Source organism: Corythoichthys intestinalis, chromosome 1 (assembly GCF_030265065.1).
Source record: "Corythoichthys intestinalis isolate RoL2023-P3 chromosome 1, ASM3026506v1, whole genome shotgun sequence".
Lineage (NCBI taxonomy): Eukaryota > Metazoa > Chordata > Actinopteri > Syngnathiformes > Syngnathidae > Corythoichthys > Corythoichthys intestinalis.
In genome coordinates, this window is record NC_080395.1 from 62,361,541 (window position 1) to 62,433,629 (window position 72,089).

A 72,089-nucleotide genomic window follows, 5' to 3' on the forward strand; every position below is an offset into this window, starting at 1 on the left:
CGCAGAGTTTCGTTAGAGATTTGCTGGGGCCACCTGATGTTCTTGATGGTTCTGAGAGCACTGCTGTCAAACCACTGCTGGTGTCTTGTTTATGGGCCATGTTTCAGAGCCATTGAGGAGAATAAAGAGTACGGCGGTGTTGTAAATTCGGAGCTTCATCTTCCGTGAGATGGCTTGGTGCCGCCAGAGTGGTTTCCAGAGAGAGTGCAGGGCAGAAGCTGCCAGCGCTCTCCGATGGAAAACCTCTGATTTAAGATCCCTGTTATCGGTCACTGTGGACCCTACATAAACAAAGCTCTTCACAGGCTCTACAGTGTCATCACCAAGCAGGATTGGGGGTGTATCAGGTCCCACACTGACACGCGTGAATTTGGTCCTTGTCCAGCTCATGTGGAGACCAAGCTTTTCTGCCTCTTCGCTGTACCTACTTAGAGCGACCCTCAGCTGGTTGTAGGAGGTGCTGAGCAAGATGGTGTCGTCAGTTGCCGGTAGTTGCCAAGGGACACTCCGGGTACTTGCTCACAGACCCTGCACATCAGGTGGTCGATTACACAATTAAACATGGGAAACCCCTCAGAGTCATGGCCGTTGACGCGGCCACAACTCTGTGCGTTGCTGTAAAGCAGCCTGAAGAAGGTGGTGATTTTTGGGGGTGCGACAAGGGCTTGTAGGATACTCCACCGTGATGAGTGGTGGACTGCATCAAATGCGGCCTTGAGGTCTAGGAATCTAATGTAAAGATGCTGCTCTTTCTGGAATTCATAGACTTTCTCAATGAGCAGACAGACGGCGGAGATGTGATCTGATGTGGAGCGATTGGCATGAAACCAGCCAGCAGGGGGCAGTGGCCATTTCTAATCTACTCAAGTACAAGTAAAAAGTATGGCTGAGTAGAACTACTCTTAGAAGTACAGTTTTCTCAAAAAGTTACTCAAGTAAATATAACGGAGTAAATGTAATGTCTGCAAGTATCTCTACACCTCTACTGTATTTGATTCCTACGACAAAATCATGTTTTAAATCGTTAAAATATGTTGCAGCTATGCTTAGTAAAGTATCTCCTTTACAGTAGTACTTAATCTTAATAGCGTACTCCTTCCTGGGACACCTATGGAGCTCTGCACATTTTTTTCTCAAGCAGTAACAAAAATGATTTGGAAAAGGGACGGACGGGTGCAGCCCTTTTTAACCTCAAGGGCATCTGAACAAAGTCAGCATTCATATTCCAACCCCTGCGATGCGTCTGTGACAGGAAGAATGGTTATGCTTTTCATTAGTCTGCACACAGCAGCAAGTCTAAGAAACAAGAGTGTCTGCCTACTTCTGTGCCTGTAATTATTGCTTCTGAAGACGGTGCCAAATTAGCCTGAGGGGGTCAAGGAAATCTCAGCACAAAGATAAGATAATCGAGCACAGGGACCACTAAAATCTGAAAAGTCTCCAGACAAAAAGCGAATATAATTCAAGAGTGATTCTCAACATCAACTTTTAATTATACCTCTAGGGAGACATTTCACACTGTGTGAGATTTTCGATCAGTGGGTATTTTCAAGAATCACAAGATAGATATATTTTTTATTTCATGAACCAGAGAAATGTACAAAGCAACACATTTTTATAGACAAAAGAAAACTAAGGAAATTATTGCATACCAGACATCCAAAATGAAGTAAAATCTCAACTACTGGTAATACAGATGAATTAATAAAGTGAACAATTTGAAAAAGCACAAACACTTACTAAAGAGGGTACAAAGAATACTTTGGGGTCCTAGAAAGAACCCTTGGAGGACTTGTAACTGTGGCGTTCAGTGTCACTACAAAGTGAGATCACAGTCTCAGATTGGTAGATACTACTTTTCTGAAACAAACTGAACATTTGACATGTTTGAAAGTCACCACCTATCTGTTAGTGTCAACACACTACGGTAGTTTTATGTCCCAACAATGTTAAATATTAGCACCACTGGGCAGGCATAATGGTCAAAGCTGGATTTATGAAAAGAAGTATACTCGTAAGGAGAAATCTTGTCCATGTTCAGGACTTTACTTTGGAAGGAAGTGCACCTTCTGCTAGAACCAAAGCTAAGACTGAAAATTCTTACATTGCCTTTTGACGGAAGTCATCAACATTATATTTTGTACATGGTAAACGGATCAAAAAGAAAAAACTACACAGTAAAAATAAAGATTTAGCACAGCTGTTATTTACATGCTTTGATCTTGACATTTCCCTTTATCAAAAGCTGCAGGGAGAAAAGGTTATGTCTTAGAAAAATAGAAGTTAAAAGAAATGTGACATATTTGTCTTTTCCCCTGAATGCTGTATACAAATGGATTAGGCTATATTTTTATTGTTTATTTTACAGTCCTGAGAGTTTAAACATGATAATTAAGTAGGGAAAACAAACTGTCTTGCGAGGTTAATCCAAATGTTAAGCGCATGAGATGTCTTCAGTATCCTCATTGTGGATGCCTGTTAGATGTCCGCCTTGAGACATGACTGAGAAAGATAATGACAACATGGAATTTCCTGATGTGAGCTTGCAGGGCGAGTAAGAAAGTTTTTGTGAACGGGAACAATTTAAAGGAAAATCTTTGCCTAAATAATTGCTTTTATCCAAATACAGGTAGTCCAAAGGTTACGAACGAATTCCGTTCCTATATTGGCGACGTATCCCAAAGTTCCGCGTAAATCGGAGATATGAGCGTGGGGTGCGCATCCGTGAACTGACTCAACAATACAGCCGTAGAATATCTATGATCTCCACGGTCCTCCTCCGACCACCATTCGCAGGTCTTTATAAGTTAAGGTGACAATTTTTATTGCGGTAACATCGCCAAAGAAATCGCCAGCGTCGTCAGGTTTTTATCATTTATTTTAGAACTTGTCCAACACAAAACACCTACTGTCTGCTGCAGTTGACGGTGTTCTCAACAAAACATTAAAAATGATAGTAAACTCTCAACCGCACCGCTCCCTCTCTCTGTCACGTCAGCTACGCGGTGCATTCAGGTAAAGCAAAAAACGTCCGCCACATTAGAACCCGATTCGTTACATTATTACAGGAATTATATTATTATTACGACTTTTTTTTATAATTTATTTGATTGGCTATGAGTAATTGTCATTTGAAATAGTACCAGCAGTATTTATTAAGGATTTAGTGTAGGTTTTTGGGCTGTGGAAAGAATTAATGGAATTCTAATGTATTCTTATGGGAAAATCCTGCTAAACATAGGACCATTTTGACTTACAAACAAGGTCCTGGAACGAATTAACTTTGTATGTAGAGGTACCACTGTATCCCAAAAGTATTGTATTTTGTTTAATGATGGAGGATACACTGCCCTCTGATGGCAGTTAGGTCGAACTGGACTGTCGCATTGTATGACTGTGTGACAAGTGTGATGTGACAAGAATGATCAACAAGCAGGATTCGCCTCGTATGACTGAGAAGCAGACTCAGACAACTGACATGGATAAAGGATAGCGTTCTGGTTTGGCCCTCATAAGGCTGTAAGTTGTTTCAGCTAATATGTTTGTGTATGCATTTGTAGTTAAGTTTACAGTTACAGTTTGTGGAGTTACGTTTGAGTGATTGGCTAGTTAGGCTAATTTAATCTACTAAATTTACATATGAATCAGACTAGATCAGGGGTGGGCAAACTATTCCACAAAGGGCCGCAGTGGGTGCGGGTTCTTGTTGCAACCCATTAAGAGGACACCTTTTCACCAATCTGCTGTTTTACAAGTGCAATCAGTCGATTGCAGTCAGGTGCTTCTCATTTCTGCTGAAACCGCATTGGTTAAACTATCTGTGCTGGGTCAGTTGGACAAAGACCAGGACCCACTGCGGCCCTCGAGGACCGGTTTGCCCACCCCTGGACTAGATGGACATTTGAACACCAATTGTTTTGTGTCAAGTGTTTTATTGTCAAAATGCATGATGTTTTGAACTTAAGTGTACATATGTGTTTTACAGCTTTAATAATTGTCAAAAGTGAAGGAAGTACAAAGCTTCAAAAGCACAATTGCCTTGCTTGCAGTCTGTAAAGCTGAACAAATTCAGTTCAGTTTACTTTAGTTTAGTGAGGACAGAACATGTCATATTAATAAAGTAAAGTAAAAAATAAGATAATGCGAGGTACAATATGATACTGTTTATGCGCGTAAGTCGAATACGTTGTAATACCGGGACTACCTGTAGTCGCATCCTTGGAGTGCTTGTCCATAACGCACACTTTTTATAATCAGTCACTGTTTCACGGTTGAATTTTTGATTGATGATTGAGCCACTGTGATCTAGAGTGGGCTATTGTTGGCCATGTGTGGTATTAAGTCAATCTTTCTGGTATTTTAATGATAGCATGTCAAACATGTTTTTAAGACACTGGTAAACTTTAAATTGAGGATGAACAACAGTAAAATACTTGGATGACATTGGTTTGATAAGAACATTAAAAAAAAAAAAAAAAAAATCCCAAAACAAATATGTCAATCTGTTAACTGAAAAAAAAAACCTCGGTTGAGCCATTCACTTAGTGAAGATGTGACAAGAACGATCAACAAGCAGAATTCCTACTGACATGGTCCTGCTTTAATGCACTTTTCCCCCTTATGCCACAAAAACACGCAGGCCTTATTTAGTGTAGTGTATAAAAAGTGCTACTGGGGAAGGAGAGCAGTATAAAGGTGGACTGAAGGATCATCTTTGCGTACTGGCTGGTTGTTTTCAGTCACTAGCATGCCCTAGGAGACGCTGGAGCATCGGATGCTGGGGGAGCCCATTTGCGTGAGCACCTTGTCCAACCACTGCAAGGGGCCGTTCAGGTGCAGCTCAATCCAGCAGGGGGTGCTGGTCACCGTTTGTCGCCTGCAAACACATTTGCATGAGTCAGCAAACTTTTACTACTCTGGCAAGGATGTACTGGGATGACAAACAAACAAACAAAAAAAACATTAACAAGTTGCAAACATGCTTATTATGATATCATTTCTCTATGAATGTAGAGAGTAGAGTAGAGCCAAAAGAATTAAATCCTTCTGCTTGATATAAGATCGAGACGTTGGAGGTCTTGGCTGGCCCAGTAATCTAAATCCCTTTTTTAAAATGTCTCCACATGGACACGAGTGCAGATGGCCCGCCGCCACTCCCGCACAATGGCTTCTCCCCCGTGGGCGCTAATCATTCTTATTATCAGTGAGTCAGACTGCGTGGAAAACTGGGAGGGAGCAGAAGAGGGAAAGTCTGACATCTCTTTTTCGACAGAGTCCATGTGTGATTGTTTAAAAATAGATGTGGCGTGCCAGCTGAGGAAAGCCAGCAGACAAATGAGAGCGGGGGAGGATGGCCTCTGGGATGGGCCCTCACTCTGTCCAGTCGTGACATTTGTCGAGCGCTAAACACCAATTTGGCTGGATTGACACTGCAGATCTAAGCCCGATTCCCGTTTAGTTCCTCTATTCATTTTTTGTGACTTTCAATTTTACTGACTTTGCTTTGTTTGCACCAACAAAATCCCCAAATTGTACCTAAAACAACTCTAAAAGTGTCAAAAATGGGTAGGTCAAAGCACTGAAATAAAGAGTAACGACAATACAAATATTGCCAGAAGATTCGCAACAATCCACCTGCAGCCCCACTTCCATCCATCCATCCATTATCTTCCGCTTGTTCCGGGGTCGGGTCGCGGGGGCAGCAGCTTTAACAGGGAAGCCCAGACTTCCCTCTCCCCAGCCACTTCAACCAGCTCCTCCGGCGGGATCCCAAGGCGTTCCCAGGCCAGCCGAGAGACATAGTCTCTCCAGCGTGTCCTGGGTCGTCCCCGGGGCCTCCCGCCGGTGGGACATGCCCGGAAAACCTCTCCAGGGAGGCGTCCGGGAGGCATCCGAACCAGATGCCCGAGCCACCTCAGCTGGCTCCTCTCTACACGGAGGAGTAGCGGCTCGACGCCGAGTCCCTCCCGGATGACCGAGCTTCTCATCCTATCTCTAAGGGAGAGCCCGGACACCCTGCGGAGGAAACTCATTTCGGCCGCTTGTATCCAGGATCTTGTTCTTTCGGTCACGACCCAAAGCTCGTGCCCATAGGTGAGGGTAGGAACGTAGATCGACTGGTAAATCGAGAGCTTTGCCTTTCGGCTCAGCTGCTTCTTCACCACTACGGACCGGTGCAGAGTCCGCATTACTGCAGACGCCGCACCGATTCGCCTGTCAATCTCCCGCTCCCTCCTACCGTCACTCGTGAAAAGACCCCAAGATACTTGAACTCCTCCACTTGGGGCAGGATCTCATCCCCGACCCGGAGAGGGCACTCCACCCTTTTCCGACTGAGGACCATGGTCTCGGATTTGGAGGTGCTGATCTTCATCCCAACCGCTTCACACTCAGCTGCGAACCGCTCCAGTGAGAGTTGGAGGTCACGGCTTGATGAAGCCAACAGCACTAAATCATCTGCAAAAAGCAGAGATTCAATGCTGAGGTCACCAAACCGGACCCCCTCAACGCTTCGGCTGCGCCTAGAAATTCTGTCCATAAAAATTATGAACAAAATCGGTGACAAAGGGCAGCCTTGGCGGAGTCCAACCCTCACTGGGAACGAATTCGACTTACTGCCGGCAATGCGGACCAGACTCTGACACCGGTCGTACAGGGACCGAACAGCCCTTACCAAGGGGCTCGGTACCCCGTACTCCCGGAGCACCCTCCACAGGATTCCCCTAGGCACACGGTCGAACGCCTTCTCCAAATCCACAAAACACATGTAGACTGGTTGGGCGAACTCCCATGCACCCTCGAGGACCCTGCCGAGGGTGTAGAGCTGGTCCACTGTTCCACGGCCGGGACGAAAACCACACTGCTCCTCCTGAATCCGAGATTCGACTTCCCGACGGACCCTCCTCTCCAGCACCCCTGAATAGACTTTACCGGGGAGGCTGAGGAGTGTGATTCCTCTATAATTGGAACACACCCTCCGGTCCCCCTTTTTAAAAAGGGGGACCACCACCCCGGTCTGCCAATCCAGAGGCACTGTCCCCGATGTCCACGCGATGTTGTAGAGGCGTGTCAGCCATGACAGCCCTACAACATCCAAAGCCTTTAGGAACTCCGGGCGGATCTCATCCACCCCCGGGGCCTTGCCACCGAGGAGCTTGCCAACCGCCTCAGTGACTTCAACCCCAGAGATCGAAGAGCCCACCTCAGAGTCCCCAGACTATGCTTCCTCAAAGGAAGGCGTGTCGGTGGAATTGAGGAGGGCTTCGAAGTATTCTCCCCACCGACTCACGACGTCCCGAGTCGAGGTCAGCAGTACACCATCTTCACTATACACAGTGTTAATAGTGCACTGCTTTCCTCTCCTCAGACGCCGGATGGTGGACCAGAATTTCCTCGAAGCCGTCCGGAAGTCGTTTTCCATGGCCTCACCGAACTCCTCCCATGTCCGAGTTTTTGCCTCGGCGACTGCCGAGGCCGCAGTCCACTTGGCCAGCCGGTACCTGTCAGCTGCCTCCGGAGTCCCACAGGCCAAAAAGGCCCGATAGGCCTCCTTCTTCAGCTTGATGGCATCCCTTACCGCTGGTGTCCACCAGCGGGTTCGGGGATTGCCGCCACGACAGGCACCAACCACCTTACGGCCACAGCTCTGATCGGCCGCCTCAACAATGGAGGTGCGGAACATGGCCCACTCGGACTCAATATCCCCCACCTCCCCCGGGACAACGGAGAAGTTCTGCCGGAGGTGGGTGTTGAAACTCTTTCTGACAGGGGATTCTGCCAGACGTTCCCAGCAGACCCTCACAATACGTTTGGGCCTGCCAGGTCTGGCCAGCATCTTCCCCCGCCATCGGAGCCAACACACCACCAGGTGGTGATCAGTTGACAGCTCCGCCCCTCTCTTCACCCGAGTGTCCAAAACATGCGGCCGCAAGTCCAATGACACGATTACGAAGTCGATCATCGAACTGCGGCCTAGGGTGTCCTGGTGCCAAGTGCACATATGGACACCCCTATGTTTGAACATGGTGTTCGTTATAGACAAACCGTGACGAGCACAGAAGTCCAATAACAGAACACCACTCGGGTTCTGATCGGGGGGGCCGTTCCTCCCAATCACGCCCCTCCAGGTCTCACTGTCATTGCCCACGTGAGCGTTGAAGTCCCCCAGTAGAACGAGGGAGTCCCCAGAGGGGGCACACCCTCCAAGGACTCCAAAAAGGGTGGGTATTCTGAACTGCTGTTCGGTGCATAAGCGCAAACAACAGTTAGAACCCGTCCCCCCACCCGAAGGCGGAGGGAGGCTACCCTCTTGTCTACCGGGGTAAACCCCAACGTACAGGCGCCAAGCCGGGGGGCAATAAGTATGCCCACACCTGCCCGGCGCCTCTCACCATGGGCAACTCCAGAGTGGAAGAGAGTCCAACCCCTCTCGAGAGGATTGGTACCAGAACCCAAGCTGTGTGTGGAGGAGAGTCCGACTATATCTAGTCGGAACTTCTCTGCCTCACACACCAGCTCAGGCTTCTTCCCTGCCAGAGAGGTGACATTCCATGTCCCAAGAGTTAGCTTCAGCAGCTGGGGGTCGGACCGCCAAGGCCCCCGCCTTTGGCTGCCGCCTAACTCTCTACGCACCCGACCCCTTTGGCCCCTCCCACAGGTGGTGAGCCCATGGGAAGGCAGCCCCACTTCATCCTTGGGATTTTCCTCAGGACCCTTGGCACCGCATTCATATTGACTTTGTGGGGCCTTTTGAAAATCGAATGTTTCTGGTTGCTATTGATGCCCATAGTAAGTGGCCAGAGGAAGCTATCATGAAATCAACCACATCGGAAAAGGCAATTGAGAAGTTAGGGGAGATGTTTAGTCGTTTCGGAGCCCCTGCACAACTCGTCTCAGACAATGGGCCCCAATTTGTGTCAAAAGAAATGGTTGCATTCCTGCAAGCCAATGGGGTTCAACACATTAAGTCGGCTCTCTATCACCCGGCAACCAACGGCTTGGCATAGAGGTTTGTGCAGACCCTCAAACATGCTCTCAAAGCATCACAAGGGCAAAGTACACTCCATCAGAGACTACACGAATTTCTCCTCAAATACCGAACATCTGTGCATGCAACTACCAAAGTATCGCCAGCGAGCCTCATGTTTTCTAGAGAAATACGAACTGGCATGGATCTTCTGAAACCACCAACCCTGAGTGAGATTGTTCAAATGGATCAACGGAAGCAAGTCAAGTACAGAGGCCTGCATTCCAAGAACCGGGTTTTTGCACCTGGTGACTCTGTTATGGCCCGGAGTTACCAGAGTAAGGAAAAGTGGGCCCCTGCCACCATCATTGCTCAAACCGGGCCTGTTTCCTACACCGTTCAGACAGCTGATGGTGTTTGGCGTCGCCATGTGGATCAATTGTTGGGAACACCAGACACTACTCCAGAACTGTCTATTGATTGTGATGATGCTAGCAGTGTAATTATACCAGAAATGTCTAGCTTACCAGATGTGCCAAAAATACCAGAAATGTCTAGCTTACCGGATGTGTCAAACCCAAACAATCCTGCTGTAATTGTATGCACAAACGGAACCTGAAACGGTATCGGAACCTGTTTCCACAAGTGGGAAATCGGAAGTGACTGTTGAACGTCGGTATCCTGCACGCGACAGGCGACCGCCTGATAGATTGGATTTATAAGTAATAAGTAATGAGGGGAAAACAGGAGGTATTTTTGTGTTTATTTCTGGGACATGTTATGTAAGGGGGGAGGAGATGTGACATATTTATGTCACACTGCTGTTGCCATAGTGTGCACTTCCTGTGGGTGTGGTATTACAGTATAAAAAGGAATCTCTGTTATGTCTCTGTGACATATATGATGAGAAGCACACTGAATAAAGAAGTGTTGTTCCATTCAAGTCTCGGCCTTACATCTTCCTTCCTTATATCTTCCTTTTTCCTATCAGAAACCACCGTGGAGAACTACCGATCGCATGATTCCATTCTGACAACACACTGGGAATGACAATTGAAACACGTGTGGCCAGGGGTGTGTGTTTTGAAGAGAAGGAGAAGGATCGAGTATCACCGATAGCGAGTGGGAGTAATGCGTGAACAGGTTTAGTGAGTTTATTTGGAGGAGATAATCCGTAAACTGCATTTTACTTCATTTCAACAACTTGATGAATGATATAACTTTTGACCACAGTATGTATAAAAGCCAAAAATGCCTACGATCATACCTGTTGTTTCTTTTCTGTTGAGTGTTCATATTTTTAAGTTGAATAAACATTATATAGCTTCAAAACATTTTTTTTTGTTTGGTTATCAATAGGACATCGGTATTACAATTTTTGTCAAATTTAGAATTTTTTTTTTTTACTTCATGGGCCCATGAATATGCTCCTACCAAGAATCGAGATATCGTTTTTAAAAAGGTGTCAATGTCTAAAAAAAAAAAAAAAAAAAAAAAAAAAAAAAAAAAAAAAAAAAAAAAAAAAAAAGGAACCAACAAGTTGCTACCAAAATTTTCCACCATAATAGTCTCTCAGTTAACTCTAAGGCTGCATTGACGGTGCACGACGCTGAATCCATTTAGACTGTTAACGTTTGTTCATTCCAAACCAGAGCATTCACATTCATTCTGTCCTATTTTCAGGGCATTTACAGGTCATTTCCTGTTGAGTTTGAGTCACTGCCTATTCATTTGGGTGATTCCCAGGTCCCTTCCTGTTCTGTAACTCAAAATAAACAGGAAGTGACCCGTAAAATACCCCAAAATCAACAGGATGTAACTGAAAATCAACAGGTAAATGATCTTAAATAGCCCAAAATTACCTCATTGCCTGGCATTGGCTGCCATTGACGGACATAGACTTGTTTATTCGGTGCCACCCTCCCGGTTCAAATGGATTGGACGTCTACTAGTGATAAACTCATTCCAATTCACAGCAGAAGCTTGTTTTTCTGTTTATTAGTTGTTTGTAGAATATTCTAGAATGATTTCCTGACCAATGTATCGATAATCGTCTATCACCATATCGTCAGATCATCGTTATCGTGAGCTTTGTATCGCAAATTGTATCGTATCGTAAAGCAACCAAGAGGTTCCCACTCCTAATACCATATGCCTGAAAAATAGGTGAGAACTCCGTTATTGGGTATTTTGGGGGATTTTTTGGGCTCACTTCAACTGCGCAGTGTATAAATCTAACCTTCTGTACCAAATGAGCTGCAACTTACCTGTACTCAGCCCCCCAGCCCTTGACAAAGCTCATGCGAATGGTGCACATTCTGGTGAGCTGGTAGACAGCCTCAAAACCCTGGTTGACAGATTGGGCCAGCAATGCAGCAAACTCCTGGTTGTTGAAGATCTTCAGATTACAGCCTGGCAGAAGAGCGGGAGAAAGAGACAACATTAGATGACGTAACCACTTGTTACATCATGGTCCAACATAGACAGACGCACGACCGGAAAACTTCTAAATGTATTTGAAGCAGTCAAGGATAATTAAATACTTCTGATGCAGGCTAAATTGCCAACAATGTGTCTGCTTCATCAAAGTCACTCATGAGTAGTGCTGCAACGATCAATCGATTAACTCGAGTAATTTGATTAGAAAAAAGCTTTGAATCAGATTTTTCTGCTTCAAGGATTCATTTAATTGGAGTTGCGTTGTAAGGGTTTGTTTTGAAAGTGTTTGCATTTAGTTTTATTCGTTTGCGTGTATACACTGCCCTCTAGTGGCATCAGTGAACATGGCTTCACTCATTTCACATGGCTGGATCTAACAGCTCCCTGTTAAGACCATCATAAGGTTGTAAATTTTTTTGAGCTAATACGATTGTTTATGCATTCGTAATGTAGTTTGGAAGTAAACTTAGCAGCTTTTTGTGGGAATATGTGTTTGAACGATTTGTTAAGAGCACTGTAAAAAAAAAATGTTCATATTTTATAGCATTTAAGCTAGCGGACTTTTGCTGTTCAAGTTAGCCAATTGTTCTTTAGTTCTACTTTAATCCTCATTTATTATTTTTTTATACTTTTTGAGGCTAAACTCAGGTAGTTTAATTTATTTCTAAATGCATTTATTGCTCTAGTGAAATGAAAGTGCAATTTTACATAGTTTGGAGAAAAAAAACACTCAGAAAGTTTATTTTGTATTAGCATTTTATGGTCTTTGGCGATTGCAATCTTAGCAAGCCTTTGCTTTACATGTCCTAAAATTTATTCGGCAACGCACTAAATGTTCCTTATCACATTACTTGTTTATTCGAACCAATTAATTGATTACTTAAATAATTGATAGCTGCAGCCCTACTCATGATTATTAAATTACAACATAGGTGATATATATATATTTTTTTCAATAGAAAAAAATTACGACTGTTAATCTATTATTTTCTTTAATAAACAGTTTAACCCTTGAGAGTCGAAGGACGCGCCGGCGCATCCTCAGCGCACGTCGTCTTTGAAGCGCCCTCGCGTTTTAATTACGTCACCCACATGCCGTTGGTTGGTCTTGTTTTAAAGTGCGGAAGTTGCGGTTTACTCTCGTTGTTATTTGAAGTCAATCGACCAACTAAAACGTGAGATATTGTCATTTAAGTTTTATAGTTTTATTGTCCTCTCAAAAAAACATTAAAACGCTGCATGGATCATTTGTTTATGTCTACATTTCCATCATTTCTTGTCCTTTTTCAAAACGGAAGCTCCATGAAAAAACACAAATCAAACGAACCCTTTCGAAGTCACAGTGGAAGCACAAAATGCGTTTTTATGGCCTATGGCTATACCTGTTGTTTATGTTGAATTGTCAAATATAAGACTATTTATTCTAAATTTTTTTGGTTGAATGTTCATCCTAACATGTTGAATAAATATTACAAAGTTTCAAAACGGTTCGTTACGCATGTTTGGTTGTCAATTGGACATCAATATTAAAAATTTTGACAAAACGATTTTGGAATTTTTGGTCTTTTTGGGCCCAAAATGATGATTTATAATTGGTCAGTGAAGGAAACAACAGTTTGGACATGAAGTTCAAGGTGTCACAAAAAAAGGGACCAAACCAGGCCATCGTAAACAATTCTTTCTTTGAAATATAAAGGCAATTTCAAAGGCATGCAAAATCAGACAAAATAGGCCCAGACCTTAAAGGGTTAATAACGCTTTTGGATTTTAATGAATTACGATTGACCACAATTCATTACTTACATAATTTAACCCTTTCAGGGACAGTGGTAATTACGGTGGACATCTTTTCAAATGTTTTCATAAGCTTAACTCATTCACCGCCAGCACAGTCAGAGAGTATATGTTGTCGTAGTCAATACAAGAGCAAAATTGCTCATTCAATCGCTTCCAGTCCCTCTCGGTTAAATGAATTAGAAGTCTATTGCCATCAATGCCAGCCAAAGAGTTAAAGTGCGTATGACACCAAAACGCATGTTTATTTCATATTTCACACGGTGTTTTATGCTCATGAATGAAATGGACCGCTTGGATGTGTGTGGAATCGATTGTTTAATATTTTCAATTTTTGAATCCCGCGCCATGAAAATCAGTTACTACCAGCTCCAGTTTTCTGGTTTAGGACGAATGCGATTGTGACGTCACCCGGGTCAGCAACTCACAATACAGCATTGCTTTATAGCATGCAGATGGACTGTGGGTTCAGCTGATTTTGCGGATTAATTCGTTTATTTTTTGCATCACGCCAGCCAAATGGCTGCAGAAAAATGTTGCTGCACCAGGGAGAGGCGTGTGAGCCTGGGCTTTCAAAAGGTTCCCATTCACCGGCGGATATTGGCGAAAACAAGCCCCACAACTGTGGGACCATTGGACTTATGAGAAAGTGAGTAAATCGTCTTTTGTATTATGTCAAATACTGGGATCATTTTAATACGGAGGTGGCTTGCATTTTGTGGCTAACATACTCCTTGTCCACTCGGCCGACGACCGGCGGCTTGCCGCATCCCCCCCCCCACCCCCGCCGGGAGAGCACTATACTTGGCTTATTGCCCTCTTCCTGTGTCCGGTGTTCTGTCAAAATTTCCACCCGATCAGAAATTGCAACTCTGTGTTAAAAATGGCCGCAAATACAGTGATTACAAAGTAAACAGTAATGGTAGGCGTGGTTAACTTGCAGATTAAAAGACTAATTTCTCGTCATCTGCGCTTTGCCAAATTGTTGTATATAGTCGAATCGTCTCAAAATATGATTATTATTCACATGCTATTTAAGACTTTTTTTCTCCTGTCGTACGCACTTTAAGCAATGTGAGGTCACAAAAGGATTTAAAAAACAAAATAAATAAATACAATTCCCAGAGCAAAATACACACGGGCCACACTTATTTGAAATTGAATTTAATCTTTCTTACTTTCTCTTTTCATCACTTAGTTCTAATTTATTTTTTGAAGTTTTCTTTTTCTTTTTTTAAAATTAATTTAATTTAGAATGAGTCATATTTTTATTACTCATTGCTTTTTTCCATTTTACTACGATTTAAATAAAATGTGTTCTCCAAAGAGAGATCCTTAATTCATTCCTTTTATTTAAAATTATTAATATATTTTTTTATTGCCCCTCAGGCGACACTAATACTAAATTGAATGTCAAACGAGAGCCGCAAGTGGCCCATGAGCCGCAAGTTTGAGACCAGTGTCCTACATGAATGAATGTAATAAAAACATTTAAGAAAAAAAAAATCATAATTCGTAAATGAAACGGTCATAGATTTAATTGAATTCATGCAACATCTTTAAGACTTGACTTCCAGCAATATATTAAGAACTAAACTTACAGTTCTGCATTGATATTTTAAAATACCAGTTTCTGATGTCCACTAATGGATAATATAATAAATGCAACGAACAGAGTGTATAATGTTAATACATAATTAAAGGAATATTTTTTGGGTTTGATTATTGTGCTACATTTAAACCCCATATGCAATTGCCAGGGTTTTCAGGCAGTATATAGAGGTAGGTCCACCACAATTTCGACAATGGGTAAAATATAGATTATAATAGTTTTAAATTATATATTAAAACACTTAAAAGCCAATATGCAACCAGTATTAAAGCCCACTTCATTTATCTTTTTTTTTTTTTTTTTTTTTTTTTTGAAAGGTTTTACGCTTATCTCCATTTTGAGGAATCACCTGGAGGGATCTTGCATACAGTGGCGGGGTGCCAGCCGTAGCGCTGGTTACAGTTAGGACTCTGAACGAAGATGGCGCTGTCACTGAGACACTCGGCGAACACTTCTCCTCCAATGTAATAAAGTCTGACTCCACGACCTTGAAAAAAGCAAAGACAGCTCAGTCGTCAGACAAATACCAGCAACAAGATATGAGCAGCCAATGTAGTGAGAGAGTGTCAAATGTGAAAGGTCTATTAACACTGTTGTGGCAAAAAGAATCTGATTCATTGGGGGATGCTTACCAATGTGTCTGCGCGTTAGCTCCACCGCAGCGTTGCGGTTGACGTTGGACAAAAGGCCTAGGCAGAACCGCTCCGAATTGGAAGGGTCTGTAAAACCGTCTACCGTCAGTGATGGCTGTGAAGCGTGGAAGGTCTCTCCTACTCGTTGGTTCAGCTCGTAGTAGGAAATGGAGCACCAGAAGGCTGGCTCGCAGTATGTCACAGGCTGGAGATCTGTTGGAAGGAGAGTTTAGATGAGGGCTACTTAAATTAAAATCCAAAAGGACCACAAAACTGTGTTCAATGAGTCACGGGTTCAGGTTACATGCGATAAGACTAGAATACCCAAAACAAAATGTACAGTAAATTTCTTCCATGACAACAGAAACAAATGCCAGTTGGTGTGCAATGTACTGTGTGCAGTAAAATGTAGTTTGCAGCCATGTGAAAACATCCAATCTCATCTGATCTTAGAAAGGGCTGTAATTGTGTGGGGACCACAAGTGGACAGTCGACACTACACCTGTTTAACATGAATACAATGTATACTGAAAAAAACTTTAATAGGTAGATTGCTTGAATGAACACACTGTGCGACGAAACATACAGAACTTTATACATACAGTATTTTCTATTCTGGACATTAAGAAAAATAAAAAAGAAAGAAAACACATATTCCCCTACTCCTCATTTGTATTTTGGTGTGTATACAGTAAGTATGTACTGTATGTTAGTGTTGAGTGGGTATTTATCATTTCCCCCCACCAATGAATTACAAGCATGTAAATATAAAAAAAAAAAAAAAAAAAAAAAAAAAAAAAAAAAAAAAAAAGAAAGAAAATCATCATTAACTCACTGGCTGCCATCGATAGCTTTAAATTTCTTGTGACAGGATTAAAAAAAATAAAAATAAAAAATTATGCGGATTAAATAAAATCATATTTTGAGACAATTTGGCAAAGCGCAGATAACGAGAAATGAGTCTTTTAATCTGCCATTTAGCCCCGCCTGTCATTATAGCGCTCTAGCGCCTCCATCTGGGTGATGACATTGGCAGAGTAACGATTTCAGCTTATTTAGAATTCAGCCCAGTGGGGGGGAAGATTCAGAACAACGAAAAAGCCTGCAGCACATTGGGCTGGCGTGACGCAAAAAATAACCGAGTAAATCCGCAAAATCAGCTGAATCCGCAGTCCTTCTGCATACTATAGTAATGGCTGTATTGTGAAAACGATTAGTCCGCTGACGCCACATTCGCCTTCTTCCTCAATCCGAGACCATGGCCGGAAGTCTCTCATTTTCGTAGCGGGGGAATAAAAAAAATTAAACAATAATCGATCGCTTTCACACACATCCAAGCGGTCCATTTCATTCAGAAGCATAAAATATTTCATGTAATATGAAATAAACAGATTTTTCTGTGCGCCTTGTCAAGAGTCAAGAATCTGTATTGGGCAAGGTGTCAAGAGTCAAGAATCTGCATTGCCAAGGTGATGATGCTGGAACTTTGGTTTGGTGTTGTTCCAGTGAGATTTACAAAGAAATGAAGAAAACATCAAAATTCCCATCATGCCACAGAGCTAAAACTGTTAAAGCATTCCTTGGTGAAAGACTCATCCAGTCAATGTCATGGCCTGCAAATAACCCAGACCTCAACCCTATTGAAAACCTGTGGTGGAAATTGAAAAAAAAAAAAAAAAGATCCACAGCAAGGCTCCGACCAGCAAGGATGATCTGGCAACTGCAATAGAAGAGAGTTGCCACCAAATTGATGAAAAATACTCATCAAATCCATGCCTCAGAGACTGCAAGTTTTCATAAGAGCCAGAGTTGGTGCTACTAAATACTAGAGATGCGTTTTGATTGTTATTTCTGGTGCGTTTCTCATGATTCCATATTTTTTCCTCAGAATGGAGTGATTCCATATATATTTCCCTGCATTTGCTCTATAAAAGTAACATTTACTGACCACCACATTGTTTTTTTATTCATTTCTTTTAGTGTTTCTGAATGCTAAAGGGTTGCATTTTAGAACTAATTCATTATTTTTTCAAGCTTATTGTTCTACATGATAAAATGTCTGAGTGAGTGCTCGTCCGAGACTGATGATTCCATACTTTTTGCTAGGAGTTGTATTTAATGCCTCTTAAGTGAACCATTCAAAACACTACATCACAACATTATTTCAACATCACTATGATGTAAAATTTGGTGGTGCGTCTTATAGTCAGGTGTATATGTATTTTGTATGTATATATGTATTTATAGTCCAAAATTTACAGTAGCTGAAATGTTTTCAATGAATCCCTTTGAGCTTGTCAAGTCATGACATCATCATCATTCAAAGGCATGTGATCTTACTATATGGATTTGACTTAGAAGAAAGTAATAGGAAATTGCCCCCAAAAATATGCCATTAATCTCATAGTCCTGCACTTATTTCTCAAGTTTAGAAGACGTGTAAGGTTACACGTCTCTTTGCCCCTTTATGTTGACTGTTCCCTTTTGAGATGATGAGTGTTCAAATGGCTGTGAAGCTTTCCAAGACCGCCAAAATGCTACATTGTAAAGCAGGCTCAAGGTCACAAAATAAGCCAGTTTCAGAGTGTGACTGAGTAGACAAAGCACAATGCTGATGAAGACCACATGAACATGGAGAGACCAACTAAGTGTGGAAAACATTATACTGTAGTGAGCTTGCGTCACGCAATTTCAAAATCATTTGCTGTCCCAAAAGCTTGCACCAGCCAAATAGTGGAAATTCAGGCCTCACTGGTTGGACACTGGAGTCAGAAATGGCCAAATTACATGGCACGCTACAAAAAATTCCTCTGGTTCTGGTCACCTGCAACATTTTGTCCTCAGCGTTCATGTATGGAAACAAGCTTCGTTGGGTCTGATGCTTTTTCTTTGCCAAGACCCCTGGTATTTTCCGTCCTGATCGGATAAACATCGGATATTGTCACTGATGTCTGTAAGCCTACATGATATCTTGGCTGTTTCACAGCTAACACGTTGCAAGGAAAACAAAAGGCTCTTTCATCACCTGGTTTCCTCTCACAAAAAGGAGTCAAACCAAACACAGCCTTCCCACTGGGGAGACGTTCTATCACAACGTTTGTCTGCGAGTGAGGGTGGACAGACAGAAAAGAAAACAAATGTCAAGAAACAAAAACCATCCTTACCCAAGTTATTGTGCGTGGGGGAAACAGGATTGGGCGATAGGTTCGGCGAGCCTGTGTCCATGCTGTGTGTCATCTGGTGATCGCTGGTCTCTCCATCCTCACTGAGGTAGCCTGGCGGTGGCGTTTCTGAACATGCAAATAAAGCAAATCTCATCAGTCTCAGTAAAAAATACAAATCATAGACTGACTGCACTTTTTTTTAAATGAGTGACCAATCAAGTAACCCACTAGACTGAACAAAAACAATCTGGGCAAAAAAAAAAAAAGCACAGTGATATCTATCAACTGTGTTGTGATTATGCCATTAGTGTGAGAAAGCTCATTGGGTATGCAACAAAAACATTCACTAACTTTACTTAACTGGTCCAAAGATGATCAACTACCAAATGTTTTCTAAAATGTGAAGGGTCAGGTGAAAGTCTTGACTCGAGAGCAATTTGATCTGAGCAGTGATCACGGCATGACATCATTTGCGCATCAAGGTTATTTCAGAGCTCAAAAGAGTTTTAGCTCACCATCCACGAACGAGCAAGACATTTGGGTTTGGCTAAGTGACTATTCCTCAAAAAATGTCATCTTTCTACCGCCACACTCGTGAGGATAAATGGCATGGTAGATAAATTTAATCTTTTTAAAATTTTCTTTATAACCTAAATGTTTTATTCCAAAATAGAGAAACTGCTCCATGCTGAAAAATTTGTCATTCATTCTTAGTACATGGATCACTCAGATTGGGTTGTTGATTCAATAACATTACAAAGTGTCGAGACTAGTTAGAATGTCTTTTGTGTTGTTAGGTCCAGTGTGCCTCCGTCACAGGTGAGTAAATGAAGCCAATTGTATTGTGTGTATTCTTTATTGATGAGACATTACTACTTAGCACGGAGCCCTAAGATAGTTAGCGATTATGCTAATCAGTGTTTTAAGTGTCCGTTTGTATCGTGTTTGGAGAAGCATATTAGCATTTCAGTTATTATATAGATTATATATATAAGTTGTCTAGTTTCTTTTTGTAAAGAAACCACACACATAAACCAATTCATGTAACAGCTGAGAGCAGAGGTGACCATTACATCAATCACGATCGACCAATTGATCGCAATGCTTCTGTGAGTAGTATATATATATATATATATATATATATATATATATATATATATATATATATATATTTTTTTTTTTTTTTTTTTTTTTTTTAAAGTACATGGTTAATTATGTTGTGTGAGCAGTATAACTCATACTCAAGGACGTTGTCTCCTTTAAAAGTAGATCTTGGGAGCAAAAAACAATGAGCACCCCTGGCTTAGACTTTGACTTAGAACCTTTATTACGGTTTTTCTCATTTGCTTTGGTACGTTTCTCAGATCAGAATTGAAATTCTCAAAACTATGTGTTCAATCCTTGGAACATTGTATCACTAGTGTACATCAAAAAAAGCAGTTTCTCATTTCTTTAAACAAGTTGTGGATGTTTTCCTACATCCATGCAAATGATTTGTACAGTTCTCTGCTGTTTCCTAAATTATCAGCTGCATCTGTCATGATGGTAGAAATTGATTATCATGGGTCTCTGTTGAATAGTCTCACCACTTACAACATTTAGTTGCTAGTTCATTGCATAGGTCTTTACATGCAAAATGGATGAACATGTCAAAATATGTCAACATGTGTGTGCTTATTTCTAAGGATTTTCATTACTTATTTTACGTAACTTATTTTAACCTGCCAAAATTTGTAATAGTTTGGGACAATGCGATTTTCCACAACTCCAACATAATCAAGGAATGGCTTGCAACCCACAACAGAATGGTAATGGAGTTCCTCCCACCATACTCCCCATTCCTCAATCCCATTGAATAATTTTTCTCCACATCGAGATAGCAAGTGTATGATCGCGAATGCCATGAATGCAGGATGCAGTGATATCAAAGCAAATGCCTGCAGAGGTTGGATAAGGCATTCAAAAAAATTATTTCCACACCGTATAGCATTGTTTTGCTCCTTGTGCAACGTGTTTTGAGAAATGCACAAACTGTTTTGAGAATTCCAATTCTGATCTGGGAAACATACTAAATTGAGAAAAACTGTAAAAACATTGACATGTTTTATGTACTTAAAACAGAACAGTTGTGAACTTCAGTTAAGTCAAGAAGCTGCAGTACAATATTATTTCTAAAGGAAATAGTCATCAATTTTGTCTTCATTGTTACTTACAACATGCCTAAACCAAGTTAAATTGTGAAGGCAATTGAAAAAAAGTGACATTTATAAGATTAATAGTTTAATTAATCGTCTGATTAATCGATCATAAAAATAATCATTTGTTGCAGCCCTAATATACAGTAGCGTGCCATCAAGGCCAAGCATCTACTGTTGTACATGTACGTAGGAGATGGACAGAAAATCACCTGGTATATAGTTGCTTTGTGGCTCAATACCAGCAGGGAAGTTGGTGTTTTCGGGAATTGAATGGCTGTAGTCATCCAGAGGTGGAAATTCACTGGGAATCTCTGTGTGTCTGGGCACCAGCACAGGTGGGAGGACTGTATGACACGCATACACATTAGAAAGTACCAAAACAAAAAACAAAATTGTCTGACACAGGGATGACCGTCTTACCTGGGGTCTCTACTCTCTGGTAGTGGTAGGGATTTACGCATACCTCATCCTTTTTTGTGTGAAATGCGTATTCGCACAGCTCCACTGCTCGCAGTTCATGGTGGGACTGCAGGTCGGGCCAACGCCACAAACGACAGTAGATGACATGGGGCAGGCCTTTTCTGTGAGAGACCTGCAGACGGCCATCCAGAGACCTGCAATACGGAGGGATGAGAGAACAGTCGTTATTATGAGTGCTGAGTGATGCAGCAGAAATTATAAACCACTACGTCAAAAAGGACTTTTGTTATGTTGTATAATATGATGGAGGTCATAACGAGCGGTACTTTAGTCCTAGAGATTGACACAATGGGGTTAGAACTGATAACCTGCGAGCAAAGCGACCCGCACAACGATAACCACATATATCTTATGCAAGAATTGATTCGTGCCCCCATTTGTTGCTTATTGGCAGTCACAGAAATACTTAGCTAGAGGCTTCATATGACCATTGAATTCAACAGCTAGAAAGCTCAGCGAATCGTCATTTTGGTAAGCCATTGTGCACTAAGTAAAGCTCAAGCCTTTGAATTTTCTATAGCTTAAATGTTTTCATCATAGAAGGAAGAGTGTGGCTCCAAAACTATGTATAATTAATACAAAGAAATATAATGTCACTCAGGCACAGTCTTCCAAGGGTGTAGGAGTGAGTTAGATTTTGGGGAAAAGTTGGCAATGACTCAAAGTTGAAAACAAGAAGTCCTGTAATTGAAAATTCAACCAAAATGTAGCGAGCAACTTTTTAAAACCATGGTATACCATCTATCTGGTAATGGGAAGATGGAGCATACACTCGAGTTTTTTATGATGGAAATGAGTGACCTAAGTGAAGAAACCACGTCTCCAGAGCACATGTGTGATATCAAATGTCATAAATGATGAAACCGCATGTGACAGGATTTCCTGTCATTGCATCTTACAGTCTTGAACACTGAAATTAAGATCAAATGTTTGGGGCCTCTCCAGAGACCACAATAGGACAACAAAAAGTGTTGTTTCCACGTACTAAGGTGTTTTTACATTTTCTTTGAGCTAGACTCACATGCACTAACATGCCCACGTATGACCTGCTATCCAAACAAATAACCGAGCTGCTCGAGTTAAAAAAACACCTCTCTGGGAATATTACTAGAGCTCTATTATTTACCTGGACAAGGCTATGGTCAGCTAAATTTTATATGCAGGATATCTTAATATCCTTAATATCCAGACGGAAGTTTATAATTACAGGAGAATTTTACATATTACCCATACATTCAAGTGCAAAAGTTCATTCTAGTTCTCTGAGGTATAGTGTGTATGGAAACTGGGTGGGGCATTTGTTTTCACCACAGTCTTTAAGAGGGATGGTAATCAGCTGAGTTTCACTTCATAGCAGCACAGGGGCACTGGCATATAAACCTTGATTAAATTACTTAGGTTAAATTACTATAAATTACGTGGCAAAATACCATTTAGGACTGGGGACACAAAATATCAAAGTGACAAAAGCTGAATAATGAAAAATCAATCATATTTTGAAGGCAACGTCACTTTTAAATATGCTTTTTAAAAGTGTATTTTTATAAAAATGTGAGGGGATAGATAATAGATAATCAGACAGAAAGACAGACAGACAGACAGACAGATACACGGCTGGCCAAAAGTATTGGCACTCCTGTAATTCTGTCAGATAATGCTCAATTTCCCCCAGAAAATGATTGCAATTACAAATGCTTTGGTAGTAATACAGTGGGGCAAATAAGTATTTAGTCAACCACCAATTGTGCAAGTTCTCCTACTTGAAAAGATTAGAGAGGCCTGTCATTGTTAACAAGGGTAAACCTCAACCATGAGAGACAGAATGTGGAAAAAAACCCAGAAAATTACATTGTTTGATTTTTAAAGAATTTATTTCTAAATTAGAGTATATATATATATATATATACATATATATATATTAGGCCTGAACGATATATCGTTTAAACATCGCCATCGCGATGTGCGCATGCGCAATAGTCCCATTGCAAGGACGTGCGATAGTTTTTTCATTTCATTTTTTTTAATCCACAAACGTTTGTTTTGAGGAAGGAGAGGGAAGGAGAGCGCACAGCTTCTCTTTCCCTCCAGCAAGTCAGCGGCTCCTCTCCCTCCCCCCGCGGCAGCGGAGTGGAGGGAGGAGGGGCCGAACAGCAGAGCGGAGGGAGGAGGGGCCGTTCTCAAAGTGAAAGCAAGAAAGCAACACGTTGAAGCAAGGAAACGAGGCAAGACCGTCTCCAAAAGGAGTTTTGGAAGTATTTTGGCAAGAAAAAGACTATAAGGGACAAAAAACAGCCCTGTCGACAGTGCCTTGCCATGGTTGCATCAACAAGAAGTAATCTGTCGAACATGTGGGACCATTTAAAACGCAGGTATCTATGCATTCCTGCTAAGACCTTCCCATCAGAGCCTTTTTAGTACAGGTGGGAACATTGTTACGTGCCAACGTTCTTGTCTCAAGCCTGCAATAGTGGATAAACTAGTAGTCTTGGCCAAAAACCTATGAGACCCAGTTGAGAATTGCTGAGCAAGGAAGGTGGACGATATGCAGACAAATACATAACACAGCTGGAGGAATGTCTTTTCTTCTTTTTATTCATGTGACCGCTATCAGGAAGGCAGGAAATTTGGTTCTGTTATTCATCAGTTATTTGCAGTTATTCAGGTCAATTATTTACAAGTTCAATTGAGTTTCTGTTTCTTTTATATTTAAATTTATTGTAAATCGTATTTTTCAAATAATTATATAGTACTGCTGCACATAAAGTTTTGACACTTAATATTTTTGTTTAAATATTTTTACAACTTTTTTGCCGTTTTGCAGTTTTATATTGTAATATTTTGTGTAAACAGCTCAGGGGACTAATGCACTTGCACTTTTATTAGTCAGATTTAATATTTAAGTTCAAATATGTTGACAACTTTGTTGTTTTACTGAGGTTTTTATTTATTGTTATAGTTTGTGAACAACTCTTTTATTTGTCATATTTAATATTTTTGTTCAAATATGTTTACAACTTTGTTGTTATTTTACAGAAGTTTTTATTTATTGTTATATTTTGTCAAAAACTTAGGGGACTAATGCACCTGCTGTTTATTTATCATTTAATGTATTTGCTGCTGTTGAAGTGTAAAATATTGTGTTCAATAAATGATCTATTTTGTGCAGACATGGCTTCCTGGATCCCTTCATAAAGCAATCTTCATCATTCACAAATGAAACGGTATTATATGAATACACTGTGGTCACGGTGTGTCAAGTAAAGTATTTCCAAACAGCTATTCAAGTCATCTAGTGAAAATTTCTTTAAAAAAGATTAAAAAATATATATATAATATCGCAATATAATATCGCAATATATTGCAAACCTCAAAAAAATTGCAACAATAGTTTTTTCCAATATCGTTCAGGCCTAATATATATATTTATATATATATATATATATATATATATATATATATATATATACATACACACACACATACATACTGTATATATATATATTTTATATATATATATTTTTTTTCATTCTCTTTTGTGTTTTTTCATTGCAAGCAAAATAAATGAAGATATTACTACCAAAGCATCTGTAATTGCAATCATTTTCTGTGAGAAATCGAGCATTATCTGACAGAATTACAGGGGCGCCAATACTTTTGGCCAGCACTGTAGATATTTTAATTTGAATTCTTAATGATTAGAATTACAACAATATTTATTTGATAATATTTATTTGGTGTTGACATTTCAACAATGCACAACATGAAATAAGATTAAACACAAAATCTTTAACTTAACTTACTAAACAGTAAAGAGTTTTTTCAAAATGCTAATAATATTCTTTTATTGGTTCAAAGACACTCCCTTTGTACTTCATTTTCACTATTTGTATTATTTTTGGTGTTCTGTCGCTTTCACTTGTGGCCGGATGGTAATTGAAGGTATCATTTTGTTCCTCTTGAATGCACCCTAATGCAGTCGTGTCACCATTAGCAAAGAGAGGCAGGTTGTGGTTGCCCACATACAGGAACAAGAGAAAAAGAAAAGGTTCCAATGATGGAAAGACAGCCTGGTAGAGCTGTTTCAGCTGCAAGATCTAAAGGTGGGGAGTAAATGTTACCGGTGCTTTTTCACAACGCCAACACATCCGAATTCACCGCTGGTGTGTACTTGAGAAGTACCCACTATTGAGATTTTTGCTTGCGCCAGAGCAATTTTCGGTTTCAATATTATTATTTCAGTGAAAAAAACGTGTTTCAAGACGAAACATTTGCTGTCACATTTTCACTATAAATTTTCAACCAGCAAATTTACGGCGCATCTTTAACTAAAACCTTTGAGAAGAAAGATTGTTCTCTGTGAAACTAATGCAAAGTAGCTAAAAAGTTGACAAATTGAATAAACCTCCTGCTGACAAGAGGGAAAGATGGAAAATACATTAGCAAAAAGGAAAAGTACAAGGAAGAAAAACATTCTCATAAAACCATTAATCTGAGTAATAACAACAATTCAAATTGTGGTTATGAAAAGACCTCTCTTAAATAACCTCTGCAAACTGGAAATCAGGGACGGATATTGTTCACGTTCTGATGTACGGTGTTTCCTTAGTCTTTTTGAACAAGAAAAATTGAGTGAAGATGTGTGAAATGATTTGATCTCTTTGGTATGCGTCTTATGTCCCTGTTGCTGCGTGGGTGTCTGCTTGGACCAGACTCTGCGTGGGCTCACACAGACATGCACAAAAGGCAGTGGCATTAGTGGCTGCCGTGTTGTCCCGGTTTGCTTTATTCGCTTTGTGTCCCTTTTATGTCATACACTTCCAAGCCAAGGTCAATAGATGCATCATATACTGTATTTAGTCAAATTCATTTAACCAATGCTCACACAGCAACACGATCAGTGTAATGCCTCAAAAATGATTTTCAAACAAAGCAGTCAATTTGAAATCTCTAACCCTAACAAAACTAAGATTGTACTGTGCATTGTTACACAACTATATTATTTTCTATATTGTGTTTTTGTATCAAAGCAAGAATCCTTATCAAGATAATGGTGTGATACAAGTAATATTAATAGTAACACTCATCAAAACATTGCTGCAGGATCGGAGATTCAGCCTACGTGAAAACTCATGAAAGTTTCTCCTCGCTACCAAACTGAGCCAAACACCGTCAACATGAAATCCAGAAGAACAGACAGGTCCAGACACACACTATGTGCCCTTCATTCCACATACTCATGTTGTGAGGACATTGAAGATGCTGACGAGGAACGCCAGTAAAGCATTAGTATCACGCTTCAACTTGCTGCTGAGAGGAAGAAGTGGAAGCACATATATAATATATGTTGTATAAAAAACAACAACCTGCTGGCATGTTTGGAGGCAGGGGGCGGGTAGGGGAACAAATGCAGAAATGTGCTTGTGATGGTGTTGAATTAAAGTTGTGGGCTCTCAAGAATCCAAAAAGTACAAAAAAGTAGCGCAAAAAACCCCCCGATCCCATTCCAATGGACAGAAAACACATTTATTTTGAAAGTACTGTACAGTTGTGGTCAAAAGTTTACATACATTTGTGAAGAACATAATGTCATGGCTCTCTTGAGTTTCCAGTTATTTCTACAACTCTGATTTTTCTCTGATAGAGTGATTGGAGCAGATACTTCTTTGTCACAAAAAACATTCATGAAGTTTGGTTCTTTTATGACTTTATTATGGGTGAACAGAAAAAAGTGATCAAATCTGTTGGGTCAAAACTATACATACAGCAGCGCTAATATTTGGTAACATGTCCCTTGGCCATTTTCACTTCAATTAGGCGCTTTTGGTAGCCATCCACAGCTTCTGGCAAGCTTCTGGTTGAATCTTTGACCACTCCTCTTGAGAGAATTAGTGCACATGTACTTGTTTCTTCAGCATTGTCCACAAGTTCTCAATGGGGTTTAAGTCAGGACTTTGGGAAGGCCGTTCGAAAACCTTAATTCTAGCCTGATTTAGCCATTCCATTACCACTTTTGATGTGTGTTTGGGTCATTGTCCTGTTAGAACACCCAACTGCGCCCAAGACCCAATCTTCGGGCTGATGACGTTAGGTTATCTTGAAGAATTTGAAGATAATCCTCCTTCTTCATTATCCCATTTACTCTCTGTAAAGCACCAGTTCCATTGGCAGCAAAACAGCCCCACAGCATAATACTACCACCACCGTGCTTGACGGTAGGCATGGTGTACTTGGGGTTTCTCCTCCAAACATATTGCTGGACATTGTGGCCAAACAGCTCGATTTTTGTTTCGTCTGACCACAGAACTTTCCTCCAGAAGGTCTTATCTTTGTCCATGTGATCAGCAGCAAACTTAAGTCGAGCCTTAAGGTGCCGCTTTTGGAGCAAGGGCTTCCTACTTGCACGGCAGCCTCTCAGTCCATGGAGATGCAAAACACGCTTGACTGTGGACACTGACACCTGTGTTCCAGCAGCTTCTAATTCTTGGCAGATCTGCTTTTTGGTGATTCTCGGTTGAATCTTCACCCTCCTGACCAATTTTCTCTCAGCAGCAGGTGATAGTGTGCGTTTTCTTCCTGATCGTGGCAGTGACAAAACAGTGCCATGCACTTTATACTTACAAACAATTGTTTGCACTGTTGCTCTTGGGACCTGCAGCTGCTTTGAAATGGCTCCAAGTGACTTTCCTGACTTGTTCAAGTCAATGATCCGCTTTTTCAGATCCATGTATGTATATTTTTGACCCAGCAGATTTGATCACTTTTTCTGTTAACCCATAATAAAGTCATAAAAGAACCAAACTTCATGAATGTTTTTTGTGACAAAGTATCTGTATCTGTTCCAATCACTCTATCGGAGAAAAATCAGAGTTGTAGAAATAACTGGAAAATCAAGGGAGCCATGACATTATGTTCTTCACAAGTGTATGTAAACTTTTGACCACAACTGTATAACAGCAAGACGTGAATGCAGTCATTGATTAAGTAGGTTAAAAAATTTTATGCAAACATTTACTTTCTGCAGTGGTTACAGATGTACGGTAAATACAGTATTGTCTTTCAACTAGTTTTCAATACAGTACTATGAAACCTTACAGGTCGAAATGATTACCGTATTTTTCTGACTACAAGTGGCACCTGAGTATAAGTTGCACCAGCCATAAAATGCCCAACGAAGAGGGAAAAAAACATATATAAGTCGCACCGGAGTATAAGTCGCATTTTGGGGGAAATTAACTTGATAAAATCCAACACATAGAACAGATATGTCATCTTGAAAGGCAATTTAATATAAAAATACAATATAGAATAACATGCTGAATACGTGTAGAGTGCATGAACAACGAAATGCGAATATACTGTCCTCACCAGGACGCTACGGCTCGGTCCTGGCTATAAAGCGAGCTAAACTCCCAAATGACGATGCTGGACATCCGTATAATTTGCTGAATCAATTTCGCCCTCGATACCAAACAGGTTCGCATCAACGTAAATAAATGATAATTAGGTGCTATTACAGCAATGACACAAACGGTTAGCATGCGTTTGCTAGCATTAGCACATCGTTCAAACAACCACACAACTGGCTCTAAGTGTCCGATCGCGGTTGGAAAACACACAACAACAACAACAACAGAAAAAATGATACACACAGGCGTTGCCTCTGTAGAGATATTTTACTAGCATAAGCAATGAACGTAGGTTCGCAGCCATGTTTCTCTCTCGCTAACTCGACCACTCACTCAGAGTGCGTAGCTGTCAGTCTTTTACTTGCGTGTGAGCGCTCTTCTTCACGTAAACGAATGCGAGTGTGCCCCCACGTGGGCGTGAAGGCGCCACAAACTAAAAGCATGCATTTTAATATAAAAAAGTCAATAATACAATTGAACACACATTACCAAAGGTAGAACGCGAACGTGGCCAGAGCTATCAAGAGTTATTCAGATAACTATAGCATAAAGAACATGCTAACAAGTTTACCAAACCACCAGTGTCACTCCAAAACACCAAAATAACATGTGAAATGATATCATAATGTGTTAATAACTTCACACATAAGTTGCTCCTGAGTATAAGTCGCAACCCCAGCCAAACTATGAAAAAAAGTGCGACTTATAGTCCGACAAATACGGTAAATCAAATATTTCATCAAACGATCCAGCTCATTATTGCATGTAAATTATAATAGTAAAAATGTGTCTCAGAAACTAGAATGCCAGATAAAATCAATAAAAAATTAATGTTTTACGCAAAAAGTAAGACTTGTTCATTTCTATGCAGTCAGTACTGATTGCAACCTGTAATGGAAGCTGAGCAAAATTACACTAAATTAACATTATTAGGGAATTTACAGTTTATCTATGAAAATTGGGTGTCATTTGTAAAATATGACAAGGTTAGCTGTGTTTGTAAGTGAATGTTTATACATGCAACCCAGTGTGACGTCTCAAAGCCTAAGCTCAGATGCAGCAGATTGAACCTAAAATACTTTAGTAGAAGAGCCAAAGAAATCCAAAAGACACAAACATGTGTAGAGATTTAGGTGTATCCAAACTAGTGCTGGGGGGAAAAAATCGATATTGCAATAAATTGTTGCACTCTCTATCACAATAAATAATCGATAGACTGACGGCAAGTATCGATATTTTATTACAACACACATAATGGATTTACCCCATTGTGTTGTCATTGTCAGTACTTAAATCTCTTCTGTCCTTTTTTTGGGGCACTATTCTCATAAACAGGTGTAAAGTGGCCGGCTGGTGTGGAGTTGATGGTAAAAGAAGACAATAGACAATAGACGAACAGATGCAAGAATGGCGGAAAATGCAAACACAGAAAAACAAATCAAGTAAGTTGCTACTGATGTTTCAGTAGCAACAGTGATTACATTCACATGACTATAGAGGCAGTCCGGTACAATGCAAAATTAAGTTGATATTGACTTTTCAGTACCAGAAAGCAGTGCACTGTCCAGGTTTACATAAAACACGTTATTAATGTTCATGCTCAATAATTGTCTAGCTATGCAGTGTTTACTATTATAACACTAGTGCAGTGAGGCACTATGCCTATTCACGTTTCTTTGGACATTGTACAAATTGTGGCATTAAATAAATGCATAATTACAGCCGTTTTCCTTTTAAAGGGTAATTTTTTCCTTTTCAATCACATGTATCGGGATATATCGTTGAAGAATTTTCTTACAATATATCAAACATCCTAGATATTGTGCATTGTGATGTTGTTTCAGAAATATCTTACAACATATCGTACATCATACATATTGTGTATCGTGATATTATCATTATCGTGGGACACATATCATCACAGTATCAAATCGTGAGTTACTTGTATCTTTTGACAAGGACTATGTTAGAACGTAAAGGATTTTGTGCGAAACCTATAAACACTCAAGAGTGTTAGATGTTTCTGTCTGTTGCGTCAACGTGATTTTACATCTAAATAAATATAAAAACAAATCCATGTAGTAAAAGTGTATATAAACATGCAAGGGGGGAGCAATTTGGGGATTGCCAAAAAAAAAAGAAAGAAAGAGGGTTGTACTGGACAAAAGGCCTGGCAGGGTGCCTTAACAGCTCAGGGCAGCTCAGAGTGTCTGGGCCCCTTGACCCCCATCCACCCCTATTTCCCCCTTCTTCTCCGTCTGTCTCACTTCCCAGTGCGTACCTACAGCCCCACACTGAGAGGAGGTTGTGTTTGGGACGGCAAAGGATGGGGGTCATAGCGCTGAAGTTGCCATTGTGCTTCTGCCGTCTTTGAAAGGTCCTACAGCTCACTACCATCAGCTTTACAGCCAGGTTGTATTTAGTAGGTAAATGACCTTTAATGACACCACTACAAGAATCACATTTTGTGGTAGTGGTGGTGGGACTGATGGTTCATAAACAGCATTCCTTGAAAGTCCTAGCACAGGAGTTGAACAAAATAACTAACACACAAAACATTTAAATTCAAGATCAATAATGGAGTTCCGCTTCTTTTCCAGATTTCTGTACAGGCAAATACTTTCGGTAGTCAGTGGTACATTTGCCCGATTTCGGCGCAGGCAAAGTGGAAACGATTCCCATTCAGTGGCGATGTGATTTTGAGTGCAAATGGTTGTCTGTCTCTGTGTGTGCCCTAAAACTGAATTACGACTAAGTTTAGGATGTAGTCTGCCTTTCGCCTGAAGGCAGCTGGCTTAGGCTTCAGCAGTCTGCGACCCTGACAAGGTTAAATGGATGGATGGGAATACTATAAGTGTAAATTTCCACTCAGTTATTGTGTGAGTGTAAATAATTGTCTGTCTGTTCATGTGAGCTGTGATCGACTTGCCGCCATTCCAGGTTGGTTTACCTTTTTTTTTTTTTTTTTTTTTTTTTTTTTTTTTTGCCAAAGTCAGCTTCAACAAGATACACATGCTTTAATGTAAAATGGGTGGAAGTTTGGACGACATGGAACTACTGTACATACCCTGTTTATCATCATTTACAAACTACTAGGGGTATAATAATTCATCCATCTAAACTGATACATCGATTGGTTAAGCACAATCGAATCAAATCGATCAAAGTGCTAAACATCGATCAATATCGTCATCTTGGGGCAAAAGGTGAACTACACGCTGATGGTGTTTAATAAATTCATGGACAGTCAATTGCATTTACAAAAGGACCCGATTGATTTCGAAGGAAGTCATCCACCTGTATTAAGAAAACATCTGAATAATTTTGGACAGAACTTTTTCACAAGATGGTACACTTTTCCAACCAAGGGTTTAGCCGGATATAAATAATTTTGGCCTTAACTTTACTGTGTTCTGCCACGCACTCCACTTATTTTGAAATTTGGAATCTGGACAGCCACCTCAAAAAATTGCCAGCCCAACATTTTCACAGAAACTGTGTGAATAATATGAGGTTATGTGATTGAGACAGCTTGGTTACATCTTACTGTAGTCTTCCACAGCAACTTTCTACATTTTCTAATATTTCTAGATTATATCCCCACAAAACAGGCCCAACCAATAGCCTAGAAACAAGAATAACGTACGTAAAGCAAATGCATTCAGTATCTCACAGGTGAAAAGTTTCAATTTCTCTTTGAAAGAAAAACAAAACAAAAAGACCAAAGTTGAATTTATATTCAAGAAGAGTGATTTCTTTAAATGTTCATAAAATTGCAATTGCCAGCGAGTTGTTTCATGTCTATAAGAGTCAGATGGTTATAATTTTTTCTCTCTCATGTGGAAATACTTCATTGTCATATGGAAATGTACTGATTCACTCAACTCTCTCCAGACTGGCCTGGCCAATACAGTATGTCTTGTGGTTTCATATGTCACATTTGGCCATCCTTCTTGGTCCCAACACTCTCCGAACCAGTGATATCACCTGTGGGACACAGTGAATCCGGCTTTCGCTCCCACTCAATTACTGGTTCCTTTCCCTCAGCACCCCTTTCTTTTTTAAGGAAAAGGAACATCTAATAGCTTTTCCAGCAACGGTGGGTTGTGTGTGTGGAATACGTTCCCATGGTTCACTTGCACCACTGGAGGAATGTACTCGAAAGCCAAGATGTGCAAATGCTACTTTTCCGGGAATTGAAAGAAATTATACTACTGTCATCTTAAAAGTTAAAGATCTGAAATAATCAACAACAATTATTTAAGTTGCTAAATAGAGTTATACTTGTATAGCACCTTTCCACATTCAAGTCCCTCAAAGCACTTTACACTACATCCCATCCACCTATTGGTGACACATCACCAGCAGTTATCACCAGAAGCAAACTGCGGCTCAGAATCTCGCTCAAGGATACTTTGACAAGTTCATCAGGGCGGAGAATCAAACCCAAGATTCTGCAAGCCAAGAGTAACGACATTTATTTTTTAAACAGCAAGCAATTTTGAAAGGAATATATCATCCAACATCTGTATTAGACATCCAGCTACTTAAGTGACATTTCCATTCTAAAAACCAGAAACTGAGATGAATGGCTTTCATTACATTAGCAATGTAAGTGTGCCCACAATGCCCCCCTAAAATACATATTCTCATATATTATCTTGGAAACAGACAGCTAGTCCATCTCAGAAAGTTGCTGTTTGCTAACTGCGTGGAGAACAGATAGTTAAATTCCAGCAACGGCCTGCTGAATTTCAGCAGAAGCCATGGGCTTGCCTGGCTGGCAATTTACATCATCCGGTATTTACAGTATACTGGGGATGTCCCGATCCCATATTTTTGCACCCGAGTCCGAGTCACCTGATTTTGAGGATCTGCCGATACTGAGTCCTAATCCGATACCGAAAAAAAAAAAAAAAGTTCCAAACATGTTACAGTATTGTACTGTTTACATTACTTCCGCTTCCTCTTTTTCCAGGAGTGTTGCTGAGTATAAAATGATTATATTTATGTTTCTTCGAGCAAGGCCATTGTATTTCTGGATTTTTTAAAATAACTTTTTAGCCCTAAAAAAATACATAAGTGTACTACCTAAAACAGTGTGTTTCCTTGTGCACTGCCGACAGCCAGCTAACAATGAATGTCCTTCAATAAAACACAAGGCTTGGCCTTTTTTTGTTTTTTTATGAATAATTCATTTAAGTTTGTGAGACTGTACCAAAGAAACATTCATGAATTCAACACAACTGCACAATACACGCCGGTATACAAATACCAAATAGACAGCTACAAGCTATAAGTATAGGTTAGCTTCTACACAGCAGGACTTCGTTCATATAGTTTTCCCCCAGAAAGACACATATACTGTATATTAACTGGTTAGTATAGATGTAAAATACTTACAGACGCAGTTTCCAAAGTAGAACGTTGACATAAAGCACTCAAAATGGTCAACGCGACCAACAGGCTCTGTACTGTGCAAGTGAATGAGCCTGTGTTCCAAACTGCGTCACACGATAGATGCAATGAATTATGACCACAAGGTAATGATAATAATAATACATTTTATTTCTAGAGCGCTTTTCAAGCCACACAAAGACGCTTCACGAGAGAGATGGAATCACAGTACGAACAAAACAATAATTATACAAAAAACAAAACAAAAAAAAGGGATTAAAAAGATTAAAGATTAAAAACACAATAAAGAGAAGTGAAGATATAACAGAGCTAGGGATCATGGTGGGTAAGAAAGATTGAACAGGTGTGTTTTCAGTCTGGATTTGAAAATTGAAAGGTTAGATATACTGCGAAGATCAGGGGGTAGGAACTGGGGGGCACAGTGACTAAACGCTTTTGAACCAAAGGTGGAGAGATAAACACAGGGGACAGAAAAGTGGAGGATAGTGGAAGAGCAAAGTGGACGGGGGTGGATTGTTTAACAGAGTGGATTGCAAAGGTAGGGAGGGGCCAAGCCTTGGAGTGCTTTAAAGGTCATGATGAGGATCTTGTAATTGATTCTTTGTTTGACGGGAAGCCAGTGAAGTTGACAGAGGATGGGGGTGATGTGGTGTGTGGAGGGAGTCTGAGTGATGAGGCGTGCTGCTGAGTTCTGGAGGAGCTGCAGTAACGTACTGTAAAATATCAACTGGCTCTTAACACTGGAGACTCTAGCCAGCACAATACGTTTTTTTTTTTTTTTTTTTTAAACCCAACCCTCTTCACCCGATTCCGATCCTCTGAAAAATGGCCTGATTTCCGATCACGTGATCGGACCGGGGACGTCCCTAATTTATTCTGTCTGTAAAAGAAAACTGAAAAGACGCAAGGATGACAAAGGAGAAGGAAGTGGATGAAAGTCCTCATTTGCTGAATCAGCTGGCAAGATACAGCCAGGTGACTCATTGGCACACAAAACACAACATGATTTCACTTGGAGGAAATATGCAGGGGTCTCTTGTTTTAGCTGTGACATGATAACAAGAAATTGGTCTGTGTTGTGCCTCAAGCCTAGAAATGGTTTTAACAAGACCAGGGACTCTTCCCTTTTTGAGTATAATGTTATAAAAAATTGCCATTTTTTCACTGTTACATCCAAGTCTAGGATGCTATGGAGAGGACATATTGCACGGGTGACTTGAGTTTACTATCGATTTTCTATCGTAATGCCAACACACACTCTACATTTCAATTTCCCCAAATGATGACAGCTCCTTATCCTCACTGCATAAATGTATTCATAAAATCAATACATTTATTTGCGAGAATTCTCTCCAACTCAATGAAGGAAAGACAGAGGTGATCATTTTTTTTACTCGAAAAAGGAAAAATCAACAATCACGTCAGCACATTGTCATTGACAGCTACCAATCAAGCAACACAAATCTTGACCTGACCAGCCACCCTAAAAAACATTTAGCCAGAACAAGACATGGAAAAACTTTTCCATTGTTTATTTTTAGCATTTCGGATTATTGCAATAGTGTTTTATTCCTGTGTAGAGTAGCATGTTCTCCCTGTGCCTGCGTGGGTTTTCTCCAGGTACTCCGGTTCCCCCCCCCCCCACATTCCAAAGACATGCATGGTAGGCTGATCCAACACTAAATTTTCCTTCTGTATTAGTGTGTGCGCGAATGGTCTTTGTCTCCTTGTGACCTGCGATTGGCTGGCAACCGATACAGGGTGTACCCCGCCTACTACCCATAGTTACCTGGGATTGGCTTCAGCACCCAGGAGACCCTTGTGATGATAAGCAGCTCGGAAAATGAATGAATGAATGTATTTACAGGTGTTAACCAAAACAAACAATCTCTAAATACTCTATACTCTAAAGGTATAATACACCGGTCATGAAATCACTACATTGGCTTCCTGTGAGCCAAAAGATAAACTATAAAATCTTACTGCTGGTCTGCAAAACACTTATTGGCTTTAGAACAACATACATGCTGGATCTCCCTGCGAAGGATCCAGACCCCTTGCATCTAGAACTGGTTTGTTGTGTGTTCCAGCCACAAGAGCCAAGCAGGGTGAGGCGGCAATTAGTTACTATGCTCTACACTTATGGAACAAATTACCTAAAGATCTTAGGAATGCTTAAATGGTTACTTAGTTCCTTTACATCTGGGCTCAAAATGCTATCGTAACATTCCCCGCCTGTCAGGTTCATTCTACCTTTTTCCCACCTCCTGATTTTAATTTGATGTAAAGCATTTTGAATTACCTTGTGTTGAATTGTGCTATACAAATTTATTTGCCTTTCCTTGCTTTAGCATCTTCCTCCTTCAAAACTAGCTTCGCCCTTCTGCCTATGAGGTAAATGGCTGTTGGCTAGCTTGCATGGCAAAACATGTTTTTTTCCTGTGGCTAAACACTAAAAGTCACTGATCATCACCCCCATGGCGCCAAATATGCTCCCATTCTGACAAATGTTATCACGAAAGGAGGAGGACTACAAATAATCACTGTAGTAAGTAGGACACACTATCAATAAAGGTAGAAAAAACACTTGTCTTAAGTGACTGGTACCACAGTACAATTTGAAGGCAAGTCTTGCTCGAGCGTGTTACTGCCTCAGAGCAACCAACTGAACAATCAATCTAGAAAGAAAATACAATACACAGCAACATGCACAAAGAAATATGCTATCAAGCAGGACTTGTAACGTAAAAGTTTGAGGTGTATGTAAAGTGCATTAAGTATTTATACAATAAAAAATATTTGTTTGCCTCAACATATAAGCACTGAGATATGTACACGATGTTCTCAGAATGGAAAATTAATTATACTAGTAATTGTTTAATGATTTAGTTTTGCTAAATTGACCTACGGTTTTAGCTGCTGTAATGTTGGCGTAAGACACAAAAACCCATTATTATAACAGCTAAGAGTCTTCCTTCAACACAATCTCCCATTCAAACTGTAATTGGCCATACAAGAGAGTGAACTTTGAAAATGGATTTGGATTGGATTCATAAACAATAGTTGGATAAAGAAAACTCATTCATTACAGTTGGCCTCTTCCTTATTCAATTCTGTTGTCAAGGGGCAGTTTACATGGTGACTCTGCAACACGAAGACGCAATGACTGTGTTGCAGAGTGGCCTTGCGTTCATATGGTGTCGGCGAAGACGGAAGGCAAAGACGCAAACCTTGGAATCCCGCCTCCAAAGTGGAAGAATTCGATTGCGGTGGCTTGCTCCGCATGCATATCAAAAGCTCCCGCGGCGCGGGACCATGCCGATAACGTCAGCACTCGTACTCGTATTGGGCGTGCGCAGCGGTGCTACTAAACATTAAAAACAGCAAATATGGTGGAATGTCAGCTTTAATTAATTTTTTTAAATAATATTTTTAATTTAAATAGGTTGGATATTTCCATTTTTGTGCCTTTTTGAACAAAAGAAAATGCCATAGCTTAGAGTGGGCGAGCATGTTCTCTTCCGGGCTAAGGAGGTCAAAGTGCATCATTCGCCATCGCCTTGTAAATCTGCACTGCCCCCTAGGGCCTGGCATGAATACTACATCGTTTTCAAGCGGAATTGTGACATTTTTCGAATGGAGACGGAACCATATAAATGCAAAGATGAAATTTTGCGTCGTCTCGGAGAGTCACCATGTAAACTAGGGATGTCCCGATCCAGGTTTTTGCACTTCCAATCTGATACCGATATTGTTTTGCCCTTCCGATCCGATACCGATACTGGCCGATACTGATACCGGCCTCTCTGAGCATGTATTAAAGTTTAAAGTTATTTAGCCTCCTTACTTAGTTGTCAGACTCATGTTGAAAAGGGTTTTAGTAGTCTTGATAACAACTTGCCAGCTGAATTAGGTGTGTTGGAATAACACATAATGGTTGGTAACAAGAAACTGACCTGTTTATTAAATGATAAACACAAAACATTATAAATAACAAACAGAAATGACATATTCAGACAGTAAAACATGCTCATAATATTGTAAACTGTCTTAAAAAAGCAAAACACACAAACAACCTCAAACTATTAACTATTACACACTCCCTTTGATTTGCTTGCCCAGCCCGGAAAAACCCAAAATTTTATGTTTTATTTGTAGGCACGAGCCCGAAAAAAACAAAATTTTATGCTTTATTTGTGAGGACTCAGGAGCGATGTGTGGTTACGCTTTGTGTGATCACGTTTGGTGACGCCAGTGCATATATGCATAAAGATAACAAATTATAGCCTGTCTTTTGTAACAAATTCTCCCAGTTAAACAAGACTTTAAGATGGATATTCAATAAACATTTATATATTTTATATTTGCATGTGTGTTCTAACAGGTGAATAGTGGATTTGACATTTATTTTAATCCTCTCGAGTTGGCAGAAAAAAAACGCAAGTTTTCTCAATGTTTAAATACTCTACATATTTTTTTCATTATAAATGCATTTACACAGGGAAATAACGCTGGAAAAGTACATACATACATACATCGTTTTAGTATAAATATATGAATATATATTTTTTGAAAAAAGTCTGCCCGATGCGTCTAAATCCCACTTTACTCACGAGAAATAATGGTTCGTCATCCAGAATGATTCCTTTGGCAATGACTCTTCCCTGGGCTTTGGGACTGTCAAGTGCCAGTTTGTCACGCATAGCAAAAGTTTCTGCCAGTGTTCGTTGCGTATGACCTTTCTTTCTGTCTTCGGTTTTCTCCTTATACTCCTCATATACTCCTCGTACTCCTTGTATTGTTTGTGGTGGTATTTCGCTAAATGCTGGATTAGTTTGGTTGTATTAACACTTCTTACAGCTTTACCACCACGCTTGACTTTATTGTGGCATATGTTGCACTCTGCCTCTTCGTCTTTGTGGTCCTTTAAAGTGAAATAATCCCACACAGCTGACATTTTTACCGATAGTCTCTCAGTCAATTGGGAGACGGTAATGTAGTGTGTTGAAGGTGTGTGTAAAATGCGGACGGGATTTTAGGGAAACCGAAGCAAAAACTGGAATGGATTATGTAAGTCGGTGCACTGGAAAACCCAGACCGGACTTCCACCGGACTTTCATAAAAACTGGATTGGAAGTCTGGATCGGAATTTTTCAGTGTCGGCCGATCCGATACTGATACGCATTTTTTCGCCCATATCGGCGTCCGATCCGATCCAGATATCGGACCGGGACATCTCTAATGTAAACGGCCCCTTTGTTTACAGAAAATAAATCATTGACACAATTTATAACAGCACTTTGCCGACAGGGAAAAGGTCAATCAACAGCACTTTTATATTTGAAAGAACAGAACTTTGTCTGATTCGTGTACTGAGAAATTATTTTTAATGGTTTATAATCAGAACACACTTTAATTCAACTGTTTAAACTGTTTTATGTACTTAAAACAGAACGGTTGTACAGTTAAATTGAGAAGCTGTAGTAAAATATCATTTTTAAATTAAGTAGTCATTCATTTTGTCTTCATTGTTAATTAAACATGCGTATAACAACTTCAAGTGTAATTTTGAAAGTAATTGCAAAAAAGTGCAATTCATCCGATTAATCAATGAATTGTTGAATTAATTGTCCGATTAGTCGATTATTATTTATTACTTTTCAAATTCACCTTTTTCAACGAAATATTTTTTGATTTATTCAATCATGTATTTTTTTTATTTATAAATTGATTGATGATAAATGTGTGTCCTGAGAACATTACCGGAGCAGTATAATATCGTTATGCTCAACAAAATAGGTTTGAGATCATTAAGCACAACCAGAATTCACGCAATGTGCATAAAGCACACTTGATTACAAGGCACTCTTTCAATTTAAGGGAAAAATCAAGGATTTAAGTGCACCTTATTGGTCAAAAATTGTACATACAGTACCATGCAAAGTAGCTCCATGTTGCTGTGCAGATACTGTACCGCCACACAACAATCAGTGAGCGCAATCCTCACAAGCTGCCGGTGCTACCTACTAGCTGGTACCCCACCAGAAAATGCAATCAATACGTTCCCAAGTTCACTTGTCAAAATAGCTTCATTTTCAGACAACTCCAAGTCATGGCTTATAACTCTTTGGCTACCCTTGGATCCCCACGTTTGGTTTACTTTTATAACTTGCACACTAAAGCAGAGTGGGAAAATGTAAACTCTGAATGGCTGTTGCCATGCACCGTGTCTCACTGATATAGAGCAAATATACAGTATGTTCACAGCTAGGGATGGGAATCGAAATCCGATTCCAATTCGGAACCGGTTCCTAGTATTTCGAGGCCTCGACATCACAATGAAAAAGCCTTAACGATCCCTTTAACGAGTCCTGAAGACGCATATTGCGTCGTGACTGTCTTGTTGTCCAAACGCATAAAACTAGCATGGCGCCAAGAACCACCCGCTCCAAAGTTTGGCTACACTTCACCAGGAAAGAGGGTGAAAATGAAAGGTTACGATGGTTTAGCACGGAGCACGAGCATTGCAGCCGTAAACATAACAATGACAGCACGTAGGTTTAAACGCTCGAAAGTGTGTCTTCACTTCACGAGGAAAAATTACAACAAAACGGCTTGCAATCATTGCAAGGTGGAGATAACTGCATCGGGAGGGAAGGTGGAGATAACTGCATAGGGAGGGAATAGACTGCACTGTCCTCACCGAGACAGCTGTACAGCTAGCTAAACTCCGAAATGACGATACAGAAGACGTTGGTATAATTTGCTGACTTTATTCAACCATCACTTGAAGAGTGAAACTGAAAATAGAAATGAAAAAAATCAATTTCGTCCCCAATAACAAACAGGTTTGCATCAACGTAAATCAGCGATGATTAGCTTCTAATTCAGTTAGCATTCGTTCGCTAGCATTAGCACATCTTCAAACCACTACACAACTGAATTTAAGTGTCCGATCGCGAGTGGAAACACACAACAACAACAACAACACAAAAGATGATACATACAGGTGTTGCCTCTGTAGATATTTTACAAGCATTAACAAAGAACGTAGGGTCGTCGCAGTGCTTCCCTCTCTCACTAACTCGCTCACTCGCTTGGATGCGGCATTTCTTCTTCACGTGAGCGCGTTCTTCTTCGTGTGAGGAAGCGCAAGGGCGCCCCCAATTGCGCGTGAAAGCACCATAAAATTGGTAAATGGTGTTATACTTATATACTAAAAGGCATGCATTTCAATATACTGGTAAATAATACACTTTAACAGGGGTCCCCAAACTACGGCCCGCGGGCCGAATACGGCCTGTCCCGACATTTGGTCCGGCCTCCTGAACAATACCAGAGATCACTTTTTTTTTTCTTTTCCTAATAGTGTTATTTATTTTCTGGCCTATATCTGTGAAGAACTCAGAGAGGGTTATTTGGTTATTATCTATTTGATTCATAGTGTTATTATTATTAATTATTATTATATTATAGTATTATTTTTATTTTATTCATTTTTGTTCCGTGAAATATCCAGAAAGGGTTATTTGATTGTGGCGTTCTGAAAAAACAATCATTTTTTACATTTAGGCACTCCTGCAATCGTCACACTTTTTCTGTTACAAACTGACCCCGGCCCCTCATCAGAGAAGGGAAAAGTTATGCGGCCCTCACTGGAAAAAGTTTGGGGACCCCTGCAAGTTTAACACATATTGCTAACGGCAGACCAATTACCTATATGCCAATATATACCAATATTTTTTATTTCTATTAGAAAAATGTTTCAGTAAAATGTTACACATTCTTGTGCATTTGCCACTTATTGCCACAGTTAATATTGAGGCTTTGGGCCTCTTTTGACCTTGTTGTGAGTTTGTAAGGTTGTGACTTCTGATTAAACAAACTCGATGCCAATCAAAACGTTTGTTCTTCTTTTCCCCCAAATTAGAATCGATAAGAGAATCGACAAAGAATCGAATCGTTTAGCAATATCGATAATGGAATCGGAATCGTAAAAATCCTATCAATTCCCATCCCTATTCACAGCTATAATCTGTGAGTGAACTGATATTTATCACTATCACAAATGGAGATCAAATAATACGCCAGTCCTACTTAGAGTATAAGGCCTTTTTAATGTTGTTTTGAGCACTTTATTATGGACACCAATGTAAAGTGACCTCCAATTTATTGTCAACCAAACAATGTTGGTGTTGCATTCTCAAAAAATGTCAGTCCGGATCATCAACTTCAACTATTAACTGGCCCAGATTTGCTAGTCCTTATCATAGTACAAATTTGAACTTTTGGCTTTGAAGGAGCAGTCAGACTCTTCTTCAACCATGTTTTTATGTCAGGTTGTGCTCCTGCACATGGCAAGTTATAAACCATCATCCTGTGAGCACAAAGGCAGGTTTGTTGTCTGGTGAAGGTGTGTGCGTGTGTGTGTATGCAGCTTGTGCAAGTGGAAGCACATGCACGCGCACACCCCCGCAGATAGACGGCCAGGGCAAAGTCAAGGCCGAGCTGTCTCCTTAACCCCCTTCCTCCGGTGCAAACCACAAAGCAAACAGCAGCTCACACCACACCCTCCCAGTCTCCGGCAGCCTCAAAGAGTATTGCCCTAAGGTAGCATACTCACACTGACAGGCGGATTAGGTGGCAGATAGCAAATGATTATGTGTCAGAATTCTCATTACCTTATTACCGGCATTAGAATTGACCATGAAACCACTCACTAAAATCCCATTGAGTTCTACACTTTGACTCATTCAAACAATACTGTCTCGAATGACTAAGGTGTGCAACTCGATAAAAGCAATGCAAGTGAGGAAAATGAACGTGAGTAAATGAGTGTCCGACAAGCCCATAAATGTAATGAGTAAGCCCGTAACAATACGCGTATTGAAATCATGAAACTCAAACTCACAATCCTGTCTCGTGGTATTGTGGATAGTATTGTGACACATGTTCAACTCGAGGTAAAACCCAATATTCGTTTATTCTGGTAACTTGCAAAGAGACAGGCTGAGATGTCGACAATGACCTGTGAACTTGCAAAGAAGTTTAGTGTTACATGAACAAAGGGAGAAAATAGGTCCCAGGGAGAGGGCGAGATGGAGGCTCAAGTGGGCTAGATGAAGATTCAAGTGGGCTCCATAATCCAAGTTAGCATGTAGCCTAGCTCTCACGCCTCTTCTTTTGTTCATGCTCTTCCTCGCCGAGGACGGAGTAGGGCTATGAACGGCAAAAATGGCTCATTGTCAGTGGACAAACCCGCTGCGATCGGGCGGCTTGTCACACGCCATGGTCACCGGCCGATGAAAGTGAGCACTGCCTGCTTCCTTGGCCGACGACCGGCGGCTTGTCACATGCCATGGTCGCCGGCCGATGAAGGCAAAGCACTGCCTGCTCCCCGAAGGCAAACATTGTCACCGACAAAATGCACGCCACCTCCTTATTAAAACATGTGCCATGATTCCCGTGTAATATGAAATAAACATGCTTTCTTTTGTCATATACACTTTAAGGTAAAATTAACAATCGTGACGAGTTTGAGAGGATCTGAAATTGGCTATTGGAAAATGAGGGCAACAAAAAGCAAGCAGAGAAAGAGGAGGGAGGTAGGACGGAGGTAAATCATTACCTCAATCCCTCCAGCTCTTTTGTTGACTAACTCAGGCATGAAGTAGTACAGGGGTGTTACCATCAAGTGTTTACTGTTTATAAAGCTTAAAAAAAAACCTTATTGTCAAACCACAGTGACCTCATGCGCAAGCAATGATGCAGTCCTTGAGCTACTTCCAATTCAAGAATCTGAATTAGAGAGTTAATGCATACAATTCAGCTCCATTAATAATAACATGGCGCTAGTACTAACTAAACAGTGGTCCTTCCCCCTCAGCTTTCCGGCATTTTCTTTGCAAGTGAATCAATGCAAAGCAGCACGACTGTACTATATCTTAGGGATGTCCTTATTACATATTTTTGCACCCAAGTCCGAGTCACCTGATTTTGAGAACTGCCGATACCGAGTCCCGATCCGGCACCGAAAAAAACATTTTTTTTGTTTTGGTTTTGTTTAAACAAAAGTTCCAAACATGTTACAGGACTGTACTTTTTAAAGTACTTCCTCTTCAGCATGTGTTTTGCGGAGTATAAATCATATATATTTTTGTATCTTTTGGCAATGCTATTGTATTTCTGGAATATTTTGTTACTTTTGCCCCTTATAAAGTAAAATATACATATATATATTAGGCCTGAATGATATTGGAAAAAAATTAATTGGTTGCACTTTTTTCTTAAGGTGTACCAGCACAAAATGTAGGCACACCCATATCTTTCATTACATCACCTTTAACGTCATACTTTTAATCACTGTGCATAACATTCATATAATTCATATGAGTGAGTCCAATCAAATTCACTCATGCTTCACACTCACACTGCCGAGAATAGCCTCTAGAAAGAAGATTGACAAATCAATAATTGACACATTTGTGCCTTAGAGCTACAGACTCTTCACTCACCGGATCTAAGCTCCAAACCTGTCAAACCGTGTTGACTTTAAGTAGCAAACTCTAGCTGCCTGACGAAGAAAAGCAGCAGGAGGGAGAGTGAGTGGTACGAGCATGAAGCAGAAAAACATAAATATTTTTCTTACAATTCCAATCCTCTGAAAAAAAGCGATCGGCGTGATTTCCAATCATGTTATCGGATCGGGACATCCCTACATAAGGCAATTCGCATGCATATGCTTACTTATCCAGAAAGCACATTGGTCAGCATGGATGTAATGAGATAGGAAGAATCATTTTAAAATCTAAAATTAAATATCAGACAGGCCAGAATTCATGTTTGGGAAATTTAAACTATTATAGATGCAGAGGAAAAATCCTTCAAACTAAGAATGTTTTTTTTCCCATCTTTACATATTTTAACAATAAACAATGCAACATTTATATCAATAGTGCAGGGTTTCCCCTACATAAGATTGTGGCACACCGCCACACCAAAATAAAATCTGCCACGTCTTGCAAATGATGTTTTTTTTTTCCTAAGATTTAAAAATACATTCTAATTTATAATTCATACAATTTAACAATACGTCTATATGATTATATATTGCTCATTATTTACGCACTATTTGCCAGAAGTCATCTGAAAGGGCACGTCAAATACAAATTGTTCCTTTACACGCTTTATTTTGAAAATCACATCGGTTTGCCTGTTGCCTGACTACGTTTGCGCAGAGTTTGTGAGAAAATCCACGGAAAGGTATTTCTACTTAATGAATGTAATTCTGGTTAAAGCCTCTGAAAACGATCTTAATATTGTCACTGACATGATGTAAGTTCTTTATGGCATGTGTTTGACCCGAATCGTCGCATCCTAGCATAGCACTGTTGATGTCACTGGTTTTAATTTCAGATGACTATTTTGAAGTATTTAGAAAAGATTTAAGTTGTCAACGGACGTGGGTCCATTAACAGAAGTACTATAATTGTTGTGGTAATGTAGTACATATTAGAGCCAAATAAAGAAAAAAAAGGACTACAAGATGTAAGTTGTACTATTGCTATGAAGAAAAAAAAAAAGTATTATTACGTAGGGGTACGCAGTTTGCGTACATGTACCGTAGCTGAGAGCTACGTTGAAGCATGAGTATAAATCCTTCTATTGATTATAACTTCATGTAGATGAGGCTAAATATTAAGGATTTCCTTATTTGTTAAACCGATTCTGAAACACAAGATGCTTTTAATATAGTTGATTTTAACGACGGTGGCAATGCGCTAAAGTACATAGCTGCTTATTCAGCTGCATTAGCCCTACGTAATAATACAGTTTTAATTTCATACTATTAATTCAACATTCATTTTCGTAGTAATAGTTCGACTTTTTTTCTTGTATTATGAGAATAAAAGTCGTATTATCACTTACTTACTTGCTAATGTAGCTGAATAAGCAGCTACGTAAGAGCATTGCAGCCTTTGTTAAAATCAACAATATTGAAGGCATCTTGTGTTTTAGAATCGGTTTTACAAAGAAGGAAATCTTTTGATATTTTGCCTCATCTACAGTACATTAAATTATTATCCATAGAATGATTTATACTAATGCTTCGTCGTAGTTACTAGCTAAGCAACAGCTATGTAAAAGTGCATAGCGGCTTACAGCTACATTACCCGTAAATAATAATACGACTTTTTTTTAATCGTAGCAATAGTACAACTTTAATCTCATTAAATAATAATAATAATAATAATAATAATAATAATGATGATAAATAAATAATAAATAAATAAATAAATAAATAATAACTTTAAAAAATCTCATTTGTCATGATATGAAGCAATTTTGCCACGGCACAACATGGTGGGGCTGTCCGATGTAGCCCAAAACCACCACAGCTTTAAAAAAAAAATTCTAGCGGATCCCCTGTAGTGAATGCAACAATTATACTGTATGTGTATGTAGGAGTGGTAGCGACAGTTAGGTTTAACAAAGGTTCATGAAATGGTTAATAAAACATCCAAATTACACAAATCCTGGCAAGTCAACAACATACAGCCGAGCCTCTTAATGCGAAGGATCATTAGGTTGTATATTCGATTTTTAACTGAAATTTTCCAAGAAAAATGCCTCTAAAGACAGGAAACAGCTAAACTTGATGGATTCAACATATTCAGTCACTCTTCTTTCTTTTGTGAATATGAAAGAAAATATGAAAGAATAGAGTTTAAACAAATCATAGGTGAATTTGGCATCATTAAACGTATTATTTCCAATTAGACGTTCACTGCAAATTGAAAATCACAGATGCATTTACTCCACCAGTAGGTGCAGCTAAGGACTGACTCATTCACTCTTGCGGTAGCTAAGCTCCATCATGGAGTTCAAGTGTCAGGGAGGGATAGGAGCTGACCTCAACACGGACAGGCCTAAACATGCAGGCAGCTGCTCTCGGCATGCCAGAACACATGAGAATTAATAGAAGCGGCAGCTCTCAATGAGACACTGTTAGGTCGCACTGACAGCCAATTCTGATCCTGGGTCATCTTAATACGCTCTGCCTCTTCCCCTCTGCATTAGTGGTGGGAAATATGAAACCTGGATCAGGCCAAACATTGTATAAGTTTCCGGGTAGGCTTATGCATGAATGCTGCTAGTCCTGACCAATATGAGCTGTGATATGCGCACTTGTGGCGATCTGGAATCTGGGAGTGCCCTGTGTGTTCTTCAGTTTTAGCTTAAACATGCTATGTGATCAAGTCTAAATTACAGACTCTATGTGTTACATTTAACAATTTACTGCACATTCTAGAATTCACGGTTGCTGCCATTAAACAGTCGCACCGGATAGTCACTATGACAGAAGAACGGCGTATAGTAAAGGTAGTCCCCGGGTTACGATGTACCCCACTTACGTGATTTCGACTTTACGACGCCAGTCTTGTTTTTTGTTTTACTTTAATAATGTTGACTTTTGTTTTGTGATGCATGCTTTTATTTTGGCGCAGGAAGCATAGAACAGGTAGTACTTCCACACGCAAGTAAGAGCGCATGTACACAAGAAGAACATATTTGCGCACACGAAGAAGAGCGCACGCCCACACAGGACGAAGAGCGCATTTGCTCCCACGAAGAAGTCGCGCAGCCGAGTGAAAGAAAGAGGGGATAGATTACAGCTGCAAGCCCTTCACGCACATTTTTTTGCTTAGCAAAGCAAACTGACGTCTGACATCGTCATTTTGGAGCTTAACTCGCTGTCTAGCAAGGACTTAGACAGAACAGCTTGGCAAGGCCAGTACAATAACGTATAATACATGTTTTTGGATGGTTATTTTGAGATTTGGGTTTTTTATGGGTACTTAAAGGGTTAATTGCGACTTAAGCGGAAATTTGGGTTACGTTGCCAGCGTAGAACTCGTTTGTAACCCAGGAACGATCTGTATTTTGATTTGCTGATTCAGTACCTGGATTATCTAGTAAACTAAGATATTGGGTACCAAGTTGCTCTTGATGGGTGGAGTGAGTTAATGTGCAAAGGAGTTATTAACTTTTCTTCCATGTTAGCATTCACCATCATTTTGGCTGATAAAGTGGGATAAAAGCGGGAAAGTGCTTTCAGTACTTTTAAATTAAAATGTGTATTTATTGTTTGTATCTTTAAAGGAAAGTTCAAATCTATTGTTCAAATAACATTGCTTATTTATTATCTATTATTATTATTTATTTATTATTATAATTTCAACAATACGGTATAGATACATGTCTGATGTGTGTATTATTTCTATTTTTCACAGTTGCTCTATGTAGCTTTGCATTATATTTTCTTTTAGTTATTTACTGTTCATGTAGTCAGTTTCCGTGCTAACGGAGCCAGACAGACTTCAGTAAGCAGTGTACTGTAGAACTCAAGCAGTTATTCCTGTGTTCTTTGGCTACATTTAACAATCTTAATGGTATGGCATGACTTAGCGGTCTTCCTGTTAATTGCTTCTCATCCCTTTTTCATAATAACAGTACTTATCAGAATTGTAGCTTATTGGCCACAACTGAGGCGATGATTAGTGACTTTAAGAGGAGCAACTGTGGATCACGTTTAGAGATGCTAGACAGCTAGGCGCAGCAACACAGCTGAAGGAGCTGAAGACACCTTCAAATGCACTTGAGACCTCTTTTACACTTTGACATAACATATGTCAAAGTGAAAATCGAGAAAATCTTTATGTCATCACATATGTCACATATGTCACATATGTGATGACATAAACATTTTCTCGATCGGTTGTTGAGTACATCTTTCTGAAATATTTTCGACACAACGCCTAAAAATATGGTATCTGTATGTAATAAAAATATGAATATTCAACATCTCGGCACAACCAACAAAATGATTGAGACATTTTTGTGTATTTTTAAAATACATAGCTAAAAGGACATTATCACTATAGAAAACGGGCTGAACCAAATTTACTGGACATAGAATTCTATTATTTTGTATTAGAATTAGAATATTTAACAATTGCTTAAAGGTCTCGTAAATTTGAAGTGGGCGAAACGGAAGAGTTTTCTTAACAAGCTTGCTAAATTTGAACTAAAAAAATACACTTTGACACAATGAAAAGTAGTCTGTGTGCAGCTTATATAATAGTACATTTATTTTCCCCTTAAAATAGCTCAAAATATAGCCATTAATGTCTAAACCCCTGGCAACAAAAGTGAGTACACCCCCTTAGAAACTACGTACATCCCTAAATGTCCAAATTGAGTACTGGCTGTCATTTTCCCTCCAAAATGTCATGCGACTCGTTACAAGAATGCTGTCAGCATTGCTGCAGCGATTGAAGAGGTGCCCTGTTAGTGCCCAGACCATATGCCGCACTCTTCATTAAATTGGTTTGCATGATGGTACACAAGAAAGCCCACCCCTCTCATCAGACCATAGGAAATGGTTCCAGTAATCCATGTGCTTTGTTGACATGTCTTCAGCAAACTGTTTGCGGGCTTTCTTGTGTAATTGTCTTCAGAAGAGGCTTCCTCCTGGGGTGACAGCCATGCACACCAATTTGATGTAGAGTGCGGCGTATGGTCTGAGCACTAACAGGCTGACCCCCCCACCTCTTCGATCTCTGCAGCAATGCTGACAGCACTCCTGTAATTTATATATGTATTCTACGTCATCAGCTTCTCTGAGTCCATTTTGTGAGCACTGTTTCTTTCGTGAACACATTTGAATGCATCACACGGGAGGGAGAGCATGGTCACGCTCTGCTTTTACAAGAGGAGCGATTGAAATAAATCTTGAGAAAACAACAGTCTAAAATCGTTACTTGGATGTTACAATCGTTGCACAGTTGCGCACTCAACACTTGGAAAATAGAAACATGGCGTGGCAATGCGTATATTTTCTAGAATCGCAAACAACAACTGGAGACGACCAAGGCGACCTGTGCCTAAATGTGGCTGAGTTAGGCAGACCCTCTCGGTGTGGCCCTTTTGTAAGACTCGCTCTCCTGGAAGTGGCCTACAAGTAATTTTCTTCTTTTGTATTTAGGAGTTAGTCAGCAAAAAAAAAAAAAAAATGCTATCTTAGTGGTTGTGCATGTGCCAGTATCTGAAAAAAGTACTCGCACTGGCTCTAATTTTAGCTGCAAAATACCCCCATTTGGGGACAGTCTGGAGCCCTGCCATTCAAGTGCCAACTGTCACTTAACTACCTCTACATGTTGCAAAATGGGGAAATTGATATGACTTTGTCTAACTACTCGCTTCCTGTCTACCACGCCAGAAAACCTTTGTGAGCGCATATATGAGGAGAAGCGTCTCACGGCCACATTTTCAGCACACCCTGCTCCCACCTTCATGCCAGCAAAGCTTTACGAGTGCATGACCAGACAGGAGCATCTCCCTCTATGTCACATTTTTGGCATTTTCCACGCTGGCGTAATATATGCCACTAACTGGAGTCATATACACCGCTTAACCACCTGTGTTCAAAGGTACAATGTTAGGTATGAAATACCCTATAGAACATAGTCCATCTTAGTGTAGACTTAAGGCTGATTTATCCTTTTGTGTTGCAGGGACGGCGGACCTACACCATTAACGCAGACCCAATTTACGACTCTACACCATAGCCCGATGTGTGCCTCCAAAAAATCCTGACGTGTAGTGCCGTGAACGTCAAAGGACTGTATTTGGTCTGCTCTAAACGTTGTTTCCGGTTCGGCACAACACCGCCATTTTTAAACATTTGCAAATGTCTTCTGTGTTGCTTACGCTTCAACATTTGTATTAACAACGTTTGTCGTTCAATATTGATTCGCTGCAGCTGCAAATACACACGTTCCATCTCCGTTGCCATTGCTGTCTATGACCAGAAAAACTAAAGGGATTTAAAAAGAGTCCCCAAAAACTGTACAAAGACAAAGCCACACCCCTCTACTGGCTTGGCGGTGAATTACAGAGCAAGGCGTTTCCTTGACGCAGAACTTCAAATGCTCAATGACAACGTGGGGGCCCCGCCGTCGCTCCGCTGTCAACGGCAAGCAGAAGCATAAATCAGCCCAAAGTCTCAGTATGTGCATGTTTTTAGCATTTATCTTCAAACACATTTGATTTATTTAGAAACAAACCATGGAAATGACTGAAGTTCCTTCAACTTTAAGACAGGGAGAAATTGTGAAGTTTGAAAACATGCAAGAAAGCATATGAATGTTCGGCAAAATAATGAGTGCAGTTACTGGCAAAATATTATTTATGCTGTCCTCTGATACCTTTTAACTTTAAATCACATTTCCTTTCCTATTCAATTTTTTTATATATATAATGCGATGACTTAGACAAATCCAAATAAAAAGCAGATGCCTTTTTAGGACGTCAAAATACAGTATATCATCTTTAACCGGGTGGTATTTGAAATGTCTAATGTACAGTACGTAAACTGAAAAGACAGATGAGTTATTTTTTATTTTAAAATGTTAACTACAAATTTGGCTGTCGGAAAGGGCCCCTCAGCTTGCTCCTCTGATGTTTCCTAGATGTTCCTGAGATGACACAGGAAATGGAGCTGATGTTTTTCTTATTCATTTTTTTTAAGTTTATTTGTTCATTTGTTATACTGGATCTAAGAACATGTGGTGTATACTGTTGTGTTCTCCACTTGTTCCTGAGGGTGGTAGAAATAGAGGAGCAGTTGTATAAGCTTATACTGTAACAACGATGTCACATCTAAGCGCTTCAGTGTGTGGCAATAAGTGACAATAAAATGCATCGTAAATGGTGGAATAGATTATTTCTAAATAGGCTAATGAAATATTAGACTGCTGTTTAATAAAATGTGTCTCCTTACTGTGACCTTATGCTGAGATGTTACTACAGTAAAAACAATTCTCTTAAATTAATTCAATGTTTCCGGTAAATCTGTGTTGTGTTCAGTGCAACTGTGTTTCTTTCTGCTGCTATAAGTAACTTGTTTATGTCTGCAGTTACAGAATTGGGTGAAAACAAAGCATGCAAATTGCCTTATTCTCCACAAATGTTGCTTGTTAGCCTCATTTTGACTGATGAGGAAAATGCCCCGACTGCCACATTTAACATTATAAGTTTCCCTACAACTGCTTAACCACTGCTATTTTCCATCCAATTTCTAGCTCGTGTATCCTGGTCAAGGTCACTGGGAGCAGGAGTCTATCCCAACTGACTTCAGGCAAAAGCTAGAAATTTCCCTGGACAGGTCGCCAATCAATCACATTGCATGTATGGGACAGACTACTATTGGCACTCATATTCACACTGTAATTTCTGGGAACTAAACCCACACTGTCAGTAGGTAAGTCAGTCAAATTAACCGCAACTTGGCACTACTATTTTGCCGTAGGAAATCAATCACCTCAAACGTGGTAAGCAGTGAGCCAAGTTAAGTAATGGCAAGCTGAGTAAGAAGGGACAAAAGGGAATTTGTAACAGTAGTTGGTGGTTGGAGAGGTGACAGTTTGCTCAATGATGCTGATGCACTTGTAATCAAGATTAACTCATATTTAAGTTGACCTATAATGCTTATCTACGGTAAATGACTGTACTGCATTATTACCTTGTATAATTGCCAATTAATGTGTTTAACTACTTTAGTGTTAGCCATTTCCCTTAGTTGGTGCGAGAGCAATCATTTACTTGCGATATCAAAATCTAAAAGATGACTGGTGACAGGCAGAAAAAATACTCTTCTGCTTGAAGGTAAGGGGGGAAGCATACAGGATGTTGACATTCTTATCCAAGTGTTGACATTTCTAAAACCCAAGAAAGTATGGCATGAACACAATAGTAAATCTGTGAGTAAGATGATTATTTCCGTAGGAAATTAGGTAAAGACTAAGAAATGCAAAAACAAACAAACAACAATAACAACTTTAGGGTGTTGGTGGGGGCATAACCAGAGTGTATTTCTGTTATTATTACTTAGTAATTAATGTTGTCTGTATTAACATTTAATAACTTTTAAATTCATTTATTTAGTAAAACATGAATAAATGACATAAAAAAACCACAATAGTTAATAATAAAAAAAATTATAATAATATAGTAATTGATAGCAAAGGTGTTCATTTTCCTAATGACCATAAGTAATTACTTGTTTTTACAGTCTTTCTAATAACGTAGACTTTTACCTATTGTAACATATGTCTAGAACGTCTAACTTGCTACATTTATTTTTGTTAATGTGAGAATTTCTAATAAAAATTAGTGTCTTTGACCAATAAATGTAGGAAAATACTGTCTTTAACCAGTCACAAGGCCAGTTGTTTTGATTTAGAAATAACCAAACCAGCAATACAACTAATAGTCTCTTAGTGCAAACATTTACCTGTTCCACTAGTTAAGAGATAAGACACAACATCAACGCGGCTCTCACGACAGCTGTCCTCTCACCACACCATGCACTCACTAAGATCTCAGATCTTCTTCCACTGCAGGGATGTTCAAACTTTTCTATGCAACAAAAGCAGTGCTGCAACGATTAATCAAGTAACTCGAATAATTTGATTAGAAAAAAGCTTCGGATCAAATTTTGCTGCTTCAAAGATTCATTTAATTAGAGTGACGTTGTAGTAGTTTGTTTTAAAAGCATTGCAATTAGTTTCATTGATTTGGGTGGATAAACTGCGCTCCAGTGGCAACAATGAATATGCCATAACTTGTCTAACATGGCTGATTCCAGCTGCTCCTGTTAAGACCAACGTAAGGTATGTTTTTGTTGGAGCTAATATGTTTGTTTATGCATTCGTTATTTAGTTTAGAAGTATATTTAGAATTTTTTTTGGTAATATGTGTACCAACAATTTGTTAAGAGCATTGTAAAAAAAATGTTAGCACTTTATAGCATTTAAGCCAGCGACTATTACTATGCAATTCAGCCAATTGTTCTTTTGATGTACAGTAATCCCTCGCTACTTCGCGGTTCAAACTCCGCGCCCTGAGTCTATCGCAGATTCTTTTTCCAATTAAAAAATATATACATAAATGCAGTATTTGTAAGAGCTGTCCCGATCTGATCACGTAGTCTCTCACTCTCGCTCCTGCCGCTTTTCTTGGTCAGGCAGTACACTGGAGTTGCTTATTAAAGTTAATGATGATTGACAGACAGTTAAGGTTTGATCTTGCCAGAGACGCTTGTAAGCCGAAACTTCAAAGCGTCGCATGCGTCAACATCGTTTAACTTGTTAAACAGTTGCTGTGGCAACTTATTGTGTGTATCTGAGCAGCTTAAGCGGATTTGAGTGGACTCACTCAATGAAGCACTTAATAAAGACAAAAATATTCCTACTTTTTTTTTTTTTTTTAATGGATTGGGTGTCCTCTTTTTTTCTTGTTTGAAAATGATTCGGTGGGACAGTAACATGTTTAAAACTTATCTGTGGTGGTCCTAGCCCACACTCACTTATACTGGCTTTTATTGTTGTTACACTTCCTGTTTAATGAGGCATGAGTTCAACCTTGGCAGGCTGGGTGTGGCAGACCTAGGAGTGCACCTGCAGCTCATCCCAATCAACACTGCTCTTATGGAGCGGCCTGGGCGGCAAGCAAATGCCAGATGATTCTAGCAGTCACCATTGGTACGTCAGCCAACTACGCCTGTAGTTTTTGATGATCGTTTATCGAACTCTTGACTAATCTTGTTTTTTTGCCATCAGGACACCCACCCATAGAGCCCTTGCAGCCACAGCCCCAGCCTTAGCCACAGCCCCAGCCACAGCCATAGCCATTGTTCAATAAAAACCCTTCACTCCACTTCCTTTTCCTGGTCGGACTTTGGTCCACATCGACTTTGCCATCTTTGCCCTGACATTATCATAATTATTACATTTGAAATGCTTCAAAACCATTTCTTGAAATATAGATATGCATAAAAGTTATTTTATTTTAATTATACACTGGGGAAAAAAAGCACAAAACACGTCTTATATGTATCTCTTCAAATGATAAATCTGAATAAATACATTGAACACACACACACCCACACACAAAATTGGGCGATTTGGGGCGCAACTTAGCGGTTTTTCACCTATCGCAGTGGGTTCTGGTTTCCATTAACTGCTAAAAACGAGGGATCACTGTACTTACGTCCTCATTTATTATTCATTTATTTATTTTATTGTTTGAGGCTACGCTCTGTTATTTTAATTTATTTTTAAATGCATTTATTGCTTTTGTGGAATGAAAGTGCAACTTTGCATAGTTTGAAGAAACACTCAGGAATTTTATTGCTATTCGCATTTAACACTCATTTGAAAGTGTAATCTTAGCAAGCCAAAATAAATATTATTATTGCATCTATACCTGTTGTGCTTATCTCCATTGGTGATTTCAATTATTATTAGTAGTGTTATTTTTTGTTTTATTTTTATTTATTTTATTCTATTTGTGATTAAATGCGATTTTTATGTATAATTTTATTTCCTATTTTGATTTTACGTTGTATTAATTTAAATTTGATTTTTACGATCTTCATGTGATGTAAAGCACTTTGAATTGCCTTGTGTTGAATTGTGCTATATAAATAAATTTGCCTTGCCTTGCCTTGCAAGCATAAACTCTTATTTACTTGTTTCATATATCCTACAATTCATTCTGCAACGCATTAAATGTTCATAATCCGATTACTCGATTATTCGAGCTAATTGATAGAGTAATCCATTACTTAAATAATCGATAGCTGCAGCCCCAATGCAAAGGCCAACTTTAAAGGGGAACTTTGAAGTAAGGTTGGCCAACCATGTTTTTGAATAATATCAATGGCTAAACAATTATAAGCATATTTTCATTTTTTTTTTTAACGCAACCCTTCCAGATTCTTTGTTTAACCCATAGCAACGCCCTTGACAACGAAAATGCTTTTCTTCGGCAATCTTCGGAAATTACGCCACACCTAGACGTGCGAGGGAAGTCCACCATAGAACAGTATTGTTTGTTGCATTGCTTCTCGGTAAGATGCCACAGCGGTGTGTGGCGATGTTTTGTTCTCGCTCAAACGAAAAGTTGTATGAGTGGCCAAAGGATAGCTGGGCACGTAAATGGACATCTTTCGTTCGCACGAAGCGAATGAATTTCACGCCATCATCGAGTAGTGTTCTCTGCTGCAAACACTTCGAAGATGCCTTCTTCCTTAACCGGTCTGCTTATGATCAAGGATTTGCCAAAAAGTAAGTGTGATTTTTGGATAGATGACTGATGACTTTGTCAAAGCATAGCTGCCTACTGTTGTGGATTTGAACAGTATAAGCTATGAGAGCCGCTGACAGGTGACAGCTGAAAAATAGTGTGTTGGTTTAGCGTAGCCATTGAGTCAATCTCTCAGCGAATCAGTGAGCGCGCAGGTCACGCAGTGAATCATGGGAAATGTAGTCTCGGGACAACACTGAAGTGGTGCTTTGTAATCTGTTCGCTTGTGTGAAAAAACTACATTTCCTCACGCCATTAGACGCCAATTCCTGCCGAGAGCTGTGCCGAGCTGTGTTCTAACTTTTCCATAAGAACTGCTCCATGTGTTAATAAAGAGACAAGGTTGTCAGCGCGTCGTGTGTTCGACACATTTGTAACAAAAAGCTCATAACAAGACACTATGCACAATCCGTTTAAGAGACGCTGGAGTGGGAGGCGAGGAGGAGATCGGCGAGAAGCAAAACTTCGCGGTCGAATGTGGTGGCAGTCCGCTATTATTTTGTTTTCTTATTGTTGCCACAATAAAGTGGAGAAAGCCATCGAAGACTCATCTCCTTCTTTCCCCCCAACGTTTTTATATTATTATTTTATATGCACGAGAGCTGCCGGATCTGCCAAAATGAACATGAAGTCTGATTATTATTTTTTTTAACAATGTCATCAGATAGACAAAAACACAACATTATGTGCAAATGCCTGCATCTTCAAATCATAAAAATAATAACAGCCTATATCTTACCAATGTTATAATCTCGATGGGTCTTGTATCCATTCCATGTCAGGTAGTCTAGGTACATTGTTTGCATTCTGATTAGCGTCTGGCTAATACATGTTAGATCCAACATAAAATTCCAAGCTCCTCTTCTTCCTCCAACTCTTCAAAAACTTGGATCTCCTCCCTTGCGCTCGGTCTATCACTTATATCGCTGTTTGAATCATTGTTTGAAGGGCTTTGTTTGGCGGCCGTATGTATGGAGCTGCCAACGCTGTTCCCGGTGTGACGTATCACTTCCGGGTTCGTCCCCTTTCAGGCTCGAACTTCGGAAACGCGATTATTTTGTCAAATATACAACATATAAATTATTTTTTCATGCTTTATTTGGTGGACAATGTTTAATTTCTTTACTTGTGACCCTATTTGGCATGTGAAGAAATTAGTTAACACTACAGCTTTAAATTATTCCAATTTCATTTGTTAAACAGAGGATCGGAATATGATTTTTTTTTTTTAAATCAGGTTTTGAAAATCTACTATCTTTAAGTATTAACTCATTGGCTGTTATTGACAGCCATAGATGTCCAATCCATTTTGACTGGGAGGGCTAGCAGCACAGTGACAATGAAAAATGATCACTCAATACCAACCTTCCCGGTTGAAATGGATTTGATGTCTATAACTGTCAAGGACAGTGAAAGAGTTAAGGGCAACCACCATCAAAATAATCTGGAGGTATAAGGATATTAGAGGTGCACGTTAATTATCGGTCCAATAATTATCGGTCCGATATTAGGAATTATGACGTCATCCCAATAAATGCGATAACATTATTAATAGGCCCGATAATATATGATATTTTTGGCACGGTTTCGGTGGATTGGGATGTGTGCGTTTGTTTCCACTCCTGTTTTGCCAGTATGCAAAATTTTATTACTGTTCTAGAGGCCGTATTTTTCCATCACTGAGTGATAAACCTTACTATGGCAATTAGCAAATGTTTGCATTTTACAGTGTTATGTTTCCAAGTTCTTGAGAGGCCTTTTGGTTATTGATAGGCTTGCTGTCCTATAATTGCCACGTTAAGAAAGTTGTTTCATGGACTAAGACCACAACAGTCTCTTCTCCTGTTGCACCAAATGTTTTATCTGCTGACAAAGCACAATACCTGTTGGGTTTGTTTGTTTTAGTTCAGTGCTCATTGTTAAGGGGAACACATCGTCAATGATATTGACTTATTGATTGTGATTGACTCAAATTATATTTATTTGGAAAAATAAAATATGGGCACTTAAATTGAAGTCAAAACTGTTCTTGTCTTTGTTTTGTTCATTATAATAATGTTCATATCATTATGAAAATTCGGGTTAGGTCAAAGGCAAATCTATGCTGAATCCACCACTAGTATTTTTGGCCTGCAGGTGTTCAAAAACCCATGTGAATATACTTTTAAAAACTATTTACCATATTTTTCGGACTATAAGTCGCACTTGAGTATAAGTCGCACCAGCCATAAAATGCCCAACGAAGAGGCAAAAAAGATAAATAAGTCGCACCTGAGTATAAGTCGCATTTTTGGTGGAAATTTACTTGATAAAATCCAACACATAGGACAGATATGTCATCTTGAATGGAAGTTTAAAATAAAAATACAATAGAGAACAACATGCTGAATAACTGTACAGTATGATAATGTTACATGATGCATGAACAACGAAATGCAAACGTGGCCGGTAAATTAACGTAACATAGCTGGTAAGAGTTATTCGGATAACTATAGCAAAAAGAACATGCTAACAAGTTTACCAAACCATCAGTGTCACTCCAAAACACCAAAATAACATGTGAAATTATATAATAATGTGTTAATAATTTCACACATAAGTTGCTCCGGAATATAAGTCGCACCCCCACCCAAACAATGAAAAAAACTGTGACTTATAGTCCTAAAACTACGGTATATATTATCGGTTATCGTATGGGTATCGGCCTTGAGGAGCAGGAATTTATCGATATCTGTATCGGTTTCAAAACATGAATATCGTGCACCCCTAAGGTTTATTGCAATATTTATATTTACGCTATTGAAACAAAGAGAAAATGTCGAGTCACAACTCAATTTATCACATTGCATTATTTTTACTTGTATAGAATAAAATAAAATACTGGAATTCTACACAGTGAGAGAAGAATGAGAGGAGGTCAGCACTAGGCTGTATTACAGCACTAGCACATAGCCCCAGAAAACGGAGCAGATTAAGGACAAGTTATATAACTTGGACTCCATTTGAGCCTGTGCATTGCATGTGTCAATGCACGGGCTGTATAAAATGTCCTCGGTGACTCTACGACACAACGCATTATATTGCAAAGAGGCTGGTGTAGCAAAATTAAATATTGCATAGAATAAGTGCTGTCCATGAGGTAGCGTGCATTTGAAGCACCTTATTACCTGATTATTACTCATTTATATAGGCGCGGGAAAGGGAACGTAAATGAGAGTGTTGTTATAACATAACACTGACAAGACGCGCAAATGAAAATAAAAGGTTCATTATTGTTCTGGTTTAGCTAGGCCACCATAAACTTCTCTCCTTACCTTGGTATGGTGATGCATTTTGTGTTGATATTCTGCGTGGTGATGGCTTTCTCCAGTTCGTCCAGCTGTCCCGTCTTCTTCAGTTTCTTCACAAGACTTTTCACCGCCTTTTCACACCATTTCTCTTCCTGGCCGTTCTGCTCTCCCTTCTTCCAACCCAAAAGTCTCTTGACGATGGGGGGAGTGAAAGGCAGAATTGACATCTTTCAGCTCGCTTTTGAGTTCTTCCAGTGTCCACAAGGTTGGCTGCCGCGGTAATAAAAACAGAGGCGATCTCCTTCAAAGCGACCCGGATAACACGGGTTGAATTGTTATTCCCTCGATTTTTGAGTATTATTCAACTTTCACAGGGGTTTCCAGGATTTAAATGCAGCCGTGAACTCTGTCCGCTTGACTGCAGCTCATGAAATGTGTGACGGCACACTGTTGCGCTGTGGAATTAATAACCTTCCGCCAAGAAATCTAGTCCCGTCTGCACGTTTTCAAAATAAATAAAAGGGGTTATTTTACACGTTTTTTTTTTTTTTAAATCACCAAGACGAATTTCCTCTCAACAAATAATCCCAATCAAACATATGTTTGTCGAAATTGTCTGCCCCATTCCGGACTAAGTAATTTTTCTAAAGTTCAGAGTCATCCGCGGCGGTGGTTCCGCCGTGTGAAGTCTGCATGAAATGCAAATGCGGGAGCTGCAGCTGAGCGTGTCTATTGAAACTTCAGACCAAGTAACACACCCTTCAAAAGGCAGTCTAAAGCAGCTGGACAATTGCACAATCCATTCCCCCTTTTTACTTGTGCAAGCTGATAGAGATGCATGCTGCTATGTCAAATTAAGATGCAAAGTGGAGTTATGCAACGATGGGCAAAACACTTTTATTGAGGGCCTTTTGGCATATACAGTACATCATAGAACACCCAATAGAAAAGCAGCATTCTTTTAATTAGTTGACATTGCATATCACTTCAATTACACCGTTTGTTTTTCACTTTCCCAGTGCATTCTTTATCCTTCATAACAAGGGCGTAGGTTTGCATAGGGACGGTAGGGACATAACACTACCAACTTTTCAGGATGCTCAAATTGTCCCCACCAACTTTTAAGCAACTTTATTTGAATCATATAATATTATAATTGATATTCATTAATAATGATACTTTATAATGTCTTCCCATTTGTTGTAAGAATAGAATTTACCCTTCCTTTATTAAGTGAATTACTGTATTTTCATTATGTTCAGACTTAAATTTACCCCTTTTCACTTGAAGAATGCGGCGGTTCATTTTTTTCCCCTCAAACGCACGTTTGATTAGCTGATAACTAAAACAAACAAGCACGCACACTCACACAACCCCGACAGAAATACATGTCAACATGCCGCCTCCTCACCGCTGGACTGGCCATCGGGCATACTGGGCATTTGCCCGGTGGGCCGATGGTGATTTTGGGCCGGTCCTGATTTTTTTTTTTTTTTCCTAACGGCATTAATCACATTGGTACACAAAACTGGTAGATCGGCCCATCAGTCAAGATTGGTTATGGGCTGGACCAATTACAAACGAGGGCCGATGCCCCCTCCCTCTTGATCAGAGGTATCAGATATACATTAATCAGACATACAGAGAGAGGAGATAAACAAAATGGATAACTACAAGAAAAGGAAAGGAGGCGCGGAAAAAATTAGAGAGAGAAAGAGACAAGCCCTTCATGCGGATGCCGCTAAATGTGTTAAAATAACACAGATGTTTGCCGGTGGCGGAGCTTCCTCTTCAGCGACAGCAGCAACCACAGGTTACGATGGCGGGGGTGGCCGTCAGGTGGATGAGGGGTGAAGGGGAGGCAGGAGGAGAGACCCGCGGCCGCCGGCGGTCCGAGTGGAGGGGAATCTGAACTTCAGGTAAGAAGTATTGAACTGCAGTATATCTGGTTCAGATATGAATTAAGCGTGGGTGTAGTTTATTTTCATTGTGCTCGCTAACTCTTAACACCACCAGTAGTTATAATTAGGCCGTTAAGCAATTTAGCTAGCTGTGCATGCAAACTAACATGATGGGGTTTCTCTAATGCTGGACGGTTTCTATGATGCTATTCTAGTTGTAATTCTGGTGGTGCTTAAGTAACTTTATTTTATTAATTTAGTTAGTTAAGTATTATCTCTATTTGTTAGGTAGTTAAAAGCTTTATAAGGTCGAGCGGACGCGCCGGCGCGTCCGAGCACATAACTTTTTTTTGTAAGACAACACAAGCAAGAGCAAGCCTGGTAGTTTCCATTCAAACCTCTGTCAAAAGTGTGAAATCTCAACTATATGACAGTATATGAGTGGTCTCAATTGGCCAAGTTAAACCATATTTATGATAAGTCGATCACTCCATACTTTGTTCATTGTTTGTTCAGGAGTTTGCCCTAAGTAAGTACTATATGGAGTATATGATGCAACTATTTTCCCAGATTTTTCTAGAAACCAGTACTGTGATCATACAAGTCCATAAAGTGTTATTCTTTATCACTTATCTTCCTCTGTCTCCTTTCACTTTTTAAAGGTCTCCGTGTTTGAGGGCCTATTCTGTGGATATATTTATTTGCACTTTTATTGATGCAGTAAATAAAAAGTCTATGAAAAAATCACTAAATCTGTCATTTATTCATTTTAATATATTCATCAATGATCATGTCTAACCTCTATTCCGTATTAATCCCTGTCCTAATTTCAGGATCCCATCATACGTTGTACATTGTTCAGGAGGTTAACTAGACGATGCAGCCTTTTGATATCCGCTAAGTACTGTATAGAATATTGGGACTGGAAGGATGGTGTATGTTTAAGTTTATGTTTAAGTATATATACACCAACAAGACAGTGTGAAAGCATTGTCACAAGAAAGTTTGTTTTCATTCATAGGCTTAATTGTCTTTCCATCAATACCTGGTGGGCCGGTCCCGGCTCAAAATGCCCGGGCCGATTTTTTGTCCCAGTCCAGCCCTGCGCCTCCTCCACCCCTTTCAAAGACGAGGGATATTAGAATTTTTTTTTTTTCGGCCAGCCGCAGCAGCAGCCACTGTAAATAGACGTCAATGTTGTGGAGGTTGGGAAAACGACACTAATTTTGCTACTGAAAGTCCAACCTGCATCACAGTTGGCATAACATTAAACTGTGTGAGCTTGCTAACCTGCAAAACTCGAGTAGGAAGCAGATTAGAGATAAGTGTCCTCCTGTACTGTATGTGTTTTCTACTGTTAACGTTAATTCAACTGTACATTTATTGATGAATTAAAACATTTAATTATTTTCTCCATCATTCATTAAAAAAATAATTTTATTTGCAGCCTATGCAGACATTTCTTTGAAAAAAAAAAAAAAACATACACAAAACACAACCACTGTGAAGTTCCTTGATATGAAGAAGGTGGGATTACCCCATGAAAATACATTTTTTAAACTTTTTTCATTTTTACGTAGGCAACACATAACAATGTGTTCCAACAACAATGAGATTCCTATTTCTGAGAAATGTAGCCCTGAGCCCCGATCACCCAATCTGTTTGGTCTTATTAATGTCCTGTCCCCAGCAAAAAGTGTACTAGTATATGCAGGTTATGCTGTTATACACTGTAAAAAACAACCTATAGAATTTACTAATTTACAAAATTGAGGTAACAATTTACACTCAGTTTGATAGTGTAGATTTTACCCAATTTTTTAAGTAAATTGTGAAAAAAATTGAAGTAGCAATTCACACTTAGTTTGATAGTGTAAATTTTACCCAATTTTAAAAGTAAATTGTGTAAAATTTACACGATCAAACAGTGTAAATTGTTACCTCAATTTTATTGAGTAAATTCTATAGGTTTATTTTTTTACAGTGATATAGCGTCCCTACCAATGTTGAGACCAAATCTGCGCCATTGCTTCATAGTTAACAATAAATTAAATAAAATGGTAGTTATTTGACAGTATTAAAATATTGCATCCTAACTATGGCCCTCTGCCCAGTTGTTATTGTTCTGTAGCAAATTATGATAATATAATTGAATATAGCCTGCATAAGAATTCCAAAACAATACACAATTCCAATATGTTAATTTAAAATTTTTAAAAATTTATAAAGATTTTCTTGACTTTTTTTTTTTTTTTTTGCTGTAGCTGGACATTTTGACTTTGTTTTGTAGCGCTCCTTTCAGTTGTGTGGATACAAATATGTACATATACTTTGCAATATCCATATACAGGATGACAGTTAAAGACATCAAATCCATTTCAGTAGGAAACACTGGTAAGTGAGTTGAGTGATCATGTTTCTGTGCCACTGACGGCAATAGATGTCAAATCCAATTTCACTGGGTGGCTGACCTCTTAGAATAAATGGATTGGATGTCTATCATCGTCAATGGCAGCCAATGAATTAAAATTTTAAAAAATAAATCAATTTCGAAACCCCAATCTTTTTTACCTGATTCCGATTCTCTCCAGATTCTCTATAAAAGTAGAACGATTTCAGGTTGGCTCTTTCATCAGAGAAAAAAAATATGAACTCCTCTGATTCAAGTGATTGCGACTGGTTGGAGTGTCTACAGTGCAAAGATGAGAGGGTTTTTTTTTTTGTATACAATGTGATAAAAGTGAGTTTTGCACACGAATAGTTACTAGAGATGATCACGCCACATATCCACTTGTCTCAGCATGTTACTGGTATGAACAGACTCATGAACAACTCAACAAGATAGATGTTGGATGTGCAGTATGGCTCAAACATGAACAGTACAGTACTTACAAGTCTACACAAACGTCAAGTGTCAAAACACCCAAAACTGTAAAATTAAAACCAACGTTGATAATACTTGCAGCTAGCAAATTAACATCAAATTACCGTGAAAAGAATGATATTTTAGAATATTACGTTTTTATGTTATACGTTACATTTGTATACTATTATTTATAACTTGTTTTACATCAAATGACTGTAAAAGGTACGTGTCCATTATAATATTGGTCTGATGATGGTGACATCAGAGGGCCCCCTTTCTTGTTCTCCCACTTCTCCAAGTGGAATTTGATCCCATGCAGCCACTGTGGCAGTCAGCTGTGCTGACTGCTGAGCCACAGTCTAGCTTCAGCTGCTAGTACACTCTTTGAAGCTGTCAGGGAGTTATGTTTTCCTAACGTTCTACACGCACAATACTTCTTTCAACTGGTGTGTAGTAGCTCAGCGGTTAACACGTTTGACTATCAACATAATGTTATATGTTCGAATCCAGACTGGAGAGGGGGACAATGACAAAATGTGTGACCTGATGTCACCACCCTTAAGAATGGTTACATGTCAATTACAGTATGACACATTCAATGTCAAAGATTTGCAACCACGGTTTTCAGTTTTTAAAAAATCGACCATAAAATGTATGGTTGCCAAAGCACTATATTTGTTTTTATGTATTTTAAGGTTTTCACTTTTTTCTTTCTTTTTTTCTTACGGTAACCTCAGCTGCCAGTAATCTTATTCATTTATGTTTTCTACACTGTACAAAAGACTGCGGGACAGTTGAACCTTGCACACTGCACAGTGTAAGCAACAGTAGGTTTAGGTTGTTAAAGTACCTTTGTAACAGAGTTACAAAAGAATGGCTTTTATTGCGTTCAAGAACAGGTTTCGAGCTATAGGATGGTTAAATGCACACATTGGGTGGTGCATTTGCTGGTCTGTATTGAAAACATTGTAGGACAACAGTTTGTTGGGGAGATTCATTGATATGTTTCAAGTATAACTAAATATCAGTGTTGTGTTTAGGAACACACTAGACCAGAAATAAAGAGACCAACACAAGACATGTGGGACAAGATATCTGGGAGTCAAGATGAGAACAAGCCGCAGCCATGATAAGACAAACACCATGAAATTATTCTAAAATGTTCATTTTTAAGATTATAGTTATTTACAGTGGTTGGTGCGTGTGGTAATAACATAGTCTTTGGGGTATTTGTTGTTTAAAGCTTCCCAAATGAATATATTTGGAGAATATCAGATCAGTACTGTTCTTGACTGACCTCGAAAGAAAATCTCAACTTTGGTCTGGCGGTCTGTTTGAGACTGGGACAAGAGCAAGACTTTTAAGAGTCAAGACTGAGACGGGACTGTCAAAACGTGGTCCTGACACCAGTCTGGAGTACTACACCACTGAACTGAAGCCATATATGTATACATTTCTAAAAGGCGGTAGACTGGTTAAGAAGGGTTGCAACCACTTCCTCTTTCTCTAATGTACTCTGACTGGCTCAAAACAGTTGAACATCAGAGAAAAGTAAGTCTTTAATCAGTGCCCCCATTGACAGTTCACAGCCATACAAAAATAGTTGCATCGACCTGTGGGTAACATTTTGGTATGTGTGTTGAGCCACATTGACCTCCCCAGTGGCCCCCCTCTGTGAGCACAATGTGTTGTTTGTGCTAAAAATACAGCTGGATCTCTGCTCAGCCGGACAAACCCTTTGCTTTTATCTATTTTGGTTACTCACCTACAGGTACAGTATGTGTAATTTAAGGTCTGCTAAGGGCACATAGTTCTTTAATTAGCCTTTTTCAGACATACAGGGTTAAAACACGTGTGACGGTAAATTATTTCAAGTAATTTTAAGTGTAAATATTTCATTTTGTGTTTGTTTTATATCTCTTTGACTGCATAATCCCGATTTGCACCTGTCCTTGTGCGGGTCCAGCATCACCTTTGTAACTGTCAAACATTTCAAGATGGCATGACTGGTTGCAAGAGTGTGCTGCCATGTGTCACACGGCCATGCTACTGCAGCCCTCAGAGTAACTGTTTACACCCCAGCGGGACACTGCTGGCCAAGAGAGCTCGTTTGTTTTGGTGTAGTTTGAGTCGAGACGGCGGATATGGGGATGCAGAATGGGGGATGGGAATACAGATGGGCCGTAGCAGACAGGCGGGGAGGGGGTGGTGGAAGGGGTATTACAGAGAGAGGCGGGGGGAGTCCTATGAGAAGAATTACTGAGCACAAAAGGCTTGTCAGCAAGACCAAATGGGCAGTGACCACATAGAATCCGATGGATGATAATGACATTGTGTTGGATGTGACCTCAGGGGACCTAGTCCTGAGTTTTAGTTTGAGCGTGTGTTTGGGAAGGTTGGAGGGTGTGTGTGATGTCAGCTGGTGTCCCAGAGGAGTAGAGGGTAAAAAGAAGAAATAAATCACAGGTCTCGCCATAGCTTTTAATAAGGCTTTGGATAAGTGCCCTCCTTTTAGCTAATTAACATCTTTAATCTTCTCAGAAAAATGATAGTTTACGTGCTTTTTCCTTTCTACACCACTACAATGATCCTTGCAACAAACAATTTGTTATTTCATTAAGTGAGTTTTACAAAAATAACACATTTACTGCTACAATTACACCCAGTTTATCAAATGAAATCATCCCAAACCCATCTGTCCCCACTCTCTTCTGGTGTGCCACAAGGCTCTATCTTGGGTTGCTCCTATTTTATGCCAACATATTACCTCTTGGCAAAACTTTCTATGAATTCAACTTTCGCACCATTTCACTGTTACGTGAATTATCTTGTCACCAATCACACCATCACTCTCCTTCCTTCTTTTACGTTCTACTTTTATTAAATCAAACATTGATTCATATCCAACTTCGGCAGTATTTATTTAACTGTTTAGCTGCCATTAACCTTTATTTATCCCATTGAGGCAATTGAGAACAGATTCTCATTTACATTGCTAACCTGGCCCTCAAGGGCATAGGTTTGGTCTCAGTATTGGTTGGGATGATATATCAGGATAACCTGCATGTACACTTTTTGCTGGGGACGGGACATTAATAAGAACAAACAGATTGGGTGAACGTAGGTCAGGGCTACATTTTTCACAAATATGAATCTGATTAATTGATAGACCCTACTCACCAACGTCACAGAATGACGTGTCGCTGTATCTGGCCGCCATATTGTCCGTCTCTGTTTAGCCATATTCTCAATGGTTTCAATTAGTCGTTCAGTTTAGAGAGCAATTCATGGAAGCCCCGGTGCTTTCAGACACTGTAAACTCATTGGATGCGTTGCATAAAAGGCGTTATGTGGAAAAGCTTCAGTCTATCCATTCGCCAGATCCACATTTGATGCCTAAATCGATATTTTTCGACCCGCTGTCTTCGCCCTCTCTGCCTGACATCTGCTACCCTGATATCTACAACTATCTTGTCCACACAAAATCAGCCTATTCTCACGAAAGTTTGAAAAACTTTAAAAGCAGCACTCTAAGCAACATTACCCTGTGTGATTTCTAAAATGGCGACAATCAAAAAAAAAAAAAAAAAAAGTTGACTGCGATGGCCGACGCTTCAAGGATAGGTTGATATTGGACTATTTCTTCAATAAAACACGCACCAACTGTGTCTGCCTCATTTGCAAAGAGACAGTCGCTGTTTTCAAAGAGTTCGATGTGACGCAATATTACTAAACAAGACACGCTGACATGTAAGACAACATTACAGGGAAGATACGCAGCGAGAAATTATAGCAACTTGAAGCTAGTTTAGCTGAAGCTGCTGCCCCCGCGACCCGACCCCGGAATAAGCGGAAGATAATGGATGGATGGATGGATGAAGCTAGTTTATTTTTCACAGCAGCAGTATTTCGCAAGAGTCCGAGTGTCGAAAGAGAAAGCCACAATGACGAGACTGTTGAAATTATGAATTAAAACAAATAATAAAGCAAATGTGACACACAGAAGGGCTTGCTAAAATTTGTTTAAATATATTGTTCTATGTAAATCAGCCAAGGTAGCCCCCCGCATTTTTACCACACCAAATCTGGCCCCCTTTGCAAAAGGTTTGGACACACCTGTTTAACTGATGATCCGTAGACGAGGCCAGCTTCTTTCACTTGGTACCAGCTAAATATTATTCAAAATGTAATGATGGTGGAAGAAATAAGCATCTTGAATTTGAAACTGTATGTTGTCGGCGATTAGCCTCGCAATGATCTTAATTGTGGTTGTCAGCCCAAAACCCTCTAAATATATATTAAATGCATCTTACCAGATATAAAATGACTACTACATAATCCGTGGTAATCGTTTGGAGCCAAGTTTTCTCATCGAATTGCAGCAGTCCATCTCGCTCTCCTCTCCGGGTCTCTCGGAATACGGTAGAACTTCAAGTCTCTCCGTCTATCTTCTCTGTTATTGCAACCAACTGCCACACACGCCTTCACCATTTTGATTATTAATGTTAACGAGCAGAAAAACACGCCATAATAGGAGGAATTTACATAGCGCTAATGCATTAACACGACGAGTAGACGGACAATATGGCGCGGAGGCGTGGTTGTGACGTCATATGAGTAGGGTCTACAGTACAGGTCACGGAACCACGGACCTCGGTCCGGTTCCGGACCCCCAAGCCGTCTGGACCGGATCTCAAGCTGTCCGGACTAATACCCGTTGCAACAACAAAAATCATTTTTTTCTGCGGGTTTGCAGAGCGGAGGTGGGCAACAAACAAAAACCTTAGCGGTGGCGCGCATGAGCCAGCCAATGGGAGTGAAGCATTTGAAAGTTATTTTTAGAACAGCATGTCTCACAATCGCTTTCCAGACTACGCAGAGTGACAGCCAAAAACTGAGCCGAATGAAGTTGGAGGAAGAGGCGAAAAGGTACGGCAAAAGGCGTGCTCAAAACTATGCAAGATTGATGACAGAAAACAGAGTGTTTAAGGAGGAGTAGACCAACACATTTTTGTTCATTTTACCTGGCGCCAGCACAAGACCGCTATGCCTCATCTGTTCAGAGACTGTGTTCTGCCAAAATCTGCTACATCGGCGAAACATCCACCATTAGTCGAAGTTGACACCCAAAGTACTACCATGCACGCTAAACTTGTTTTGTTTGGATGCATACAACCAGAACGTACTAAAAATGCCTTCAGAAAATACTTAAATGCAGTTATACCAAATAAGGACGGTTTAAATACGCTACGTGACTAATGTGGTCAACTGCAAAAAGTATTTTTAAGGCAATGAAAAGGTTCTAAAAAACTAAATAAAAACAAAAATAGTGGTTACTCGCCACTTCTGACCGATGTGCGCATGCGTTCGGATGCTTGCGCAAGCGCGCTGAGCGTTGTGTAGACGTTTCGCCACGTAGTAAGGAATGGCCGAACAACGGTAGCACTTGTAAATAGCAGCAATTTGAAAAGGCACTATGAGACGAAGCACGCAGCTTTTTCGCAAAGTTTCCCTATGAACTCCATCCGTTCTCAAAAAATTGCGGAATTAAGGGCTCAATATGATCGCTTGATTATTTATTACTAATTAATTATTATTAAATATTCTTTGTTACTTACTATAAATTTATTTGTTATATTTTATTTACATTTTTGAATGTTGTAATTATCAGCATAGCCACGTAAAGATACGTTTGTATTTTTTGGGGAAAAAAAAAAGGCGCATTAAAATTATTTCCGGACCTGAGATTGTTGTAATTTTGTAATTTCGGACCCAGAGGATTTTTAATTCATGACCCCTGGTCTATAGGCTAAGTGATCAATGCAAAAAAAATCTGTATTGACTTATACCTACTTTCACACAGCAAATTTTTAACATCTTAATCTGATAATTTTTCTTAAATCTAGTCGAATAATTTTCTCCATCTTGTTTTGAATGTTAAAGACTAGTTAACAGATTAATACGTCAGATTATTCCATTTAAATTAAATGAATATTATTACTGTTCTTATTAAACCCATACATCTAAAAGTTGGTCATTTCTCACCTAAATCCAGAAAAAAATACTTTCAAATAATGTTTTGAACTACCGGTATACATATTTTTGAATTAAGAAAATTTCTGACAGACAAGCTTTTTTTAAAGAATAAATATGATAATTTTTTGCTTAAAATAAGTCTGTTAAGCTTATTTTCAGCTAGTTATTTTTCTTATTTCAAGAAATCTAAGTGATTAAAATTTACTTGAAGCACTGGCAGATCATTTCACTTACTTCTAGTAGATTTACACTGAAAACAAGTGAATTTAACTAGTTTTAAGGAGGTGTGTTTATGCAGTGCTTACGTACTGGTTCAGGTGATACACCGTTCGATTCAAACCTTTGTTTAAAAAACTACTAAAGAAATATTTTGAAAACTTCCAGAATAAATGTCTGGATTTTATTAGCTAATTTAATTTGCAATATATGAACATAAATTATAATAACTTACACAATAAATACATAATAATCTCTTAACTATCCAGGAAGCAAGGAATAAACATTTGCCTTAAGACCACTCAACATTGTCTGTCAGAAATAAAGAAATTGATAGTGTTTCAGCATGGCCCTTCTGTTCTGCTAATTTAATTAAAAGAAAGATATGTGTTGTTTATTGATGTAATGATGATTGATAATTTTGTATTATGTATTTTATTCACATATGATTTATTTTTTTACAGTGACGACTCAATTTAGTCACACACATTTAAAAAACTAAATAACAAACATCATTTTAAGTATTGTGTGAGGGACTAAGTGTTACACAACTATTTCTTTACATTTTTTATATATTATAGTATGGAATGTAATATGCATTTTCTTTCAGCACTGGTGTTTAAAAATTAAGACACACCGGTTTGTGAAATACTTGCATGACACATGAGTTTGTCAGGTATATTTATGACCATCCTATCAACCACAAAACATGTATAAAAGTGTTTCGATGGGCTGCCTCTCCTAAGAAACATATTTTTTTTCTTTGGTAGAGTAGGGATGAATCTGTCATTCCTCAGCACCTTTCAGAATGGTACATATTGTACCCTGCAACGTTGTTGAATACACGTGCTACACACTTGCACTAGCTAAACTCTTTTTTTTTTGAGTGTCCTCTGTAATTTACCTCTAAGTTTGTTCTCAATGCTCTTCTCACTCTTCTATTTTTGTTCGTGCTCACTTCACCAACACATTAGAAACTGTTTGTGTTGACCTTGCTTTTTACTGTATACAATTACAATTTTTACTGTGTACAATTAAGCAAACAATGCTCAGTTCAAGGGTCCTTGGTGACTAATCTTGTGAAACTTCAGAAAGTTGCACAACTGTGTTCTATGACAGGAAGGCAGATATGGTTCCCTCTTCATATAATTGTCTGTCACTCAGCATAGTTTTTAGTCAGGCAGAGTTAGCTGACACAACACAGGCTCTGGTTCACGTTTAGAGGCACATTTTCCAGTTTTTTTGTGATTAAGTTAATTTTGTTTTGTCATTGAACTTTTATTTCTCTGACTTAAAAATCAATAATATAATATAATATATATATATAAGAATAAGCCGCTCGGAAGATGAATGAATGATGAAAGGGATGGTAGGGACAAAACATTACCAATTTTTCAGGATGCGCAAATTGTCTCCATCAACTTTTAAGCAACCTTTTTAGCATTATATAATGAGTTCAG

The 72,089-nt window shown here is 39.4% G+C and overlaps 1 protein-coding gene across 1 annotated transcript; it reads right to left on the reverse strand.

The window, feature by feature from the left end:
- Window positions 1–1,590: 1,590 nt before the first annotated feature.
- smad3a (SMAD family member 3a) lies at window positions 1,591–60,185 on the reverse strand. Its single transcript, XM_057835317.1, has 8 exons — window positions 59,635–60,185; window positions 21,225–21,418; window positions 21,014–21,148; window positions 18,607–18,732; window positions 15,443–15,655; window positions 15,160–15,297; window positions 11,233–11,377; window positions 1,591–4,876 (listed from the first exon to the last, which is right to left on the reverse strand). Exons 1-8 carry the CDS (start codon window positions 59,835–59,837, stop codon window positions 4,753–4,755), a joined length of 1,278 nt encoding a protein of 425 aa, XP_057691300.1. The 5' UTR covers window positions 59,838–60,185; the 3' UTR covers window positions 1,591–4,752.
- Window positions 60,186–72,089: the final 11,904 nt, after the last annotated feature.

Coding starts and splice junctions, on each gene's coding strand:
- smad3a (XM_057835317.1), bottom strand. CDS start 59,837: ATGTCAATTCTGCCTTTCACTCCCCCCATCGTCAAGAGACTTTTGGGT. Junction 21,149..21,224: donor CCAGAGAGTAGAGACCCCAG/GTAAGACGGTCA, acceptor CGTGTCATACAG/TCCTCCCACCTGTGCTGGTG. Junction 15,656..18,606: donor CCCCACGCACAATAACTTGG/GTAAGGATGGTT, acceptor TCCTTCCAACAG/ATCTCCAGCCTGTGACATAC.